Genomic DNA, 72,089 nt, shown 5'->3' with positions numbered 1-72,089 from the left:
AAGTGTCCACACCTTATTAATCAAATAATTCAAGTGTAGATGTGGAGGCTTATAAAGTAGTCATATCTAGTTATATACATTTTGGGTTACATTTTGTTTTGTAGTTTTTATCCTGTTACAAATGCTATCTACCACAATTTAATAAATGACTATGCTGGCGTAAGATGTCTCATAACAGAGCTATGCTTTTACCTTTATAAAATCAAATATTGTTTATTTTTAAAAGAAATACCTAGTGTCCTCTGTTGCCTTGCCATAATTTACATGTGCAGGCACTCACATACAGGATATACATGATTCACATGCTCTGTGATGGGAAAAATAACAAAATTCACATTTGAATAAAATATATAGCAATGTCATTCATTGTTTTTCCCACTATTTAACAAAGCAGAATGAGTGCATGTTTTAGGAATGATTTATTATTTTTTAAGTTGACCTTATTTCTTTCACAGAGTTGAGTGTGGTATCATTAATCAAAAATCCTGTATCTTACAAGGGTTTATAAGCTTTCTTTGTAGCCTCACTATAAGAAAAAAAATATTTATTGGGAAAAAATGAAAGTAGTGGCATTCAATGTGTGTACTATACTTTCCTTTACAATGCAACATTTTGTTTCTGTTTATAGCTTTTGCTCTTTGCAAGCTAATATATTGAGACTATAATAATTCCACATAAAAATCAGCAGAACCCAGAAAAATATGTATTATTGCTGTTCTGTTATTTGCTTTATTTTTTAATAAGGAGATAACCTTTAATAGTGTTGGTTTTCTTAAAGTGATCTTGTCATTGTGAGATTCCTTTAATTCAATAGCCCACTTTTAAAAAGTGTGGCTATGCGGGAGTGCGCATGCGCGGCCGGCGGGACGGACATGCTTCGCTGAGGCTACGTCTCCCCGTCGGGTGACAGCGCCGCGAAGCAGCGGGTCCCGGCCCGCAACATAATCCAGGGGGACCCGACCGAGGAGGCAACACTCCCAGGGACCGATCCGCCTTGATCTGCGGCGGCTCCCTAGCAGTAAGTCGGAGTAATCCGACGGGACACATGTCCCAGCGGCAAGCGCCGCACAGACCCGCCCACCACAGCTCATACTGAACCAGGGCAGGAGTGAGAGAAAAGAAAAGGGGGGCTGAGAACACCATAACAGCCCCCCCGACTGACAGATAACAAAATGGTTAAGGGGGCACCCCGACACCAGGTCCCCCCTTCTACAAAATCAATCAAGGAGGCCCTGGCAAAGGCCTCCACAAAGATGGCCACCGCCCCAGCACATGGAAGCAAGAAGGTGACAAATGCCTATGCAGCCCTGCAGGATCCGCAGCCCAGCCATCCCTGCACGTCTGAGGGTGAGTCTGATACTGAAACAGATGCCCCTACACAAGCCCTGACGCCTGACCTTACAACCCCTGACCTGTTAACTCGCTTTGAACAAATGCTACACAGAGCTTTGAAGCAAACCTCGGACCGCATCACTGCCACGCTATCTAGCGAAATTCGTGAACTGGGGCAACGCACTGCGGACCTAGAACAGAGGGTAGATGGTCTTGATACCACGCTTCAGACACATACGGATGACCTTGACCTTCTGCGCGACGAAAACGCAACACTATTGACACGACTGGAGGACTTTGAAAACCGGGCACGACGCTCAAATCTGCGTATTCGTGGCCTCCCAGAAACGATCGTCGATCTCCAATCAACAGTAACTGCTCTGTTTCAAGAGCTTGCCCCAGCTATCCCAATCGAAAGATTGGAATTGGATAGAGTACACAGGGCGTTAGCATTACGACGCACGGATGGTCCACCACGTGACATTATAGCCAAGCTCCACTTTTTCCGCACTAAGGAGCAACTATTACAAGTTGCACGTAACGCAGAATCTCTACAGTTCCAAGGTCATTCATACCAGTTATTTCAAGATTTGAGCCCCACAACAATTACCAAGCGCAGGGCTATGAAACCCCACCTACAAGTACTTCAACAACACGTTATACCGTATCGGTGGAGCTTCCCCTTTGCAGTGCGATTCCGTTACCAATCCCGGGATTACACCTCCAAGACTCCAGAAGACCTACTAGACACCCTGCGGATCTTACAATTGCACTCCTCAGCGACGCCTTCAGAGAGCACCAAGCGGAGGTCTACATCCTGCTCACCGCGGAAGTCCCTCCCCACGCGTGCCACCGCAGGCCCTCTCAATCTCCACAAACGAGGCCGCTTTTCATCTCATGGTCTATCTTCACAAGATACCATGGACTGAACTGTGTCTCATGTATATCCTTCTTCTCTCCACTTTATTTTGGCCACACACACCAAACGGTGTATGCCTTTGTCATTACTGTCGGTGCGGTTAATACCGCCAATATCCTCTCTCCCTTTATCTGTTAAATTTTGGTTCTCCCATCACCTGGGAATTATTCGGCTCCTCCCCTCTTCAGAGCCCCATTTTAGGTCAGTTTGTTTGGGAACCTAGGCTCTGACGGCATGTGACGCCACACCCCTTCCCCTATGTTGTTTCACTGATACTGCTAATGCCGTTTGAGTTTGGGATAGCATGATCTTTACGAATGTATTTTCTTTATGTACCTGTTGGTTTTTTTTTTTTTTGCTTTTTTTTTTTTTCTACCGGGACCTTGTTACCTTCTCTTAATCAAGTAGCTGTCATCCTCACAGACCGTGTACCTGCGCACTCCAACCTAGCCCCTGCGTTATTGGCTATTTAATAACGCTTGGGCTACTATTGTTCCCTAGCCCACCCTGACTCAGGGTGTCCTTGGGAACCCATCTTTTAGGCCTCATATGGCCTCATACACCCCCTCCTTCCTGTTACCTATCCCATGTTGTACCCTTCCTCCCTCCCTCCAACATGACTTCAGGACTCTACACAACACACTCCATAATGCCCTCATCCCCCGTCAGGCTCCACCTTGGGTAGTATTGACAGGCTATCTTAATCACTATGCGTTTTCTCCATGGGTTCATTAAATATCCTCACCCTGAACGTACAGGGCCTCAATATCCCACAGAAACGTAATAAGGCCTTCCGAACCTTTGCTACGCTTAAAGCTCACGTGGTTTGTCTACAGGAAACACACTTCACTCCCAACTCCACTCCTAAGTTTTTTGGCCCCCGATATCCTCAGGTCTATACAGCCTCTGCCGCCACCAAATGCAGGGGGGTACTGATAGCCTTTCACCGCACAACACCCTTCACGTTGGGCACTGAAATCAAAGACCTCCTGTTAGTTGGGCAACTCTTGGACATAGATGTCACCATTGCTGTATACTATGCCCCAAACCAAAACCCTCTACCATTCCTTTCCCATATACTCTCGATTATTGACCACCATAAGCGCGGAACTTTAATTGTTTGCGGAGACTCTAATAATGTAGTATATCCCTTCCTCGATAAATCCCCTCAACTATCTCCTGCCCCGGCCTCTAAACAAACTTTTCAAGCCATACTGCACCGTTACTCCTTGATTGATACATGGCGAGAACTCAACCCGGCGAAACGCCAATACACCTTTTATTCTCACCCCCACCAGTCTTTCTCCAGGATAGATCATATTTTCCTTACCACCGCTACCACCCCCCAGCTCCTGACTTCTGAAATAATTCCAATACCCTGGTCTGATCATTGCGCAGTATTCACTGCTATGGCCTCCTTGGCCCCATCCCCTGCTGAATCCTCTTGGATAATTAATGATAACCTGCTTGCAAACCCAGCCCACTGTTTAGAAATCGAAGCAGCCCTTAAAGATTACTTTTCTCTTAACCAATCACCTGATATTTCTCCTCTTCTGTTATGGGAAGCACATAAACCGGTTTTGCGAGGGTTTTGCATTAGCAAAGCATCCTTCCTAAATAAAAGCAGAAGGCAGCAGCGCCTCACACTAGAGCAAACCTATGATCGTTCCCATCAAGCCTTCCAGGCAGCTCCTACGCCTGCCAATCGTGAAAATCTGGAACGTTCTAGATTGGCTCTAGATCTTTTTCTCACAGATCAAGCTGAACTCTCGCTCCGTAGATCTAGACACAAATATTACACCAAGGCAAATAAACCCAATACGTTCCTGGCCCTCTCATTTCGTAGGCTTGACCAACTCACTAGACCTATTCGGATACGCACTTCTTCTGGCAATCTCACTAGTAACCCAGAACACATTCTACAGATTTTCCACAAACACCTGTCGCAGCTTTATTCCTCTTCTACACCTTTTGACCCCTCGCAAGCAGATACTCTTCTAACCCCCATCTCCTTCCCAAAACTTTCAGAATGCCAGTTGGAGGCACTTGAGCGACCCATATCTCAAGCCGAAACCTCAGAGGCTATTAAAAATTTAAAACTACGTAAACGCCCAGGACCAGATGGCTTCTCAGCCACTTATTACAAAAAATTTGCTCACCTCCTTGCACCTATCCTCACTAGTGCCTTTAACGCTTTATTGTCTGGCCAAATTTTCAACCATGACACGGTACAAGCGAACATTTCCATGATCCCAAAGCCAAACTCTGACGATTCGCAGTGGTCCAATTACAGGCCAATTTCTCTCCTCAATATTGACGTTAAATTGTTAGCTAAAATCCTCTCTTCTCGTCTTAACTTATGTATTGGCTCTCTAATTCTTAACGACCAAGTGGGCTTTATCCCAACTAGGCAAGCAGGAGATAACATCAGACGTGCATCTCTCTTGGCTATTTTAGCTAGGTCTTGCAATATTCCTGCCTGTTTCCTGTCTCTAGATATCCGGAAAGCATTTGATACAGTCTCATGGCCATACCTCAACTATATATTGCGTCGTTGGGGCTTTGGTCCACATTTTTTAACCTGGATCTTCTCACTATATCGAGAACCCTCAGCCAGAATTAGGTATCTGGGTCACAGGTCAGCTCAGTTCCCGATCTCCAGAGGCACGAGACAAGGCTGCCCTCTGTCTCTTCTGCTCTTTGCCCTGGCTATAGAGCCTCTGGCCCTCTTAATCAGAGCTAATCCGGATATCAGGGGACTTGAGATAGGGGGCACGCATCATAAGTTATGTCTCTTCGCGGATGACGTTTTGCTCTTTCTCACGTCCCCATTGACTTCCACTCCTTCTCTACTCCGGCTTCTCGAGGCGTTTGGCTCGCTCTCTGGATTGATAATAAACCCTAATAAATCAACAGCACTCAATATCTCACTTCCCCCATTAGAGTTGACGAACCTCAAGCAGATCCTACCATTCCCTTGGTCGCACTGTCATAACCCGTTCTTGGGTATTAAACTGACCCCTAAGTTATCAGACCTATATGCGGCTAATTATCTCCCGATGCTAAACCATCTTTCTGCCCTTATGACCAAATGGTCTTCCTTGCCCCTCGCATGGCTAGGCAGAATAACAGTCATCAAGATGTCTATCCTTCCAAAAATTCTATATCTATTTAGAGTCCTCCCAGTCCCAGTCCCCCCTCACTACCTCCGCACACTACAGGGTCGTATTTTTTCCTATGTATGGGGTAAAACTCGTCCTCGTATACCTCGCTCCACCCTGTACCGCCCTAAGCTCAATGGTGGTCTAGGCCTACCTGACATCAGCAAATACTATCAAGCAGCGCATTTAGCCCAGTTACCAAAATACCATGCAACCTTTGAAATCCCTCAATGGGTTTTACTTGAATCGATAGAATGTGACCCCTTATCTACAGCTAACTTACTCTGGTTGAGGCCTATAGACCGTCGTTCTATAACTAACCCCATCACTTCTCACTTTTTATCCTTATGGGATAAACTGAAAACCCAATATCCCCTCCAATCGCAACACAATCCTCTGCTCTCGTTTTTACGAAACCCAGCCTTTCCCCCGGCCTGGCAGACGCCCCTTTTATTCAAAGCCTGGTCCTCCTCTAATTTGCTCCACACACATCATTTCCTACAGAGGAATAAGTTTAAATCTTTTACCTCGCTGCGGGAAACACACGACCTCCCAGCCTCCGAGATCTTTAGATACTTACAACTACAACACTTTTATGCTCGCTACGCTACAACGACAAATCGGCCAGATGCTATGTCTTTCTTTGAACGAGCGTGCTACTAAGACCCCCATAGGCGTGGGCTTATTTCTAGCTTATATTCACTCTTCACTACTTCGATTACCACGTCCCCCCCTCCGTATACCCACAAGTGGGAAGTGGATTTAGACAAGAAACTTGACCAGTCTGACTGGGATCACATTTGGGCCAACACAAAATCATCTTCGCAGAACATTGTAGCATTGGAAACGAATTATAAAGTTTTAACCCGTTGGTACTTGGTCCCAGCGAGAATCGCAAAATTTACCCCTAATTACTCGCCCAACTGTTTTAGAGGCTGCACAGACTTAGGGACACATTACCATGTGTGGTGGGAATGCCCAGTGGCCCGAGCCTTTTGGGATGAAATTTTCACCATGCTATCTACACTTAGCGCTATCACCCTACGACCTGACCCATCAACAGCCCTACTCAATCAGTGCCCCCCTGACGTCTCCAATTCGCAATTTAAGCTCCTTATGCAAGTTACAACAGCGGCTAAGCAGGTTATAGCAAAATCCTGGAAATCCCCCACTCTTAGTGTTGCTGCCGTCAAAACCAGAATAACACAAGCCATGATACATGCAAAGGTGGAAGCCACAATACAAGACATGATCCCTAAATTTCTGCACATATGGAACCCCTGGGTAGAGCACTTCCTCCCGCCTAACTTTGACGAATCACTCCTTCTTCCTTGATTTCTATATTGTGTGCCCAGGATTCTGTCAATAGTCCATCGTGGGCTACAAGTAGAGTCTGCTGTAAGTTAGTTGATTGTACATGGAGTCACTGTTATTGTTCCTTTTCCCATACCCCCCCTTCCTCCCCGTCTGACCCCCCCCCAAACTTCCCCCTATTTCTTCAATGCACCTAGGAGATGTTATTTCGATTGGCTAGGACGATAATGTCATCTATTGTCGACTTTTTTCTTGCTCCTGCTTTTGCTAGAATTGTATAGACATTTGTAATGTGTTCCACATTCATTTTTCTTCATTGTCCTATTGCCTCTTCAATATCCAATGTATATCAGCAAAGTCTCCTTGTTTGTGCTGTTAAAATTTCTCTCTTGTTAATAAAAATGTTTGAACAAGAAAAGTGTGGCTATGCATAACTTTCCAGCAGTCCATGTGTCTTAAATCAGCCTCTTCTCTGCTCCCCTGCCTCCACATGTATTTTACTGTTCTTCCTCTCCTTGGCTTGTACATCTTCAAGTTAGGTGAGGGGAACCACCGAGTGTGGTGGGAGCAAGTTTTTGACCCATTCAACTTGTGGAATACTTGCAGCAGATGAGGATTTGATAAGCACAGTGGATAAGTGGTTAACACTTCTGCCTGGCAGCACTAGGGTCATCAGGTTGAATCCCAACCAAGGCACTACCTGCACAGAGTTTACATATTCTCCCTGTGACTGTCTTGGTTTCCTCCAGGTACTCTATTTTCCTTTCACACTCCAAAGACATGCTGGTAAGTTAATTAGCGCCTATCTAAATTGGCCCTAGTATATGTATGCATGAATGTGAGTTAGGGACCTTAGATTGTAAGCTCCTTGAGGGCAGGGACTGATGTGAATGTATAAAACATACATAAAGTGCTGCATAGATTGATAGTGCCGTGTAAGTACCATGAAAAAGTATAGGCCTTTTAAAACATGGGCCTCTAGAAAGTGTATTCCTTCTGCAATTACAGGTGGGCTAACTTTACAGGGTAAAAATTACTCTGTAGTGATAGAGTAACTTTTAAAGGAAACTATAATGTTTATTTATTTATTTATTTTTGTAAGTTTACAAGTTCATAACCTTAACTTTAATATTATTAGTAAAGGATAAGTTCACCTTTTGATGAAAAATAATAAACGTGCATTTTTTTGCTGGTAAAAAAAAATGTGCATTTGTTATTTTTTTCTGTAGGATCCTGTAAAGCATTGCACCAGGGATGCGTAGATCACTATTGCCATGCAAGTCTCTGCAGATCTGTCACTATATTTGCTTGCCTGTACGGGATGTATGAGCAAGCAGATATACAGATAGGAAGCGCCATGGTAGTGCATTGAGAATTACAAGCCGGCAACCACTAAGGACGTTGGGACTTGTAGTTTCTCATTTACAGAGGAGTGGAGCCCCACCACATTTTTTTTTATTTGACAGTGGGGGAGGGGGAATTCCCCACTAGCTATGAAAGTGGGGGATCAGCGGGGAGCGGGGGCCTGTGCTTTCATTACATGTTCTATGGTTGTAACATGAATATGGGTGTAACTTGCTATGAAAGGTGAATTTATCATTTGTTTGTATAAAAAATGTAAAATTTTATCACATACAGCTCTATATGGTTTATCATTATCACCTCATAATTTTCCTTTCCTGGCACTTTTCCATTAAAGCATACATATGGTAGCACCTCCTCCCACTATCAACTCACAGGAACAGTGCATAGCTATAAAGCGTTTGAACATGCACTACAGCCTATTTTCTGTAAACCACTAAGAAGGAACTGAACGGGCTCAGTATGCTGTTATGGATTGGCACCAGGAAAGGAAAATTATGAAAATTATTAACTAGATACCCTTAAGGGTATACTCAGAAAAATGTATTAAAAGGAACCTACAACTTTCCTGCCCAAATCTGCTGCAGTCAGAAATGCCCTATCTGTCGGGTAATGTTGAAGGAAGGTATTATAAAAGGACTGGTATGCAGCCTTGCAAATGGTTTAATTGACAAAATGCAAAAAAATGTAAAAAATGTGTCTTAACCCAGAGGGTTAAATGGCTTTAATCACAGTGCAATGTACCTGGTTGTGGTACCTGAAGTGCAGAGGAAGGCCTCTCTTACAACTCTGGCTCAGAAGCCCTGGTAAAGTAACAGGATATGCTGGAGCACAGAGGGGCACGAGTGCCTGGTAAGACTTCTGCTGATGGATGCTGATGTGCATCTGTAATGCAGGAGTAGCTTCCTGGTGGCACGCTGGCAGAAGTGCAGGAGCAACTGGCATATGGCACACTGGCAGACGTGCAGAAACTGGATACCTACAATGATCAGTTGGTTCAGGTGCAGAAGGCAGTATAAAGGCAAGGTCAGACAGTCCGGGTTGGCAACTAGCAGGCAGATCAATCATAAACAGCAGGGAGAAGAATAGTCAGGCCAGAGGTCAGTACAGGCAGCGTTCAGGCAGAGTCGATAACAGGTCAGGTAGGCAACAGAAGATAACACAGGAGCAGAATGCATGGATGCTAGAATTTAGTGGACCAAACAGCATTGTTACAAGGCACTAGTGCAGCTTAAATAGCCCACCTGGTGCCAATGTACTGTTGCACATGTGCATGTGCACTTGCACGCACACACTTGCATGCACCTGCTAATCAACCACGAGCAGGACTCACAATGGTTCTGTGTCTGTGCATAGGTATGTACATTCTCTGACAACCAGTGTGAATGTTCTGCTAATACACCACAGTTACATTTTGTTCTCTCATTTACAATACTTCTTCCCAGTAAATGACAGAAAAACAACAGTTCTTTTACTTGCAGGCTTGAAAAGAGAACATGAACGTATCACATACCTGAGATGGTAAATGTCCATAATGATTAGAGTTTATGATATGTGGTTCCCTGAATAATGGGCCCATTGGAGGGATTGCAAAGAACTACATCACAGCACTTTTCTTTACTAATATATTTTCCCATAGCGGACTAGAATTCTCTTCATGAGGTTGACTCCCCTACATTTATGCTCTTCCAAGACCCAAATGACCCAACCCCTAATGCATCAGATTTAGATTAAAGGAGACACCTGTCTATATATTAGCTTAGAAAATGGGAATGCAAATGTTCTGGCATATCAAACTGTTCCACTATGCCAGGTAACCTGACTGAAAAGGATGAAGATGCCAGTGAGATTTCCAAACCACCACAATACAAGAAGGAATTGTACCCAGGAATTACAATGAGTTATCTGGTTGGTTGTTAAGATGGACTGTACTCCTGTCAGTGAGCTTAGTGACATGTAGAGGTGATGTATATCTCAAGTGAAATCCTAGGCTTTCAAGGTCATTAGTGTGAGAGGGAAAAGTTTCTGTTGAAGAGGGCTGTGTTTGCACAAATTTCTAAGGAAGACAGTTCCTATTTATTTGATTAAATTGGTGAATGAGAGAATCAATATACAGAAATTAGAGTGGCAGTGAGGATTTACAAAAATCAGGCAAGCTAGTTCCCCGGGCCTTGGTCTACAAAGCAATTTGCAACTCGTGTATGTGAATACATTGTTCCAGATGGCTTGCATGCAAAGTGACCGCAAGCTACAGAAGTAAGTCTGAGGCAAATTTATTGGGATAGTCTGAAAAATGTTTAGGAATTTAAGAAGTACATCAATTTTTAGCACATTTATCTTGCCAAAGCATGAAGTCTTAAAAGAGCTTGAGGTTTTAGGTTCCATGCATTCTTGATCAGCAAGGCAACATAATTAAGATGGCATGGGTATGCCTAAATAAGAAATACTCCTAGAGTTCCTCTGAAAGGAGACATTATTTTTAAGGAGGGTAAACATTCTGATTGGCCAATCAGTGATCACATGATCGGGACCTCGCACAGAGGTTCCGTATGACGTTCGGTGTTCCACTGTGTCCGGAAGACACAGAGGGCACCGGATCGCGGTGCTGCGCACTCCCAGGGAGCGAGCACAGTCCATAATGGCGGGTGCCATTTACGAACGGCAACCCGCCCCTGGAGTGCCACCATCTGGCCATTTATATACAGCGGCCGGATGTCAAGTGGTTAAAAAACGGATGATATACTGGAATTTTCACACACAACCATCTCTTGGGTTTACAACGAATGTTCCTAAAATAGAAAATATATGAGCTGCATTTGTGTGGGCAAAAGAGCCTTGTTGATGTCAGAGGCAACAGTAACTGATGTCGATATGGACCAAAATCTCTGAGGAATGTTTCCAACTCCTTGTTGAATCTATGCCATGAAGAATTAAGGCAGCTCTGAATAAAAAGGGGGTCCAACCTGGTACTAGCAAGGTATACCTAATAAAGTGGCCAGTGAGTCTACATGCATATAATGGTCTCACCCTCTCCTCCCCATGCACAAAAAAACTCCCAACATGTTACAAAAATCTTCCCACAAACACCCTCTTTTACATATGCAAAATTATCCCTCATGCACACTCTCCCTTATCATATCCTGAAAATAACACAGTTCAATCCTTTTGCATCCCTCCACACTTTCTCTCAACGAATCCACTCCATTCAAAATAAAATAAATGTGCATTGGTACAAAGAATATATAAATTTAAACAAAGCAAAAGAATAGAAGCTTAGAGAGAACAACTGAGGGTTCCATAGGAGTAAACATGGGAGTCACAAGCATAGGTTCCCACATTTGGGTTATATGAAAGATACAATATAAACATAAGAGTTGGCAGTATTTCAAAGGTAATTATATGCAGCAAAAATCACACATGACCAGATTAGATACTATAAAACTTTCTTTCTAGAATATAATGAAAAGACCTCAATGAATGGATCAGCTTTGTCTACATTTAGAGGAAAAAAGAACAAAAACATTTGGTTAGAAGTACCTATGGTGAAGAAGGGGACATCTTCCTTTAAAGTGGTTCTAAAGGCTGAAAGTGTTTTACTTTCATGCATTCTATGCATGAAGGTAAAACACTTACTGTGCGCAGCCCCTCCAATAATTACCTGAGTCTGATCTCGACCCAGTGATGTGCACGAGAGCAGCAGCTCTCCTAGCACTATCTCTCTTCGTTGACTCAGAGACAGCAGTGGGAGCCATTGTCTGCCACTGCTGTCATTCACAGCCAGTGAGGATGGAGTGAGTGGCAGGACTAAACCATGCTCTGTGTGTTTATGGGCTAAGGAGCAAGCTCGCATGAGTGTCCCCATAGCAAGCAGCTTTCTTTGGGGGCACTCAGCAAGAGGAAGTAGCCAGAAGCAATGGAGTAGGAGCTGATAAGAGGAGGATCAGGGCTGCCCTTTGCAAAACCATTGCACAGAGCAGGTAAGAATGACATGTTTGTTGTTTAAAAAAAATACCTTTAGTATTCATTTAAGTCTGCAGTAAAAAAGCTTCTTTAATCAAAGGGGTGAAACTCTCTTGATGACAGAATTAATTATTTTCTTCAAACAAATTCAGGTACTAGGGGTTTGGTTTGAAAGGGTATATACGGGGTCCCCTATATACTTTTGCTGCCTCTGCCAGGAGGGTTGAGAAATGAGAAAAGATTTCAGGGCCAATCAAAAAGGTTAATGTTGGGCAGTCTTAATTTGCCCTATAGATTGGGACAATTGCCTAGATTTCTGAAAACTGCAGATTTGCCCTCATGAGGTGCAATTTGCTGGGAGAATCAACCCCAGTGGTACTTTAAGTTTTTGGCACTTAGCTTGTCCAGTATTGGTTACTGTTCTGCACTTAGTTAAGCTTTGCCTAGAAAGGTTAGGGAGTAGGGATGGTAATAAAAACGATCACATCCTAATGTAATTTAGCAGCCTGCATAATTCCCTCTTTTAGGTTATAGAAAAGGATGCAGCAAATTCAGTAAGTTGTGTCCAGGTTTTTAGGACTCAAGGAGAGATGAATTTTGAGAATTTCTGTCTTCTTGTTTTTGGTTTCTGTAAATATATTTGAAAATGATAAAGGAAAGGAATAATATAACAATTAAAAAATAATAATAACCAATTGAAATAAAAGGGATAACCTATATACATAACCAAATACAAAAAGGGGAAGAATATGATTATTTTGTGATATCTTCATTAGTAGATGTTAAATCTAAATTATGATTCGGCATTTATATTGATGGCAAGCTTGCAAAATATTTGGTTTTTATGATTAGTCATAATTAATATTAATATGTGTAAGTGGTCTTTGACAAATGGTAGTATTTACTATTCTTCAATTATAGCTGAGACCAAAAGATATACAAGTTAAGCTGCAATAGTATATACCAGTTGAAGGTTGAGTATATTATATTTAGGCATAGAAGTATTTGGTAGTTATGTCAAGGTTATTAGAAGTGACTTACTATTACATTACGTATTTTCTGTGTATATTTAGTATACGTCTCTAACACTGATACATATATAGTTTAGTGATTATACATTGATATGTTCTTAAGCTATACTATCTTTTAAATATATAGCTAAGGGTTACATCATTGGTACATCAGCATACATATGTTCCTGTCCATCAAACATCATATGTATAGCATCTTTCCCTTTTATGAAATAGCTTTGCTAAGCAGTAATACTTTCCATAGAAGGTATTATGATCACTAACTATGACGTATATTTGCCTCATAAAAGACCATCGGAGCGGACAAGGGACACTCACGCTCACACACACTCTCTCTGATACACACAAGCAACATGACTCTTGCAAACACACGTCTGAGAAGCTGCAACAGGTGCATACTGAGATCACTTCCAGCTACAATTTAGTCACATCCGGCTTCTCCTTCTTTACAAAGTCATTGGAAGGACAGCATGGAGCATGGAGCACATGGCAAAGACAGAACAGCCATGACAGATAATGGTGACTTTTTCTTTGAACTTTCACTTGTCAGTTTTACAGTAGTTTCATCTACATGGAACTGTTCATAATACGCTTTACATTGTTTATTTGACACCATTGTGTGATAGAATAAAATCACACTTCATTTTTTATTACAATGGCTCTTTCATTCATAATCGCCTCAAGACACTAGAAGCAGTATTATATGTGTCTAAAAATCTAACAGTAGATATGTATTGTATAGTCATGTTTATAAATATATTTTAGTTACGGTGTGATTAATATCTGTATGTAATTATTTGAATGTGAAAAAATGGAAGGATATATTTAGTTAATAAAAAACAATAAAAGAAAATGAAAACACAATAAAATAATATAAAAGTCTGGAAGAATTCCTACTGTCAGCTTGGTGCCAGATTCCTTATCTAAGCAATGGGACCAAACTCTCCTGTGTCTCCAGATACAAGCTTAAAAGCCTTCTCTTGTTTACATAAATAATAGTGGCAGCTGTTTTTTCATGCAGAAATTTATGTGGGAATCCCTATAAGACTGGCCATTCATGGGTCATTTTTCTCCCCATTCAACCAGCTGGTTGAAAAACAAAATGCCTTAATTCCCCCATCCACTCATTCCCTCATCTCACTATGCTATTTTATTCTGACAGGGGGAAGACTTCCCCACTGTTAGAATAATCGATAGATTGACTTGTGTACAAACAGCCTGCCCATACATGGATTGAAATTCATCCAGACCCTGCTGAACCAGACACATTTTGATCCACATATGGCTGGCTTAACACCTGCACATTTTAATGTTTCCTTGAAAAATTATTGGCAGTTACCTTATTCACACTTTGTATGAAAAGATGTGAAGTTATAGTAACGAAGAATATTTGAAAGTAATCAATCATCAGAAAACTGTTTTAATTTAATTTGATTAGTGATAGCTGCCCAGCAATCAGTGCCTCTCAAAAGTCGTCCAGGGAAGCTAGTTCTATATTGATCGATATCTGCTTGATAGCTTCCTTCTATATAGATTGCCAGTTTGAAATATATAGGTAATAGTACTGCAAGCCAACATTTTTTTTGTTGTTGTGTTTGTCCAAACCTCATAACCAGGTTACATAAGTGTAGATGTGGAGGCTTATAAATCAGCCATATCTCACTTAGGTTAACATACTTTTGATTGCCTCACTATGTTTGCTGGAAGTCGGTTCCAAACATTAACTACTCTTTCAGTAAAAATATTTTCTAAGGTTTGTTTTGAACTTTTCTCCTGCTAACTTGAGATCATGTCTCCTTTTCGTTGATCTGAGCTTTATAGTTAAAATACTGCCCTCCTGAACTTTATTCACACTATAATTATGTGTCACTAAAAACTTTCTGAGTGGTGGAGATAAAGTTGAAGTATGGCTAGGGGGAAAGAAAACTTTGCTTGAAGTGACTTTGTTTATATGATTCTGCACTGACTGTGTGGTCATGTAGTCATAAAGATGACAGGGAGAGGAAACAGCAACAAAGCTATATGGCTGCAGACAGAGCAGCTGCAACTGTCTGGTCACCTTCTCTGGAACCAGCATTGTAGAAGATTATAAGACCATTGGCTAAGACAAACATAACTTATAAAAAGTAATATAAAAAAACGTAGGCTGGCTGGAAGCCCATGGAAGCACATTATATTTTTTCCCTTGCCAAAGTTGAGATTTAATGTTACAATAAAAAAAAAAGAAAATATCTCCCAGTGGGTACACAGCCAACAGCAAAAACCTTGCAGAGTTTCAAATCTTTCCTGGATTTATCATTTCACCAATCAGAGGGACACTAGAAGGGAGTTATACTTTGCCCAAATAAAACCAAGCAGAGGGCAATGACTAGTAATCTATGTGGCTGTAGGTGGCCTGCAGTTGATCTTTTTCCCATTAATTTACTATACTATATTCAATACTATGCCTTTGTGTGGACCCAGTCATCTTGGCATTAAAGTTTGCTTCCTGAACTCAGACCTGCTCCCTTCCTTCTCCTCTGACTAGTCGGTGATCTGAAGGTCATGAGGTACAGTTTCCTTCTAAGTAGGTCCTCAGAAGTACAATGAGCAGACCTCAATTTTTAGGAGAAATTAAGGATTTTTTTTTGTGGGGAAAAGGGGGGGGGGGGGGATTCTGCTTTAATTAAAAAAAAAAAAATCATTATGCTTTAAACTGTATTACTAACGTTTACAATCCCTTTTTATGTTGTGTGTAAATAGTCTGTAATTTAAATACCAATTAAATGTACTTATATTGTTACTGGAAGAAACTGTTAATGCATCACATTTCTTACATTATTTGCAAAATGATTGCATTTTTGGCATTTATCTTCTTTTTTTTTTCAAAATGCTATCACCAAAGGGCTGAAATATCCAAGTATAAGCTCATTGAAGCAAATGTGATGGCTGTGATGGCAAATGCAATTAAATAAAACAAACTGCAAATCTAGAAAATGATTAACCTTTCATAAACACTGGGCTGTATGAAAGGACTTACAATTCTTTTCTTGATACTCAAGAATCTGCAGGAAGTAATTACATGTTAAATGCTTCAATAATATAAGGTAGAATTTTCCCAGAAAGTGAAGTAGCGGAACAAAAGATTGTGCTCTGAAACTGAGATCAGGTGGACGTGAAGGATGGTTACGTTATGTGATGGATATTTTGCTCATTTAGCCCAAAGAAAATGCACTTGTAAAAAAAGCAAACTTATGTGAAATGAAAACATTGCTTGACAAACTCACTAGCACTGCATACCTACATTCTCTGTTATGAACATATCACAGCTAATAGATGTATCCATTACATAGTCACATTTCTTAGTGTTCTATCAACCTTTAGACTTTAGGCTGTGACGTAAATTAATAGTAAATACAGTACAAACCCACACTGTATACATTTTTTCTTTAATTGGGCTTTAGAAGACCGAATACATTATTATAAATTAGTGGGAGTGTACTCTGATAGTTTAAAATATATTGTGTATGCTGGCTAGTTACAGTGCTCAGTTAAAGCAAATCTTTGGTCACCATGATCTCCTTTAAAATGTAATATAAGTATCCTGATAATTTTTTCCTATGTATAGTGGTTTTGTGTACACATCTTGCATTGTTTTATGTACGGTTTATCCAAGGTTACTTAAAATGGTCACATAGTTTATATTTTGAGCCTGGTTCTAATTATGCTCTACATTTTATAAATTATATATTATGACAGCATGATGTGGGGTATTTCTAATGAAGTCCTGGTTCTATTTTATATATCTTGCATTGTTTTATCTAAGGTTTGTCTAAAGTTAAAATACTGACATACTATAAATTTTGAACCTAGATTTCACAAATGTACATATTGTGACAGAACTAGACTCTGTCACAGTGAAATTGGTCAGCAAAAGGGCACAGGTTTTGTACTTTTGCTGAGTGCAGGACTAATGTTACTAATGGAGCTTATGTTTTGAATGGAGAATACTACTTTTGCAGCTTTCTCCAGGTTTTGGTAGTCCTGGATGAGGCTCCATAGTTTGGAGATTCAATAGTGCCTTAGGCAGGACGGAAGCTCCAACCCACTGTCCGGGTTTTGTGGAGGAACAGCAGAGTGTGTGCCCAGGTGCACACAGCCCTTATAATGGAGGTTTAGGAATACATCAGGGCTCCAACCAAGAGATACAGAAGGTCTCCTACAGGGGTCAGAGAGGCTTCATGTGGTAGCTGGGGTATACATGTCTGAAAGAGACAGTTAATGGCCTAAGGACTTGGCCAGAAGAGTTGTGTGTGTCTGAGAAGCTCTAAGCTGTGTGTCTGAAAGAGCTGGTGGTTGGAAGGACCAGTATCTATAGCAGTAGGGCTGCTTAAGAGTAGCCAGGTGGGCTAGCATTTTCATTTGGAGTGTGTATATGTTACTGGAGAAAAACCCCTGTGTGGGAAAACATATGTCGGACGTAGTGTTTTTGCCTTTCTTTTTTAACAAAAGTGGGCCACCAAGCCCTGAAATATAGTTCCTGAATGGCATGAACTCACTTGAATCTACATCTACCACGGAGCTAAACATCCCCCATGTCACAATATATTTTATTTTTTTAAGGTAACATGACATAAAATATAAAACGGCAGCACAATGTGGGGTATTTCCAATAAAGTCCTGGTTCTATTTAGACATCTTGCATTGTTTTATCTAGGATTTTGTAAGGTTGAAATACTGACATACTATATATTTTGAGTCTAGATTTCACAAATGTGTACATATATTCTAAATGTAAAGGTCACATGACAGAGCTCTCCTCTTATCTGCAAGTGCTCTCCACAGCACTGTGCAGGCAGCACATCACTGAGAGGCCATCACCACCTTCATACTATGCTCTGAATTTTATAAACAAAATATAAAATGGCAGCACAATGTGGGGTATTTCCAATGAAGTCCTGGTTCTATTTAAGACATCTTACATTGTTTTATCTATTTTATCATTGTTTTAAGGTAAAATAGTGGCATACTACATATTTTGAGTCTAGATTTCATAAATGTATAAATATTTTTTGAAACTTACCCCAAGAAAATAATGGCACAATCCATTATTCTGAGATTCTGAGAATGAAATTGGAAGACTGATCTTTTATAGGTTAATCTGTGTTTTTTATTTTATTTATATGAATATTATATGATCTTGTTGTGCCATTCATTGTAACTGTACTATGTCCCATACATACTTGACATGAGGCATGATGAGTATCCTGGTTAAGGTAGAATCCAGTATTTTGTGTTGGTGAAGTGAACATTATCTCATCTTTGTTCCCTTCCAAGTGCAGTTGAATGTTCATCTTAAAGGAAAGTGGACTATTGGGTTTTCATACACAATTTTTGTTTAATAAATGCAAGATTTCTCAGTTTTGAATGACTAACACATATACTGGATTGTTTTATATATGGATTAACATTGTAATTCGGTACAATTTATTTTTACAAATGTTTTGCACTACAGTGTGTGAGAACTTGCATCAAAATGGTAGAGCTTTTTGAAACACACAGCAATTCGCTTCTTCTTTTTTAAAGGCCTTTTAGCCCAATTTTATTTAAAAAAAAGAAAGTTCAATAACATGCTTCCCACACAGGGGTATCCACCATCAAAACAAATGCAACAAATATTCAGCCTCCTGGCTTGTACACAGATTTATGTCTGTCTCCTGCAGACTCTTTCCAAAATGGTTTCACACACAGCTAGCCACTAGCACACAGCTACTTTGGCTTCCACCTCTCCTAGGCGAAGCCCACCTGACTCCAATGCAGTGACCTCCTGTCTGCCAGGATGGAGCCCAGAATCATGGTTAGGCCTCTATGAAAAGGCCTGCACACACTTCAGTGTGCTGGGGGTTCTGAAAACACAGACCCCATATTGGAGATTTCATCCCTCCCAGATCACTTAGAAATCTCCAGGCTCCAGATTCCAAAATGGACTTTATGAATAAATGAGGAAACTGAAAAGCCAGTTTCCTCTGCATTACATAAACCCTCTGGAGTCCCTCAACCTGCCTGGTTGAGAATCCAGGGTTATAAGCTGGCAGGATACCACGATGCCACAATTGCTAAAAGTATTGGGACGCCTGCCTTTACACGCACATAAACTTTAATGTCATCCCAGTCTTAGTCCGTAGGGTTCGATATTGAGTTGGCCTCTTCTGGGAAGGCTGGTCACAAGGTTTAGGAGTGTGTCTATGGGAATGTTTGACCATTAAGCAGAAGTGCATTTGTGAGATCAGGCAGTAATGTAGGACAAGAAGGCCTGGCTCACAGTCTCCACTCTAATTCATCCCAAAAGGTGTTCTATCGGGTTGAGGTGAGGACTCTGTACAGGCCAGTGAAGTTCCTCCACCCCAAACTCCCTCATCCATATCTTTATGGACCTTACTTTGTACACTGGTGCGAAGTCATGTTGTAACAGGCAGGGGCCATCCCCAAACTGTTCCCAAAAAGGTGGGAGCATAAAATTGTCCAAAATGGCTTGGTATGCTGACATCTTAAGAGTTCACTTCACTGGAACTAAGGGGCTAAGCACAACCCCTGAAAATCAACCCCACATCATAATCCCCCCTCCACCAAACTTTACACTTGGTGCAATGCAGTCAGGCAAGTACTGTTCTCCTGGCAAGTGCCACACCGAGACATGTCCATTAGATTGCTAGACAGAGAAGCGTGATTTTTCACTCCAGAGAACACATCTCCACTGCTCTAGAGTTCAGTGGAGGCGTGCTTTACACCACTGCCTTCGACTCTTTGCATCGCACTTGGTGATGTAAGGCTTGGATGCAGCTGCTCAGCCATGGAAACCCATTCCATGAAGCTCTCTATGCACTGTCGTTGTGATAATCTGAAGGCCACATTAATTTCGGAGGTCTTTAGCTATTGACTCTGCAAACAGTTGGCGACTTCTGCGCACCGTGCTCTTCAGCATGCACTGACCCTGCTCTGTCATTTTACATGGCCTACCACTTCATGGCTGAATTGCTGTTGTTCCCAGTTTCTTCCACTTTGTTATAATACCACTAACAGTTGACCGTGCAATATTTAGTAGCAAGGAAATTTCTTGGATGGACTTATTGCACAAGTTGCAACCTATCATGGTACCATGCTTGAATTCACTTAGCTCATGAGAGTGATCCATTCTTTCACAAATGTTTGTAGAAGCTGTCTGCATGCCTAGGTGCTTGATTTTATACACATGTGGCCATGGAGGTGATTGGAACACCTGAATCCAATTATTTGAAGGGGTGTCCCAATACTTTTGGCAATATAGTGTATACAGTATATATTTATGTTTTATATAATGACCACGCATTAACACTTGGACGGGGAAGCTACAATTTTTGTTTCATTTTCCATACAACAGTGCAGCATTGGTAAGTTACTGTTGAACTATACTGTATGTGAAAACCGGTAAACAGGCAGAGATATTGGCTGTGCTACTGATTTAGTCAAGGACTAAAATGTCCGGTGCTTATCTGCTCCTATCCTAATTTATGACGCTGGCTTGCTCTGGAATGTGCGCACATAAAGAAACTCACACTGACACGTTTGGTCTGTGAAAACTTCTTTTCTAATTTATTAAAATGAAAACGTGAGTTTATATATGCCAAATGATGTGAACATCACGTGAGAACAGCATAAGCCCTATATTAGTCTTTGATTGGTCATTCCCACATGAAAACAATCTTCGTCATAGTATAGGTGTGATCTTCTTCCAAGCCTTATCTATAGAAAGAAAAACATGTCTTTGTCTTCGAAACCACACAATGGGAGGGGGTCGGTGCATGTGAGCAGACATTTCTTAAGCACGGATTTCTTAAAGTACCACAAAGCCCAGCAAGCAGAAAATATACACATAACATATGTATTCATACAAAGCATTTAGAAATATAAAAAAAATAGTATTAAAGTATAAAAGTAAATATGTATAAAATGTGTAGAAAAATGTATATATTCAATAGGAAACCAAATAGGCATTTTACCATATCCATCACAATCCCCCCTTAAAATGACTATTTTACTCTGTCCCTATAAGACCTAGCTCATCTGTCGTTATGTACCTTGGAACTCTTTTATGCTGTACGTTAGACAGGTGATGACTATTTTATCACCTCCCTTGCCACAGACTTTGTACATAAGGAAGTCAGATGCTATCCCTACAAAATTGTGAGATTACTGTTGGCGGGTAGGGACCGTAATTGGGGTATAAGATTTTTGCTTCATCTATCATGTGGAGATCCTCTTGCTCCTGGTTCAGGAAGGTAGGTGTACTGTTGTCTACAGCTTTGCTCATCAATTTCCTCACACGTGGTATAACACAGCATACAACCAGGGCCAGGAGAATCAGAATTATTAGTACAGTTATCCCTATTTGGGCAAGTATCTTTTGCCACCCACTCATCCAACTGAAATATTGATCCCACGGGTCTGTGATCCCTGAATTCTTCTTCAACTCAACTGACAGGTCTTCTAATTTCTTTATAGCCAGAGTAACCTTACCATTCGGGCCAGTATTGTCAGGAATATATGTACAACATGTTCCGGTTCTTTCTATCATTTTACAGACACCTCCCTTTTCTGCTAAAATCATGTCCAGAGCCATCCTATCCTGGAATGTCATGTAGGATGTAGGGACTAACTGGTCAACGATTCCTTGGAGGGCATCTCTGGTGTAATTCAGAAACCTCTTGTTGGTTGTACTTTTCCACTACTTTGGGGGTGATAGGGGGTATGGAATGCCAGAGTGACTCCTAATGCCGCACATATTTCTTTGGTTACTGAAGCTGTGAAAGCGGGGCCCTGGTCACTCTCTATCACCTCTGGAAGCCCATATCTGCATACAACCTCAGTGAGGAGTTTCTTTGCAGTTGTTTTAGCAGTCATGTTAGTTACAGAAAAGGCCTCTGGCCAACTGGAGAACATGTCCACCACCACTAGGGAGTACTCGAACCGCCCACTCTTTGGCATCTGGATATGGTCAATTTGTATCCTTTGAAAGGGGTATAGGGGTTTGGCCAAGTGTTTCTGTGGTGTCTTCTCTGTGCGTCCCGGATAGCATTTTGCACAGATGGCACATGTTCTGCAAAAATTGTTCGTCAATGTGGTGATTCCAGGTGCTATATAGTACTTGTTGATAAGAGAGTTCATGAGGCTCTTTGACAGATGGGCTGCTCCGTGTGCCCACTGGACTACAGCTGGAAACATATTCTTGGGTAAACAAAGCCTCTTGTTGCACTCAAACAGACCGTCTTTGAGAACAGCTCCTCTCCGTCTCCAGCTCTCTTTTTCTTCTGGACTTGCTGCTTCTTGGAGTTCCTTGAGGTAGCTTCTATCCACAGGTAAGGTCTGTTAGGTGAATATTGGTTCCCCCTCTCTAGTCACCTCTCCTTCCATTTCTGGTGGTCCCATGGCTGCTCGTTTTGCCGCCAAATCTGCCAGATTATTGCCATTGGCTACTGAGGAGTTTAATTTCCCATGAGCTTTTACCTTCAGAATAGCCACTTGAGTGGGTAGAAGGAGTGCTTCCAGCAATCATCCAATGGCTACTCCATGTCTTATGGACGTACCTGCCACAGTCATAAATCCTCTTGGCTTTCATATGGGTCCGAAGTCATGGGCCACATCAAAGGCGTATCTGGAGTCTGTGTAGATATTGGCCCTTTTTCCTTCCGCCATCCGCCATGCTGTTGTGAGTGCTTGAAGTTCTGCTCCCTGTGCAGATATTGCTGGCAATAGGGCTCTTGCGTGTAGGACTGTATCTGCAGTTGTGACCGCAAATCCTGTATGATATTTTCCTCCATCATCTGCATATCTAGAACCATCAACAAAGAAGGTGAAGTCTGGGTCCTGCAGAGGTGTTTCACTCACTGTGGGGAGATGGAAGGTTTCCATTTTCATCACTTCAAGACAATTATGAGGCTCAGTGGCTCCATTATCCTCTCCACTTTCTTCATTACCTTCATTACCCCCTCAACAATTGGGAGGAGAGTGGCCGGGTTCAGGGTTTGGCAACATAGAAGAGTGACGTTATCAGGAAGTTGGAGGGAACACTGTAGTCTAAGATGCCTCGCTGTGGACAAATGTTTAGGTTGGACTTGGTTTAAAATGGCAGCAATATCATGCAGTGCCAGGAGGACAAGTTCATGTCCCAGTATGATATCAGAGGTCTTATCCAGCAGAGCTTGAGCAGTGAAAACTGCACGCAGACATGAGGGTGCTCCTCTAGCCACTGGGTCTAAACGGCATGAGTAGTAGCCTTCGGGTCGTAGGCGGTCGCCATGGGACTGAGCCAATACTCCTGTGGCATGGCCTTGGCGTTCAGACACGAACAGTTTTAAAGGTTTCTCGTAGTCTGGTAGACCTAGGGCTGGGGCTGAAGAAAGTAAGCATTTAGAGCCAAAAAGTTGGAGGGGGCCTCTTCGGACAGATGGAAGGGCTCAGACTTGAAAGCATCGTAGAGTGGTTGTATAAACCAAGAAGCATCAGGAATCCATGACCTGCAGTAGGATATGAGGCCAAGAAAGGCGTGGAGTAGCTTCTGACCTAGAGGCAGTGGCAGGTTCTGGATGGCCTTAACTCTTTCTCTTCTGTAAGATGCCTTGTTCCATGTGAGAGGCAGTGGCCCAAGAACACGACTGTTGTAGAGCACAATTGTAACTTTGGTTTAGAGGCTTTACAGCCTTGGTGTGCCAAGTAACATAGTAAACTCTCCGAGGCTTCTTCAGCCATGGGCAGGTCATCAGCACAGAGGAGAAGGTCATCCACATATTGAAGAAGGACCACTGCCGGATGTTCCTTTTGCCACGTGTCCAGTATGGTGGTCATGGCTTTGGCGAACTGGCTCGGAGAATTTTGCGCCCCTTGTGGCATAACTGCCCAGGTGTATTGCTGCCCCTCATGGGTAAAGTCACTTTTGCTAATGGGCCCCCTGAACCCGCTGAAGACACTGCCAAGATAGGGGATGACACAGGCTTGCCCACTTCCTAGCGCAGAAGATCCAGGTGATCTGCGCTGGGCCCAGGGGCTTGATGTTGCTGTTGTGACTGTTGCTGGTTGTGTGTGTACTGGTTCCACTGTGGCCGTTGACATCTGGGAGGGGCTCTGCAGTTCCTCTTGTAGTGTCCTGGGTGGCCACAATTGAAGCAAATGGGCTTATTTTCTTCTGAGGCCGTTGGCCAGGTGTGTGTCCAAGGATCTGCTACCATAATAAGCTGTGGACTTCTTGGTAGCTTGTGATGATTCAAGGCCTTTTGCCACCAACAGCGGAGTGTCTAAGGGCACCACACGATACTCAGGCCTAGCCATGATAAGACCCTTCCTTATTGGTTCCCTCAGCCCCGCAACAAAGGCTGATGACAGCATCTGATTATGGGCTTTGTTGTATGCGCTGAATCCCAGGTCTGAGAAGACCTGGGACAATCTGGTATAATTTTTTTACTGATTCTGCCTTATCTTGGGTAATATCTTGAAGGGTGGTGGCTTGATCGGCCAGTCTTTCTTTGGCCCAGTCATGCAGTTGCGTACAAAACTCCAGTCCAGAGGAGAAGGCTTTGTCATCGACAAGCGAGGTGTCGTTAAGACTTTGTGCCGTTATTGGCCAGTATGAGTCTCCTGCCTTTATCTCACACAGCCTGACTAGGTCTCTCCAGGCTGCCGAGTATATCTTCTGGATCTGAGCTATCCTGCGATAAAAGGGCATGGGCTGCTTTTCGGGGTCTGGAAATGTGGTCACCAGGGAAGAGGCCTGGGATGGAGTAAAGATGGCATACAGCACCGGTGCATCTGCTGGGGTGTGGAGTCTTCCTGCCTGAGGAGTCCTTCCTGTCGCCTGTGGCCTAAGAGGGGCATCTGGAGAGGCATATGCGGATAGCGTAGGAAGTTCTGGACATGCGGCCTCCTCATCCAAAGAAGATATGTCTGACCAGGTTGACCTTGAGTGCAAATGTTTGCTCCATTTTGGTCTATTGGGGACAAAATTGTCTCTCGCGGGACAAACAGTAGTGTCAGGACTGGCATGGTGGGGACACGCGGCACATCCGGCGGTATGTAGAATGTACCATCGGCTTGTAAGACCGGACACACTGGGTAGAGGCGGCTAACTCGAGGCATAGGCCCTCTGGAAATCTGATTTGGTGTACCAAAATGGCCGCCTCCAGGAAGTGTCCTGGGCTGGGCAGGAAGTGACAATGCAGGTGCAGCAAGATGGCTGCCATCAGGAAGTGCACTGGGCTGGGCAGGAAGTGATAATGCAGGTGCAGCAAGATGGCTGGCGTCAGGAAGTGCACTGGGCTGGGCTAGGCAGGAAAGGCAGAGGAGAGGGCGGTAGATGAAGGGCGGAGCCCAGTGTCTGCAGACCAAATATAGTGCTGTGGGTGTTCCTTTACAATGTTAACACATTGGTGGTATACATAAACAGTTTTCCCTCCCTGTTGCAATACCTCTTCTGTCCACTGCTCTTTGTGTATAGATTTGGCTACATTATACCAAGCTTCTGCTGTCCTCAATAAATTATTATCAACTAATACACCTTTCTTTTCTTTTATCAATTTCCGCCATTCTTCCGGCTGTAAACAACCCCCCTTATCTGTGATTCCACATACTTTCACTAACTTAACTAATCCCTTCACATACTGTTCCCCCACCCTCTGTGCAACCAGGTCACATGCTAACATTCCTTTCTCCGGTCTTATCAGCGTCTGACCCATCTCCTCCAGTCTCTGGTGTTCCTAAAAGAAACCCAAGCCTCTTCACACGCTGTTGTTCACTGTGTTCACAATCTTCCAGCTTTTCTGGTTGTCAGGGGCACCTTTCTGTAACGTGTCCCCTCCCTCTCTCCTCTGCTTCTATCTGCTGAATTGACTTCCCAATCCCCCCTTACAGGGTAATGCACATTAATGTGGAAAACTAACACTTCAGGCAAATCAGAAAACAGAGGACGACGTCCTAACTATACCTGACTATATCCTATCTCTTTAACCCTTAACAAACGCCACCGTCTTCATGAATGGCAAACATTAAACCAGACACACATTTAGGACATGACATATCAGTCTATCTCAGTGGGCTAGAGTACAGATCACTGAGTAACTCTTCGTAACTCACACGGCTACGGCACCCCGTTGTCACAGTACAGTGACGCGTACACGACACCTCCTCTTGTTTGGCAACACACAATATTACCACAACCAAGAGAAATTATGTGTCAAACTCTCAGTAGGTCCACTCCTCATCCACCTCAAGACTGACACATAAAAACAAACACAAAAAAAAACATAAAACCAGGTAGCATATAAGCACATGCAGGTAGGTTCAAATAAACTCCGGGCAAGCAATGTTACCTGCCTTTAGTGACGTTTTAGCTGCCGCACCAGGCACAGGAATGAATCAGCAACAAAGACAGGATAAGCACTGGTAAGATAGCAAAATATATCTTACCGTGCTATGGGAGTTGATCAGGCTCTTTCCTGTCTGCTGTGATTGACACCTAACGCCCTTTCGGGTCGGCTGTCCACGGGTTCATAACCCAGAGTTCCCAGGTTTCGGCACCAGCTGATTTAGTCGAGGACTAAAATGTCCGGTGCTTATCTTCTCCTGTCCTAATTTATGACGCTGGCTTGCTCTGGAATGTGCACACATAAAGAAACTCACACTGACACGTTTGGTCTGTGAAAACTTCTTCTCTAATTTATTGAAATGAAAACGTGAGTTTATATATGCCAAATGATGCGAACATCACGTGAGAACAGCATAAGCATTATATTAGTCTTTGATTGGTCATTTCCACATGAAAACAATCTTCGTCATAGTATAGGTGTGACCTTCTTCCAAGTCTTATCTATAGAAAGAAAAACATGTCTTTGTCTTCGAAACCACACGATGGGAGGGGGTCGGTGCATGTGAGCAGACATTTCTTAAGCACGGATTTCTTAAAGTACCACAAAGCCCAGCAAGCAGAAAATATACACACAACATATGTATTCATACAAAACATTTAGAAATATAAAAAAAATAGTATTAAAGTATAAAAGTAAATATGTATAAAATGTGTAGAAAAATGTATATATTCAATAGGAAACCAAATAGGCATTTTACCATATCCATCACATTACTTTACAGAGGCTTTGAAGAACAAGAAAGCATAGCAGAAGCTGGGTGGCCACAATGTATAAGCCAGTTTTAAATTGATTATTTGGAAAGAGACTGCACAAGAGGGTAGAGCACTTTATCTCTGGTGGTGCACTGATGTTGGTATATTCACATGAGAGCACAACATAGATTTGTTTGTTTTTATTTATTTATAAATACTACACTATATGAGTTTCTTTTGGGTTTCATGTGCAATGAGTTCAAGATATCCGGGAAGCAAAGGTGAATAAAGCAGAAGACACTTAACTTTTACAACATTTTTTTTTACAAAAATATTTGCATATACCTATTCCATATTCCCCCTTACACCCCTACCACACCTCTCCCCCCTCCCCTATTCTACTTTCTTTATCCTCTTCCTGACTTATATCCTTTTTCATGTTTTTCTACTTGTCTCTTTATCTACAACATTGTTCTCCTTCAAGCTCACATTTAATATCCCTTCCTGGTATCTAATTTTCTTCACCTTTACCAACAAGTTCCAAATATTTTTCAGCGGTTTTAAATTTCAGTCAGCTACACCACGTTTTCCTGAATTTTTCCATTTTATCTTCCTCTATATTACATAACTTCTCCATCCTATAGATATTTTCTACTCTCTTTATCCATTTCTCAATTTTTGGTGCTTCAGGAACCTGCCAAAGCTTGGGAATCAAACTCTTAGCTGCACTAATTAGATGATAAAGTACCCTATTTTTATATAATTTCACTGAGAACTCAAAGTTATAAAACAAACAATTCCAGGGGCCTCTCTGTACAATTATCCCACATATCTCCTGAATACAGTGAATTATTTATCTCCAGTAATCCTGTATTTTTGGACAACTCCACCATATATGTGTCATTGTGCCCCTTTCTCCACGTCCTCTCCAACACAAAAGTGATGTTGTCTGTGAGCTATATTTGGTGTAATATACCATCTAGTTAAACATTTATAATTAATCTCCACTGTGCTCATATTTGTCACCTCATGTGTTAATTTAAAAACTTTATTCCATTGTTGTACACTTAATTCTGTTCCCATCTCTTTTTCCCATTTTTTCAAGAACCCCGGAGGATCAGTTCCTTCTATATCCATTAGGATCTTATAAATCCTAGAAGTATTATATTTTGGGGTTATTTTTTCATTTAACAATTTTTCAAGTGGATACATGTCCTCCGATGTCCTCAATGGTTGTTGGAGACTTGAAACAAAGTGATTTAATTGATAATACCTCCACTCATCTAACGTGATAAATAAATCTTTTTTATTTTTTAAATTTTGAAAAGTATTTATTTCCCCTTCATTCAATATATCTTTCAAACGTGCATTCTTATCCTTTAACCATTTCCCAAATATATTATCCTTCCCCGGGGGAAAATATTCCATTCCCTCCAAAGGAGTCAATATTGAATTATATTTCCATCATTTTTGACTGTACATTCTATCCCATACACTTAAAACTTTCCTTGTCAGTGAACTAATATTAGCATTCAATGTGCGAAATTTATGTGGAATCCATACCATCTTTTCTAACTGTGCCTTACTTAAAATCCTTTTTATCTTCACCCATCCTTTCCCTTGTGAGTTAAATGTCCAGTCTACTATTTGTGATAAAATCACTGCTAAATAATAATTCCTTACATTAGATAAGCCCAGACCCCCTTTTCCTTTCTCTCTGCTCAAAACTTTGTAACTGATTCTTGGTTTCTTATTTGCCCATACAAATTTAGTAATCATATTCTTTATTATCCCAAAAAATGAACCTGGGAGGTGAACTGGAAGCATATGAAACTTATATAAAATTTTTGGCATTATCACCATCTTTACCAAATTTATATGTCCTATCCAAGAAGCTCCTCCCTTTGAAAGTCTCTTTAGTTCTTCCTTGATCTCATTTATTAGGGGGATATAATTTGCCTGATATATATCCTTTATTGTGAGTGTCAATTTTACTCCCAAATATCCTATTTCCTTTTCTCTCCATATAAATGGGAACTCTTTTTGCAGACTCAGCTTCTCTGACCTTGGGATATTGGTATTTAATATTTTTGATTTTACCAGGTTTATTTTCAGGTTTGCTAGCTCACCGTACTGTTTTAACACATTCATTAAATTAGGTAACATTATTCTAGGTTTCACAATATAAAACAACATATCATCTGCATATTTTATGTTCCATTTCACCTATCTTTATTCCCGTTATATCTACACACTTCCTACCTTTCACCAAGAAAGGTTCCAACGACAATATGAACAATAATGGAGAGAGGGGATATCCCTGCCTAGTACCATTATACATTCTAAAAAACCTTGCGAGTGATCTATTAATCTTCACCACCGCTGACGGGTTATTATACAGCTCTTTTATCAATTTTAACATTTTAGGGCCTATTCCTATATCTTCTAGAGTGTCAAACATAAATCCTTAATTAACCCTATCAAAAGCCTTTTCGGGAACAATCGATAGGAGTATTGCTGGCTCTTTCTCTCTCTTAGCTCTTTGTACTAGTATAAGGGATCTCAACCCATTATCCCTCCCCTCTCTTCCCCGTACAAAACCCACCTGATCTAGGTGTATCCATTCTGGCTTCAGATCCTTCAATCTCATTGCCAACACCTTAGCATATAGTTTAGTGTCTACATTTAATAAAGATATAGGCCTATAACTGGCGCACTGTGTGCTATCCTTCCCTTCTTTAAGAATAATCGTTATATGAGCTTGTAATGACTCCTCTCTCATTTCCAACTCCTCCCCACAATGTCCACTTCCTGTAACTCCAATTTTCTGCAAAAGTTACTGAATTCTTCTGGGAATCTTAATCTTGCCAATTTTCCATCTCTCCAGCCAATTAGGCAGGCCGGGAACCCCCAGTTATCAAATCTTTCTCTCCTTTATCTGTTCCAGTGATCTTCTCCTAGCTAACGTCTCAGATGAAATGTCAGCAAATATTTGTATCTTTTTATCTCCAAATTTTATTTCAGGGGTCTCTTTGAGCTTTTTCCAAATTTTTTCTCTGTCCTCATAGTTGTGGAAACGAACAATCATGTCTCTAGGCAAATCAGCTGCCACTCCTTGCGGTCTCCTTATCCTATGAATTCTCTCCATTTTAAGATGTTCTGATGGGGATCTTTCTAACAGAGGATTAAGCACTTTCATTATTTTATCTTTCAATTCTTCTCCAGGGGACTCTTCTGGTAATCCGCGGATCCTTAAATTGTTTCTTCTTTCTCTATTTTCTTGATCCACTATTTTAAATGCAAGCCTTCTCTGTTCTCTTTGCATATCTTCCATCTGTGTCTCAAGTTTAATGATCCGGAGCTCCTGTGTCTCCATTTTCCCCTCCTCCACTCGTGGTAATATTCGACCCAGATCATTACGTAATTTTTCATAGATGCTTCCAATTTTGCAAACATATCTGCCATATCGGTTTTTGTGAGTAATTGTGATGTAACTCCTTGTTGGTCCATAACACTTTGGTTTCTTGTGCTATCCGCATTTGTCGTGTCATAAGATTGTTTTGCATCTTGTGTTCCCAGGGACATTCTTACATGGTCTCCCACCTCTTTCCTAATTCTCTCCTGTTGTCTCTCAGGGATTAAATTCTCTGATCTTTTCTCCTGAAGGGGTAGATATTTCTTAATTGTGCTGGTATTTGCCCCTGCTTGGGGGGTTTTGACTCATCCCCTTTGATGGGTTTGCTCCTCATCCCTTATGTTTTGTCACTGAGTTTGCTATAACACACTGCTGCTGTATTATCCGTCTATCTGCGATATTTTCCTCCCCCCCCCCAAAAAAAGAATATATATACTTTGGGAGCAGGAGCAAGAGTGATCTCTCCAATTCCACTGCCCCCGAAAATTGCTGAGAATTACCCGAATACAGTCCTCTAACCCCCTACATACTCAGGAGTACATTTAAGATGTAACATTTACAGCAGATGATTCACAATAGAGACAGTCCTGCCGTTACTCACGGCAACTCATCAACCCCTTTCATATCGATAGATCCGGATCTCATCTTAATAGGGCATACACCGTCTCAGCTGTTACTGCCATACAGAACTCCTGGTGAGGTTAGATGAGTTAGAAAAAAAAAAACTTAATAAAGGGTCTCTGTTTCTTTAAAACTTCTGGGTGTCTCAGGGTCTCCCAATGCTGCTGGCCAGGTCTTTAATAATTCCTTTTTAAAACTTCTACTTCTTCTTCAGCTGTAAAGCCACATCACTCTCCTAAGGTTTTGAAATTGCCTGTCATTTTCAAAATTGCCACCTTTCATCATATGGGCTGTCGCCTGGTAAGTCACATGGGCGGTCACATGGATGTCACAGGGACGTTCTCACCATCCCCATCTCCTGCTCCTGCTACTGGACACTGTTGATCCTCACTGCTCCACCATCTCCCCCACACACTCCAGACCGGACCTCCACCCGTGATGCCGGCTCAGCACCAGGACCCGATTCTGCCATGGCTCTCCTCTCCACTCCGCTCCCACCTGGCCTCACGGTATGTGTATGGAAGGATAGGGCTGGCTGCAGGGCTGCTTTCTTGGTTGATGGGCGCCTGGTACACACGCTGCTCACGGCGCCATGTGCATGCTCCTCCACACACAGTGATTTTGACAGTTTATCTGACCCATTTGGTATAAGTGGATTGGAAATCTGGTAAGAGGCTAGGAAAGTCATGTTGCTGCTTTTTTTCCAGATTATCTCACCTATTCAAACATATTATGTGTTTTAAGGCCATGTGGCAATGCTCTCCTCCTATCTGCAAGTGCTTTCTGCAGCTTTATGGAGGCAGCACATCACTGAGAGGACATCACCACCTTCACACTATACTTTTCATTTTATAAATAAAATACAAAATGGCAGCACAATGAGGGAATTTTGCAATGAAGTCTTGCATTTTGCAACATTGTTTCCCATTATAATTTGCCCTTTCCTGTACAAATACTTATTGCATAAAATGTATTCTGACTTCAGATTGTTCTATTTACACATTTAAAATATGCTAATTTCCCTATTTTATATTCCATAAAAACATGTTTTAATTAAATGAGCCATTACTGATGGTATTACTTTTTCATATATTAAGAAACTTCAGGGTTAACATAGTAATACAATATATTTTGTCTCTACATTTACTATTATCTTTACATTTTATATCTGGCTTTCTGTGTTTTTCTTTGTTTTGTAATGTCCTGCTTCTAAACCGTAACACTTTAGCTTCACTCTTTTTCTTTTGTGTTCTCATTAAATTCTTTTCATTATATGTACTATCTATGGCCTCCTCCACTCTCACATATAGCTCACTCCCTTGAGATTTAAGTATGTGCACTATTTTTCTTATTTGTGTATTTTTAGCAATGCATTTTCAAGAAATCTAGCAAACTAAATGTAGGTTAAGCAAAATAATCTGTTGCAGACCTTTTGGTATAATTGGTTCTGCAAGCTGAAAATATAATCCAGCGTTTACTGGAACAAGTTAAAAACAGCCCATTTGCACAAAGGAACATTTTAGAATAGAGCAGCAGAGTTGAAAACCACTGTGTCTTAGTGTGCCAGTCCGTGATTTTTTAGAAAGGATCCTAGGGGCCAAAACCATTAGAGACATGGGAGCCCCATTAGGGATTTTCATACCTATGCATCGGAAAAGCACATTTCCTCAGGGAACCAATTTAATCAGGAAAAATGCATTCGCTGCCTGGAAATACACTGTATGTCCTATTTATCCAAATACAATAGCTGAAAATTACAACATAAAAAAAATATAGAAAGAAATTGCCATGGCTTGATCCAAGAAAGATACATAGCATCACCATATTTATTTAAGGAGAAAAACAAATTTATTTTCCTCACTGTTATACACATTATTTAATGTTTTTTATAGTTTGTAAATACATTGAAAATAAATAATGTTTTATGAGCTCTTTCACATGGCCAGTGTTAAAATTTGACTTAATGACTGCGTATTGTAAATTACATTCAAATATAGCAGGTACCAACCATTAAAACACTGTAAATTAGAGAGAAACAGACATAATTGCTTTTTGGAATTGAAATACCAAACTAAGTGATATATCAGTTCCTGATATTTGGATGCTTTCTTTGTTTGTTATCGTTCTATTTGGGCAAAAAATTGATTACCTCTTCTATATTTTGCTACTATGTTTGCATCTATTAGTTCTGACTGGATTAATTTCTATCGTAGTCATCAAGTTTTTTGAAAGATAATGAATCTGTATCAGCAGACCACTATCATCACAAATCTTCGTGGCTGTAGCCTTTACACCTTTTAAAATTTCCTTTTAATGAAGAATTACTATTTATCATTTAATCATTGCAGACTAAAGAAAATCTAGGCTGTAAGGTAATGAAATAAGAAGCCACCTGTTTCGCTCTATAATGTATGCATCTCATGCCAGATCTCTCAGTTCTGTGGTCTATGGATCATTGTAAATCACCGCAATGCAGTGGACCACCCATTCTTACATATCCAGTACTTCTTACTTTGTAGAACATCATCATTTAAAGACATAGGTGACTCTTATTTGTGACTTCTTCCCTTTTCATCCTTCCTTTGTTTCTATCTGTCTTGCAGTATACTGTACTTCTGCTGTTTATTTTCAGGCTTTATATACAGAGTACTCATGTTGTATTCAAACTATGTTTTGCTCCTTTATATTTCACTTTGTATTTGACCAGTCTGCTGCAACTATGTCAACACAAACCAGACAACAGCTCCCTCCAACCATGCATTTCCCTTCAAATACATATGCCCATTATTTCAGTAAAATGGGGATTGGCATGCTTTTATTTGGGTGAAAACCCTATAATTCTGGATTTAATCTTATTGTGAGCCAGGATCTCCATCCATTATAAAAATATTTCACGTGTAATCATGGCCCAGGTAACATATTAATCTTGGGTTATGGTGGAAGAACTACTTGTGTTATGGAGTGAGGCGCCTTCTTTCTATTCTTGTGCAATATTGCTGTGAATCTGCTAGTCCAGGGACCTATCTCCATATCAGCTGAACTTTTTTATAAAGTAATGCCCAAATTTGGTGCCACAGCTTCTAGGAGGTGCATATACATGATATAAGCACATGCAACACTTCAACATCAGCCAATAAGGACAGTGTAAATTTTTGTGTCAATAGATTTTTATTAGTTTGAAAGACAAATACAGAAGATATAACATACAAAGATGCTTTGGAGCCTTTGCTCCAGATATTTTAAAATATACTGTATATAGAAAGGAAGAAACAACAGAAACAATGTCATATCAGTAAAACCAAGATACATCGCCATAACTGAATTTAAGTTACATGAATAGAATGCCACTCTATCCAAGGTTGCCAAACATTCGAGAAGGTATTAGCTGCAACTCAGAGCTAGGGCTTTGTCATAGGAAAAACTGATTCTAACCAAAGAGAGAGCTTCTGATGGATTAGGTGTCAACTGGGATTTCCAGTATCAATCGTTGTTCTGGCTGCCAAGAGGATATGAGTAATGATGTGATATGCTTGATCTATCCCTGAGTTCAATAGCACTAACGCTGTATTGACAGGCAATAATATTTCAGTGATATCAGAAATGATGCTGGGTATTTTGTGCCAAAAGCTGGTTAAACATTTGCATGCCCAAAACATATGATATAGAGTCCTATCAGTCTGCAATCCCGCCATCATGTAGGGAAGCCGATGGAGGAAAATTTGGATAAACTTATTGGCGTGTGGAAAAAAATGTTGTGGGTCTGTTCCTAATGATTAGCATTGTGTGTCAGGGGCCTGCATATGGCGCTGACACGGAGCATGCTGTGAGGACTCCGTGATCCCGCAGGGAGATATAGGAGGAATAGCTGCAACTGGACATACCTCCGGTGGTCTCCTTGCGTTCCCAGCCCATTGGCTTCCTGGTATGGCTGGGCATGCAATGGTGGTGATGTGAAAGCGGTGGAGTGGTGTCAGAGTGGAGTGGAGGCAGCTGAGCGGAGGAGGCTGGAGGAAGTTGAGGGGAGTATTGCGAGACGAGCTGTGAGGACCCCTGGGAGGAAGCACTCTGCAGAGTGGATTGAGAGGAAAGGAGAGCCATGAAGGGTGAGACCCCTAGATAACCCACTACTAGTGAAGAGAGCGGCAGAGCACCAAGCACCATCATGAGTGCTTCTAGATGGGCTGAAGAGAGCGGTTGGACTTTCAAAAACAGGGAGCAGTGAGTGCCCTGACATCTTGACACCCGGGGTGTATTTGTAATATTGGGAGGGGATAAGGATAAATGAATTGTGAAATACGAAGTACCGTGAAAAACTAAGTACTCAAAAGCTGTAATTTCTCCATCAGTTCCTCCATTTTTTTGGAAGTGTGGTTATACAATAGATCATTCACATTATTAATACCTTTTAGTACAAACTGAGTGACCGAAAAGTCCAGAAAAAGTGACTCTAGAACCTAAATAGGCAAATTCAACTCTTGATCGATTGTGGTAAGCATGGGCAATGCTAAGAGAGCTTTCCATGCTAGTTGAATGATTGTGTGGGCAGTAGATAACTTTTTAGTGACTGAGGCCTCATTATATCAACTAAGAATAAATTGAGCACAGTCAAGACAGTTGCAGAGAAGGCGCCCAATGAAGCTAAGCAAAGTGGATAATGTTGTTGATTTGCTTTGCGGCCTCCAATGATTGTTTACCAGAAGTAAAGTCGATTTGATCAGGTTGCAATAATTGTGGCATGGTATGCATTTATCAGCTGGCTAGAAGTTTAGCATACAGTTCTACATCAGAGTTCAAGAGTGATATGGGTCTAAAATTAGAGGGCAACATCGGGTCTTTAAAAGGTTTTGGTAGCATCACGAAGTATGCTCTCAGCAAGTCAGGGGGGAATGAGTCTTTAGAAGCATCTATCTCAAAGAGAATGGTGATATGGGGAGAAAGCAAAACCTGAAACGCCTTATAATATTCATTCAGGAATCCATCAGGACTAGGGGATTTGTTGGGTAGTGATGAATTTCTGAATTTCTTGTTCACTAAAAGGGGCATTCAATGCTTCCAATTGGGCTTCCATTAATGATGACAGATTACGTTTTGACAGATATGCTTTAGTGTTGATATCAGAAGGCTGGGGTGTAGATGGGTTGTCCTTAAGATTATAAAGACAACTGTCAGGGAAGATCGCCGTGGTGCATGAATCTGTGCAAGCACAGGATTCCGACAAGGCATACAGGCAGGCTGGCACTAGGACCCAGGAACGCCTGCCGGCGCCGGGCGGGCTATTTAAACGGGCCACTGCAGGATCCAAATTGCCATATGGTCTTATTCCTTTGCCTATGATTCCTGACTCTGAGTTGCTTCCTGTTGCCGAACCCAGCCTGCTCCTGACATCCGTTGACCTTCTCCTGCCCTGACCCCTGGCTTGTCTCTGGATATTCTTCTGCCTGCTCCTGATCATTCTGACCTCCTGTTGCTGAACCTGGCCTGTGACCCGACTATCCTTCTGCCTGCTGCTCTGGTCTGCTCTGCCTTCTCGGATACCAAACCCGGCCCGCCTTCTCCGCTACCTGCCGTACGGACCCATCCGCATCCTGCTCTGGTCTGCTCTGCCTCTTCACATCAGGCTCACTACTAAAGTTTGTGACACTAGCGGTCTCCTCTACCGCAGCTGGGCATACCTGGGGGCCGCCACCTGGTCTCAGCCTGCTCCAAGTCCATCCCCACCATCAGTGGCTCTGGTGAACAAGCAGACTGGGGCTTAGACCCCACGCCCTGGGGAACCCCAAACTGTGGACCTATAGAGCTACCGCTAGAGAACGTGACAGACAACTGTAGTCATTTGCAAGCATATTGGCAATTCTTTGTGGATTTATGGCCTTCGGTTTTTTGATAGGGTTGATAAGAAGGGAAATCCTGGTCATTGTTTCTCCATGTTTTAACCGCCTCCCTCCCACCATATAAGGTAATGAGGGGCGCAAGGCGGTTCTCTTGTTCTGGGAGGACGTCATATGACGTCCTCTCATTCTAACCGCGTATGTGCAGCTTCAGGAGCGAGCAGCGCAGCGATTGGTGGTGGGCTGTGTCCCTCGGACACAGCGGATCACCGATCAACGGAAAGAGCCGAAGATGTTAGCTCGGTCATGTGATCATTTGTGTTCAATCACAGCTGATTGCATGTAAATAGGGAAATGCTGGTTATTGGCATTTCTCTCCTCACGAGCAGCGCAGCGATTGGTGGTGGGCTGTGTCCCTCGGACACAGCGGATCACCGATCAACGGAAAGAGCCGAAGATGTTAGCTCGGTCATGTGATCATTTGTGTTCAATCACAGCTGATTGCATGTAAATAGGGAAATGCTGGTTATTGGCATTTCTCTCCTCACGAGCTGTCATGCTGACAGCTTGAGAGGAGAGGAGAGCCGGTAATCAGCATCCCTCAGAGGGGACATGTGCACTGATGATCAGTGTGCCCTGATGATCAGTGTAGTCCCAGCAGTGCCACCTGTCAGTGTCCATCAGCTGTCAGTGCTCATCCATGTTACCTGCTAGTACCCATCAGTGCCACATCAATGCCACATATCAGTGCCTACCAGTGCACATTAATGCCACATATCAGTGCCCATCTGAGCTGCCTTTCGGTGTCACCTATGAGTGCCCATCAGTGCCACCTATCAATGCCAGTCAGTGCCACCTATCAGTGCTGCCAATCAGTGCCGCCTATCAGTGCCATCTATCAGTGCCAGTCAGTGCTGCCTATCAGTGCCAGTCAGTGTCGCCTATCAGTGCACATCAGTGCCGCCTATCAGTGCAGCCTAACAGTGCCAGTCAGTGCCACCTATCAGTGCCAGTCAGTGCCACCTATCAGTGCCGCCTATTAGTGCCGCCTATCAGTGTCATATATGAGTGCTGCCTTTCAGTGCCCATCAGTGATGCATGTCAATGCCCATCAGTGCCACCTACCAGTGCCTCCTCATCAATGCCACCTGTCAGTGTCCATCAGTGCAGCCTATCAGTGCCCATCACTGCAGCCTCATTAGCACACATCAGTGAAGGAGAAAAATCACTTATTTACAAAATTTTATAACAAAAACTAACAAAAAACAGTTTTTTTTCAAAATTTTCAGTGGTTTTTGGTTTGTTTAAGAAAAAATAAAAAAAAACCCAGAGGTGATTAAATACCACCAAAAGTAATCTCTATCTGTCTCAAAAACAATTATAAAAATTTCATATGGGTTCAGTGTTGCATGGTCGCGCAATTGTCATTCAAAATGTAACAGCGCTGAAATCTGAAAATTGACCTGGGCAGGAAGGGGGTATAAGTGCCCTGTAGGCAAGTGGTTAATCTATGGGCCAGGAACTTCCAAGGTTTATTGTTAGAAGCATAGCAGTGAAGATTGAGATGTTTGATGTATCTATCGTGTTGCTAAAATAAATCATCTCTAAGGCCCTTAAGGAGCTTGAATAGGTCCTATTGGTTAGCTATAGCAGGGGTGCGTTTATTGTTGGTTTCAAGGGTATGGAGTTCTTACATAATATTAGTAATGTGTAGGTTATAAGCTTTTTTTTTCCCTCATCCCCAGCTGGATGAGAATTCCCCACATGTATGCGTTATGGGCATTCAATAACAAAAAGCTATCAGCAGCAGTAGAAGTATTGATGTGCTGAGAGAGCACACATTTACTAGAAGGTTCTTGCAAAAGCTTTTTTATCGCAGTGCCACACTCTAGAAGAGTGGCAAGTGTCCTTTTCCACTATTTCATTTGGTATGGTCACATGGTCAGACCAATGTCAGAGATATGAGGAAAAAATCAATCCTAGAATATGTATGTTGCCTAGCCAAGAAATATACTTATATAATCCCTTTCTGTTATCATGGAGGCAATGCCAAACATCAAAGAGATTCTCCTGATGGAACAAGTCTTTTAGACATCAGCTTACACATAAAATGTAGGCAGTGTGTGTTTGGAGCATACACCCCAACCAAGGTAGAAGGACAGTTCAGTATCAGGTGTCGACCTTCAGTGTCAGAGCTAGATTCCCACAACTTAAAGGTAGGAGAGATTTTGATGGAGAAAAGCACCCCCTTTTCCTTTAAGGCAGCTCATGCTAAGTAGATGTGTGGAAAATCTCTGTATGTGCATTTAAGGGTGGCATTCAGGTGGAAATGTGTTTCTTGGGTGTATACAATGGGTATTTCGTGCTTTCCACTATAAAGAAAAGCGCTTGACTGGGTAGTTCCACGCTCGAGTATTTATAGACATTATTTTAAATCCCATGGTGCATGAGAAGCAGGAAATGAATCAAGTCACTCTCCCTAATTGAGGGAGGAGCAGAAGGTGGAGTGATTGCAAAGTGATGAAGGGGAGTCTGAATGTCATAAACTATAGTAGATTCAATTCCAATAAATGACTCTGGTACCAAGGCTGGCATCAAAGAAAGGAATAGATGCACATAGAAAATTCTGAGCATCTCCCACTCAGTGAAAACAAATAGGGAAAACAACCAAACTGTAGCAAACTGGAGAACTAGATATTAAAAATAAAAGTTAAAAAAGGTGTATTGAAATAAGACCAAAGGCAGTACTCACTGCTGGTTCTATCTGGGGGTGGAGCAAGATGGAAAATGCTCTGGTAACTGGGGATCTGAACATAATAAGATTCTCTTGTATTCGTTCATGAGCCCTCTGTGGGCTGTTGCTTTGAAAATCATAGTAATTTCTGCCATTCTAAAGTCACTTGGCAAGAGTAAGTAAATGCAGACTGGTGAGATGGAGGGCCAGGGATGATGCCCCAGCTGCAAAGTAGTTGCTAGCTTTCCTCCATCTTAGAGATGACTTTGGTCACCCTGTTGTGTGTGATATTTAGTTTGGCAGGATATTTCCAATGGTGTAGGATCTTGTGGTTGTGCAGGGTCTTGGTAATGGTAAGAAGGTTGCTATGTAGCTGAAGAATATACTTGGAGAGATGAGGCAAAGGCTGTCGTTTCAAAAATTGCCCAGGAAGTTGTTCTGATTTACAGAACATCGTTGGCAGCTATTCTTTGACTTGGTAGAAACGCACATGAATTATGACATTCCTAGGGACCTGGGATAGGAGATAATCAGGCTTAGGGACCTGATGGATCCAATCTATGGTTAGATCCACTGAGGTAAGCAATGGCAGGATAGACAGGAAGAGATCCCTTGCAAACTGCGGTGGTTGAGCTTGTTGTACAAGCCTCTGGAATGCAGCAACCTTAGATTTTAACCATGCTAGATCTTCCTCAAGAACAGAATCTTCATCAGCTAACCTGTTAAAGGAATCCATATAGTCGCACAATTTATCCTCAATATGATCTACTCTTTCCCCCGGGTCCTGTATGTCAGTTTGTATTTGACGATAGCATGATTTCATATCATGTTGTAGTGATGCTCTTAGTGATGTTAACATGTTTTTGAGCATAGTGTCAAATACTGGGAGATCTGAGGTGGAGATCATGACAAAGGGGTCTATATGTGGCTGGGATGCATGTGGCTCAGAATTCTAAATGCTCACATCCTTGTCCAGGGTCCATGTGGTGCCATCTGAGGAGTCTCTGCATGGCCTGGACGTGGCTGGGCTTCTAGTGGATGGAGTACATGTTCCAGATGGAGGGGAGGGGGGCTGATATTAAGCCTGGTATCCCCATTGTATCATCTGTGGATTTGCTGTGCTGCCTAAGGCCACTCCAGTTTGCTGTGAGCAACCTCCCAGAGCCATTTTGTTGAAGATGAGCAGAGAGTCTGGGGAAGAAGACATCCAGCTTGTTGGGGTGCAGCGGGTTTCGGCATCTGAAGGGCATACCTGAGGCTGTGGGGTGAAAAACTGCTGCTGTGGTGTATGTGGTGGCTCCAGAAAAGGCTCTGATCTCTGACGGCTGAGCAGATCTCCTCTAACAAGTGACCAATAGGCAGAGTGGTCACAATGCCCCCCTTGACAGTGTGACTTTTGAAAGTGCACCTCAATGTCTTTCACAGACATAACGTTTGTAATAAAGAGTCTTTAGAAGTTCATTTTATAGATGTACTGTAGCAGGACAAGGGTGTTTTTCCTCATTCTCTCCAGGAGCAAGTTACCAACTTAACAAATAAACTTTAATTGCTCTAAGCTCTCTTTGACCAGATTCTCTCTTTTCTTCTTTGACTTTTGTTTGTAGACAGTAACTCTGTTTTTCATTACTTATGCACCTTGTTTTATTACCTCCATATCTTCCTGACTAATAACATACCCAGAGTTTCATCCTCACAAACTGGGTTCACCCCTAAGCTCTTCTTTTAGTTAAATCTATGTCTGTCACCAGGCTGAAGCTAATCAGAGCACACAGTGATTTGATCAGAGGCAGACAATAGGAACAGAAAGGACATGTTCTGGTAGTGATCAGTGTCAGTCCTTGGTCAAGTCACCTAAGGGACTCTGTGCAAGAACTATATTGGACCCTGCTCAAAACTACTTACTAATTACAGATGCTTTTTTACTGTGTTTGAATATATGCAGATGAAGAGCAGCACTTACAATACCTGAACTCAAGTTTCATGATATGTAACAAGGTCAAAGCCTGGGGAAAGAGAAGCAATGCTCAAAGGTTGCTGTGTAGCTATTAGGCCAGTTCCACTGCAAACAGGTGATGTTCTGCTAATAGAGAATATCAAGTTTGATCCAGGACTACAAAGTATGTCACAAGTACTTGTGGCATACTTTGGGGTCATTCAACAAGCTCAGAGACTGAACAACCTTCCCACTTCCAGTCCAAATGCTGTCAAAATTAAATAGGGGAAACATTTTGATGGGATTAAAGAAAGTTTTCACTTCCCAATACCAAACAGTAAACCTAATGATCCAAACAGCATAATAGAGGTCCTGACTGGCTTGATTCACATCTAGTATACACCTCAGCGCATTTGTACAGCTGCATAAATGGTATGTATTCTCCTTCTAATGACAACAGAAAAGCAGGAAGAACCTACTTATTGCATTTCCAATCATTCCAAACTAATTACTAACAATGGAGCAACTTAGCTCCAAATATCCAAATAGCATTGCTTTTATGTGCATTTGCAGTCATATAGCATGGTTCCATACTTAGTTCTAACAGTGCTTAGGCAAAATGCTCTAGAACAATGACAATACATGTTACTAATGAAAATGCTCTAGAACCAGGGACGTAGATAATTTTTTTTCCTGGGGGGGGTTCAGCCTTGGGTACCCAGAGGAAAATAACTGGCTCACCTGCCACTCTGGACACATTGGGGGTGTGGCAAATTGCGCCAGTAGTGGGAGGCATCTGTTTGTGAAGCAAATAGTAAACATGGTGTTTTCACTGTCTTGTTTCTAAAGAGGCCAGTCTGTCAGGATCTTTAGAGAGGGGCTTTTCTTTACATTTTGGGCAGAGCTGCTGGCTAATTGGAGTGTCTGAACTGTGTACAGATAGAGCTGCATTGCCTCTGTGTGTCCTGAGGTCCTGCAGCCGCTTCCAGGTGGTGTGTGCTTTCCGTGCTCGGCTGCTCTCTCTCCTGGCTCATAATTTTATTTCTCACTTGGTTTTGTACACAGCGCTCTCTGCTGTAGTCCTCTCTCCCCATACAGCTTCTCCTGTACTGCAGGCCACTTGCTCCCCAGTCTAGCTGGGTCTCTCTTCTGGCTCCCTCCAACACTCTTTCCTTCCCGTGGGTGCAGTGATTCCGAGTTGTCTCCCTCCACACTGTCCTATCAGCAGGATTGCCATTAAAATTATAGGGCCTTGTACAGACTACCTGGCAGGGACACTTCTTGGGCACCCAGAGGAGAATTATGAGATGGCATGTGTATGGAGGGGCTTAAAACGTAAGCCTATGTACAAAGTGCAGGCATCAGAAGTATGTCATGTATAGTGTGCAAATGTTAGGTGTCTGTAATGTACACAGTGGGTAAGGCAAAGGAATGTGTAATGTACAAAGTGTAGAGGTCAGGATTGCATATTGCAATCAGGGTCAGGTAAAACGTAGTGTACAGAGTGCAGGTTTAAGAGTGCATAAAGCACTTTGTCATCCACTGGTCATAAAAGGTTCAGTGCTTAAAGACAAATAATTTTACCCCTTTAAGGCCACTTTTACATGCATGGTTAAAGAACAATAAAAACAGGTGAATGGACCCACGTTTTACTACTCCTTGGCCATTCACCCAAGTTTAAAATACAGCTGGAGGAGACTGCTCACATGCCATGGTTGTGGTATGTTGTGTAACAGAAACCAAAAATGAACTGTGGCATTTTGAGTTGACTATCAAACTCAACCAATCAAGGCAATGGGGCAGTGCCACAACTGGGAGCCAAACAACTGCGTTATCATCATTACAAACTATCATTTGGCTGCTGAATAACTTACAGCAGGCACTAAGCTGCACTCTGAAAAGCAATCCACTGCAGATTGCTTTTCAAAGCTTTGGGTAGTATGAACCCAGCCTAAGAACACTTACAATGCCACCCATATCCCTGTCTTTTTAACATGGGGACAGCAAGCTGACACCCAAGCTTCTCAGGTGCACAGTTATCAGATTGCTGTGATGCTGTTAAAAGGAAGGAATATGGGTGAGCCAGAATGTGGATGGCATTACAATGAGTGTTATTGAAGGGGGACAGAGGATAAGTACTGTACAGGAGGTGCTTCTAACGGTTCCCCTTTTTTCCCTTGATTTCTACTGGGGGAAAACACTTTCTTGTTCTCTCCTCCCTTCTCTTATCAATTGTTGCAGGAGCCTCACTGCTTGCAGTTCCATAGCTTGTGTGCAGACAGGCTTCTCCCCACATCAGAGCCACCACTCCATTCTGCATTTGCACTGACAGGAAGCCCACAGGATGAACAGTTCACTGCAGTGATGTACAGAAAACTTTTTTTTAATTGGGTGAGAAGGCAGTGTGTGGTGATGCAACCAGTAAGCTGCAAGCTGCACAGCCCTCTGCTGCCTCCTCAACCAATGACTAGCTGAAGCTGCCCCATACATCCCTCCCTCCTGACATTACCAGGGGTGGACTGACCATTTGGAAACTCGGGCACTGCCCAAGGGCCCGGGGTCAGTAGGGGGCCCCATGCGATGCCCCTGGTACCTTTTTCATAGGCTTTTTTGAGTTTGGGCAAGGACACAGGGGCCCCATGATCCCCTATTGCCCGGGAGCCCCATGAGTTGTCAGTCCGCCCCTGGACATTACCCTGCACTTTCCCAAATCCCAACCTTCCCATATAGCAAACCAACAGGCCTGAACTCACACTGACACATACTATTTTCAGGGATTGTGTGACTGTGCGATTCGGCTCCAGTCCCGGTCCTGCAGATGAAAGGCATAGGCTACACTATAGCCTAGCTTCTGCACCATTGATGGACATTCTGGGGGGGGGGGCTTGACCTCCCTGAACTCCCCCCCTTATCTATGCCCCTGTCTATAACTATGACTATCGATGATGCATTTTACTGCAGAGCATAGAAAGATGGTTGGTTATCATCTGACACCTAATGGTTAGTGATCACCCAGTTAGATGATCACTTTCTTAGGCTAAGGTTTGCTAGGCAAATTCAGACTAGTGAAATATAATTATGTGACAAATTCAAATCCTAGAGAAGAGGCCCTTTCTTGCTAAAGAAAATGTGAAAATATGTGCACTACTTCAAATATTGTAACTATTGTACCATTAAATCTGTTTCTTTTGCCTCTGGTCACATGGTCACAGCTACTCCTTCTGTGGTCCTGCCTTTTTTTAAGCATCCTTCATTTTATAATAGCTTATTTTCTTGTATTCCTTTTTTAATGAAATAAAAATGTAGTTAAAGGCACAAGAAAACTGCCTCTTACATTTTTTAATAAATCCAGTAAATGACACATCGTAGATGGACAAGGGTTTTTTTTATATTCACCTGACTGTACTTTAAAGGTATCTATCAACAGACAAAGGAATGTGAATACAAACCAACTAAACTCCAAATATTATTAACCACTTCAATACTAGGCACTTTTACCCCCTTCCTTCCCAGGCCAATTTTCAGCTTTCAATGCTGTCGCACTTTGATTGACAATTGCGCGGTCATGCAACACTGTATGAAATTTTTATCATTTTTTTCACACAATTAGAGCTTTATTTTGGTGGTATTTAATCGCCACTGAGTTTTTTATTTTTTGCTAAATAAAACAAAAAAACCCTGAAAGTTTTGAAAAAAACACATATGTCTGTTTCTGTTATAACATTTTGCAAATAAATAACATTTCTTTATAAATTTAGGTCAACATGTATTCTGCTACATTTCCTTGGTGAAAATACCCCCAATTAGTGTATATTATTTAGTCTGTAGGAACGTTATATACTCCACAAACCAAGGTGTATATATACAGTGTCTGACAATTGATCAATCCTGATGTACTGATGACCCATCTCATTTCTTGAGGCCCCAAAAATGCCAGGATAGTACAAATACCCCCAAAACACCCATCTTTAGAAAATAGTTCAAGGTATTTAATAAGAGGCATGGTGAGTGTTTTGGAGGTTGCAATTTTTTGTTATAATTTTTTGGAAAATGTAGAACTGACGTGATGCTTTTTTTATTTGCACTAACATACAATTTTGAGGACAAGCTTTCGAGGTATGTCCCCTTCTTCAAGGTCCAGGCAGTACTACTTCACAAAGTTTTAGCAGAATGTTAAAAGAGATGTTGTTGAAAGGGGGAGAAAAAAAACAGAAAGAAACACACACAAACAAATGTACACAGCAATGGTTATAAAACTAGGATTAGACTAGAGATAAGACAGAGCAAAAGCAAAGACTGGGGGGGACAACACTCACAGAGGGGGTCGAAAACTGTTGGATAATGAGTGAGGAATCCCATGTCCAAATTAAGGCCGTTATCTCTTGTGTCAAATAGAAATATCATTTTTAGTTCAAATGTTTTCCTTTCCTGTATAGTTTTGAAATTTCCTTTAAGAACTAAAATATTGAGGTCTCCCATTGTGTGGTCTGGTTGTGCGAAATGGTGTCCCACAGGTGTGCAAAAGTCATCTTCTTTATGTTCCTTGATGGTATGTCTGTGCAAATTCATCCTTGTTTGCAACTTCTGTCCTGTGTTGCCAATGTAAGATCCTTTGCTACACTTTCTGCACTGGATAAGGTACACAACATTACTAGAGGTGCAGCTGTATGATCTGGAGATATTGAAGATCCCTTTTGAGTGTCTGACACTTTTCGATGGATTGATTTGGTTGCACAGTTTGCATCGTTTTTTATTGCAGGGTTTGCTTCCATTATTTGTGACCTCATAATCAGAAGGAAGTTTCCTACTGATTAGTTTATTTTTGAGGTTGGGGGGTTGTCTGAAAACCAGCATTGGGGGTTGCTGGAATATTTCTTTCAGAGTTCCATCCTCTGTTATGATGGGTTGTAAATCTTTGATTATTTTTCTTATTCCTTCTAGTGCTGGGTTGTATGTGGTTACTAGAGGTACACGGTTGTTTGTTTTTTTCTCTTTGTACTGAAGTAGATTTTCTCTTTGGGTTCTCAAGGCTGTGTTTATGCTGGTGTTGATAGTTTTGTCCATGTAACCTTTCTTATGGAAGGAGTCTGCTAGTGTCCCAAGATGTTTATCTCTGTCTCTTGGGTCAGAACATATTCGGTGGTATCTAATGGCCTGACTGTGTATGATGGCACGTTTTGTGTGTTGGGGGTGGAAGCTAGAACTGTGGAGGTAGTTGCATCTGTCAGTGGGTTTCCTATATATTTAGGTGTGAAGCGTATCATCCCTGATGTATACTGTGGTGTCTAGGAAGTTGACGTGTGTGTTTGAGTATTCCATTTTTAGCTTGATTGATGGATGAAAAGTGTTGATCAATGAGTAAAATTGTTTTAGGCTTTCTTCACCTTCTGTCCATATGATGAAAATATCATCAATATAGCGATAGTATCTGTATGGTTTTTGTTCCATGCTGTTCAAGAATGTTTCCTCCAGGTCAGCCATAAATAAATTGGCATATTGGGGTGCCATTTTACTTCCCATCGCAGTACCCACACATTGAAGATAGATGTCTTTATTGAAGGCAAAGTAGTTGTGTGTAAGTATGAATTCAATGAGCTGTGTAACATCCTCAGCAGTGTATCAGCAGTTGTGGTTTGGTGAGGATGATAAGGATCTGTGACATGCAGCTAATCCATCCTTGTGAGGGATGTTACTATACAGGGATACTACATCCATAGTGACTAGAAGTGTATTTGATGGTAATTTATGTATGTTGTTGATCTTGTTCAGAAAGTCAGTTGTGTCCTGCAGGAAACTAGCACTATTCTTGACTAACGGTTTTAAATTTTTTTCTACAAAGCCTGAGATTTGTTCGGTGAGTGTGTTCATACCTGTTATGATGGGTCTGCCTGGATTTCCTGGCTTGTGGATTTTGGGCAGCATGTAGAAGTCCCCGATTTCTGGATGATCCGGAATCGCATTTTTAAGTTCTGAATGTAAGTGGGCTGGAAGTGTTTTAATGAGACCTTTTAATTGCTTTGTAAAGTCCTGGGTCAGATCATAATCCAGTTTTTTATAGTAGATGGCATTTTCCAGCTGCCTCTGGCCTTCTTGTATGTAACAACTGCTCCCCCTTTGTCCGCTGGTTTGATTGTGATGGCCTGATTGTTGCGCAAATTGTGTATAGCCATTCGCTCCAGTGGTGAAAGATTATACAGAATTTTCTTTTGCTGGGTGGATATCAGGGATGTAGCTCGCAGTCTGAAGCTTTCAATATAGGTGTCCAGTTTGGGGTTGCGTCCTTGTGGAGGTGTGAAGCAGATGCTCTTTTTCTTTGTGTAGCACTCCATTGTCCTAGGATTCCTTTCATTACTGTGGAAATATTCTTTGAGCCTTAGTCTCCTGAAGAAATCCTCCATATCTGACAATACTTGTAAATGATCCAATTTGGTGGTTGGGCAGAATGTAAGGCCTTTGGAGAGGATGGCTAATTCTGGTTCAGAAAGTTTATGAAGAACAGAAGCAAAAGCATAAAGAGCACAGAGGAGTTGAAACACTTTGGTGAAGTTTGTTATATATCACCGAGCACCCATTTCCTTTAGGAGCACTAGAGTTGGACTGATCTATTTATATATGAATTGAGATGTTATATTAATTTAATACTAAATGAATTATAAATTGTTAGTTCAGTAACAAGTGTGCACACAGCACATGTCCATTTATATAAAAACTGCAAAAACAACTGGATACTAGGAAGTTGTGCTGAAACACCAGAATAAGACAATTTATACTTATTTTCCAGCATTGCTGGGTAATTTTTTGTATATAAATGTATGTTCACAGCAGCTCTGCACTCTATTTAATGATACTCTATCTTTGATGTGTGTATTTGACTAGTGGTATTTTTTATTTATATATAATTTTTATTATTGTTCTTGTATATGTTCTTGTTTAACCACTTCAAGTCCGGAAACTTTCATCCCCTTCCTGTCCAGGCTTATTTTCAGCTTTCAGTGCTATCACACTTTGAATGACAATTACGTGGTCATGCAACACTGTACCCATATGAATTTTTTAGCATTTTTTTTAAGACAGTTAAAAATGTATTTTGGTGGTATTTATTCACCACTGGGATTTTTATTTTTTAGCTTTATAAATGAAAAAGTCCAAACATTTTGAAAAAAAAGTGTTTTTCTTATAAAAGTTTGCAAATAAACAAAAAAAAAAGAATAACCCAAATTAGTTTATAACCAAAAATTATAACTTTTTAAAAATGTATTTTATTTTTTTTTTATATTATTATTTATGTTGTTTTTTTAACATACCTAGCAGTACAGTGTCACCATAGTGACATTGTACTACTTATGGGGGGTGATGAAGATTTTTTTTTTACACTGATTGCTTTTACATCCATAAAGACTGTAAAATCAATAATTTCTCTTTCTCTCTAGCTGCATTCTTGCAGCCATTGAGAAATACTGTGAGAGTTGTGATTGGTCACAGCTTGTCCCATGGTACAAGGCTGTTGTGAATAGCCTTGTACCATGTGACCTCTGTGATCATTCACAGATTTCACTAGTGGTAAGCAATGATGTCAGCAGGTGACATATTGCTTACTACTATTCATGTGATCACTGATTGGCCAATCAGTGATCACATGATCGGGACCTCACACAGAGGTCCTGTATAACGTTCGGTGTTCCGCTGTGTCCGGAGGACACAGCAGGCACCAGATTGTAGTGTTGTGCGCTCCCAGTGTGTGCACACAGGCAATGGATGCGGGAGGACATTTATAAATGGCCAACCGCTCCAGCACTGCTCCCTTCCAGCCATTTATGTACAAGGGCCGAGAAATGGTTAAAGACCCTTCAAAAGATGGCTGAAGGAATAAACGGTTCAAATTAGTTTGAAATCTCAGCATTTAGCAACTTAAAAAATGTAACACAGTAAAATAAGCATTCCCCTTAAAGCTTATAGTTTAAAGTTTTCAATGCTGCTCGCTCCTGCTCTCTCAGTGCTGCTTTCCTAAACTTCTTTACAGAAGAGAGGTATCACTGAACAGTTCAGTCTCCAGCCAGTTTCTTAGCTTGCAGAAGGCAGAAGAGAGAAAGCGAGAGCAGTAGATGAATGTCTTACCAGTCTAGGATATGAGGCTGTGTGTTTCTGCTGATGAACACAGTGTTATTAAAAAAAATAATGTATATACAGGAGATATATATACACTATATTGCCAAAAGTATTGGTCGGCCTGCCTTTACACGAACATGAACTTTAATGGCATTCCAGTCTTAGTCCGTATGGTTCAATATGGAATTGGCTCACCCTTTGCAGCTATAAGGGATTCAACTCTTCTGGAAAGGCTGTCCACAAGGTTTAGGAGTGTGTCTATGGGAATGTTTGACCATTCTTCCAGAAACGCATTTGCGAGGAGAGGCACTGATGTCGGATGAGAAGGCCTGGCTCGCAGTCTCTGATCTAATTCATCCCAAAGGTGTTCTATAAGGTCAGTACTCTGTGCAGGCAAGTTCCTCCATCCCAAACTTGCTCATCCATGTCTTTGTGGAACTTGCTTTGTGCAATGGTGTGCAGTCATGTTAGAACAAGAAGGGGCCATCCCCAAACTGTTCCCACAAAGTTGGGAGCATGAAATTGTCCAAAATGTTTTGGTATGATGATGCCTTAAGAGTTCCCTTCATTGGAGCTAAAGGGCCAAGCACAATCCCTGAAAAACAACCCCACACCATAATCTCCCCTCCACCAAATTTTACACTTGGCACAATTCAGTTAGGCATATAACGTTCACCTGAGAACCGCCAAACCCAGACACATCCATCAGATTGCCAGACAGAGAAGCAGGATTCGTCACTCCAGAGAACACGTCTCCACTCCTCTAGAGTCCAGTGGTGGCGTGCTTTACACTGCTGCATCCGGCGCTTTGCATTGCACTTGGTGATGTAAGGCTTTGATGAAGCTGCTCAGCCATGGAAACCCATTCCATGAAGCTCTCTACACACTTTTTTTGTGCTAACCTGAAGGACACATGAAGTTTGGAGGTCTTTAGCTATTGACTCTGCAGACAGTTGGCGACTTTTGCACACTGTGTGCTTCAGCATGCGCTGACCCCGCTCTGTCATTTTATCTGGCCTACCACTTCATGGCTGAGTTGCTGTTGTTCCCAGTTGCTTCCACTTTGTTATAATACCACTAACAGTTGACCATGGAATATTCAGTGGTACCATGCTTGAGTTCACTGAGCTCCTGAGAGCGACCCATTCTTTAACAAATGTTTGTAGAAGCAGTCTGCATGCCTAGGTGCTTGATTTTATACACCTGTGGCCATGGAGGTGATTGGAACACCTGAATCCAATAATTTGGAGGAGTGTCTCAATACTTTTGGCAATCTGCCACCCAATTTTTTTTTGCTTTTTTATTTTAGGTGACCTTGTCAAAAGGTCTATTTGAACCTAGGTCTCTGTGCCTTACATGTTCTGCCACTGTTGCTGGTAATTGTCTAAGAAGGGCTCTGTGCCAAAGATTCTTCTATACTTGACTACTTCATTCACTTTACCTGTGTCTCCTTGTGTGACTAAAACTGGCCAGATATTTATGTCCGTCCAGTTCACTGTTTCCTTGCCTGGTTATTGAGTGTATTTATCCTGCTTATTTTCTGTGTGGTACACTGATTCCTGCATTCTGACCTTGGTTTGTACATCAGCTCTGATCTCTGCTGTCTGGATTCTAACTTTAGCTTGTTAAATAGGCTCTTACTTTTGCCTTCTGGATTCTGACCTAGGCTTTGTATAGGGCTCTGCCCTTTGCTTTCTGGATACTGGATACTTTGTTCTTGCTGCCTGATCTAAACTATATTCCTTTGCTGTTGTTATCAGCATAATCTGAGGTTTATGGCTACTGGTTTCCATATCTTGCAGGCATCATTCATAAAAGACCTGATAATAACAATCAATGTTGATATCAATTTAAATTCAATTCAACTGGCCCTACAATGCTTTTGATTGGTCATTTAGTTGCTATAAAATAGTAAACACATGAGCAGTATGATGTGTGTCTTCTATTGTATTACATTAATACCTAGGAAAGGGTTTGGTCTATTTGGTATAGCACAATAATTTATAAGTACCTTGGGGAATATTGCTATTATTTAATAAAGTAATATAATCAGTATTTGCTGTTTGGGATGATGTTATAATTTAACAGGAAACTATAACTAGCTACAGCTTGGGGAGGTATAATTTAATGCTGTAACTTAATTTATTGCTCCTTGGGGAATACTTTAAAATAGGGGAAAATAATAACTTTGCCATTTATGGCTGTCTTGAATGGGAAATGATATGCAGTATATATGCTATATAACTTAATGCTGCCAGGAGAAATAGTCTGTGTAATATTAAGTGTAAAGGCAGTTGATGCTATACAAGTATTACTAATAGGGTAAAGTGGGGGGGAGGAGAGAGAGAGAGAGAGAGGGGGGGGGGGAGAGAGAGAGAGAGACAGGGCACTGTCAGACTATTTGTTAATTATTGTTGGGTGAGTAGGCTACTTCAAATGTTTGTGAAGGGTGAGATGATTTTATATAATCTACTTCTTTTAAAAAAGTGGGTTACACTATATAGATTACTAAAGTGGGCAGATGCAATTATGATTAATACACCTGTGGTCTTTTCACATCTAAAGCTGGGGGCACATGGGCTAAACATTGGCTGAAAATGGTTGGTTAGGCAAGAACCGGACAACTTTCAGCACTTGTGTACAGCTGTCTGTTCTACAGAAGACAGTCTTTCAACCTTTTTCTGTCGAACAGACATGCTGGAAAACCAGCATCCAACCAGCACCCAGCGAAATACAAAATGTCAAAATACAGAGGCACAGTGGGAGAGATCACCACACTTACATCCTTACATCCCCTGTGTTAGTAAGGTAATCTCTCTGTTTTTTTTTCTGTTCAGCCTACTGGGCTATATTAACTCCTTCACGCCTAAGGGTAAAACAAATCTTAAAGCCTCAGTAAAATTTTACAACTTTGACACATGTTTGTAAAACCATACATATCATCACAGCTACTTTCTACTTCCAAAAAGGTGAATTATATCTTTTTTTCTTTTTGTTTTTCAGGACACATTGGACTTTCATTTGGTGCTAAATACTAATGGACATCCCCTGATTTTTCCTTTTATTATCAAAGGAAAACTGGCCTAAAATAGTTTTAAAAAATCTTTTTTTTTAATTTATCGGTGTGTTTCTTGTTACTACCATAACATACTACCAATGAACAACCCAAAATAAATTCTCTTGACGATCGCAGCGATACCATATATGTGTATGCTATTTGTTGTTTGTACCTGTAGTACTGCTCAGAAACAATAGTGCACATTTTGTTTTTTGTTTTTTTACATAAAACACACTGACACTGATACCAATGTAAAAAAATAATAATACAAAAATCCTGACCTTTGACCTTGACCTTTGACCCTGACACTGAATTAGATCAAACCTAGATCTAGGTATTTTTTGCTTTATTTTTTTCTTTTTCAATATTTATTTATTTTTAACAAACAGTTGTTGTTTTTTCTCTCTGCAAGGAGAGAGAGAGATACAATATATCTCTCTCCTCCATTCAGAGATAAAAAAAAAGGGTGGGCGGGCTTTACAGTGACTGATCACTGTGATATCCAGTCAGAGGTTATCACAGCAATCATGTGATCTGGAATTGGGAGTCCCAGGTCCCGATCGATAGAACGGAACCCAGGGCTCTCAGTGACACCTGTGTCTTTGTTCTGGGAGCGTGCCATGCGGCAAGCTCCCAGCATAAAGACAGGTATGCAAATATGCAGCCCCATGGAAAAAATCCTGGTCTGTGAGGCCTATTTGTGTTACGTTGGCACCAAGGGGTTAAAAAACAAAACTTTTAGAGTGTACCTAGATTAAGAGTATAACATTATAGCATGCAGAAGTCTTTTTTTTTGCGTACATATATACAAGTGCTCTTTAATAAACCATTTCAAAATTCAAAAGTATTTTAAAACTCTTTTGAAATCTCCAATCTATGTGACCTTTTGGTTCTTGTTTTTCTTTTATACACCCTATCATCTAAATTAAGCCTCATCAACTATCCAATAGGATTCTTCTTTTCTCGGTTCCCCTGCCGGGCACTCCTGATCCCTTCCCCCACTGATTGCCCCCAGGGCAAGCTGCTTGCTCCGGGGGCACTTGTGTGTGCTCACTCCCAAGCCACCTCTGTGTGTCTATGAGACTCAAAGAGCATGGCTCAGCCCCACTCCCCACTCCATCTTCACTGACTGTGATTGACAGCAGAGGTAGCCAATGACTCCCACTACTGTGTCTCAGCCAACGAGGAGGGAGAGACCTGAAAGACCTGAAAGAGACTCTTCTCTCATGCACAGTGCTGGATCGTGATTAGGCTCAGGGAAGTTGGGGGGGGGGGGGCTGCAGGGGAATCTGCACATAAAAGGTTTTTATTACCTTCATGAATTGAATGATATATGAATGATATATTAAAAGAAAGAAACTAAGATCATCAGGTTTTCTGGTTACTTGGTTACTAACACTAATAGCAGGCTACTTGTGGGTCCTGATGCCTTGTTATCAAGTATTTTCCTTGCCAGAACAGTCCTCCTATTTAGCAAACAACTGTGATCCTCTCAACAGTATGGTTATATGTGGAAATCCAGAGCTACCTTGCACATGCAAACCAACAGCTACTCATGTACTATTATAGATGATTTAACAAACAAAGCACTACCAAACTGGTCTATTAGCATTTTTTAGAAATGTTGGCATTTTTAAATATTAAAGTGACTGAGAGGTGTTTACTATGTTAAATAGTTTTAACAGGGTTAAACATTCAAAATAAACATAATATGCATCCCAAAAAAATAATGACACTGGTATTACTAGAGCTCAGTTACAACTTCCGGTATTGCTATTAGCACGTACTAATAATATTCATGCATTAGGCAAACGATAGATAGATAGATAGATAGATAGATAGATAGATAGATAGATAGATAGATACTGTAGATATTCAAAATTTTGGTTTATGGTGTTTATTATTTTTCTCATGTGTGAAGATAAATTAAAAAAGTAAGACTGAAGGCTACTAAGTACACAACACTGGAGAAAATGAATATGGCAATATAACAATACTATGAAATATTAATGCATTAATTTAAAGGATCTGAATTAACCTTCCAGTTGTGTTAGTTTCCTGTTACCATCTCTTATGTTAACAGGTCCTTTTTGACCCGTGTCTTAAATCAGCTGTAAAATACACTAAAAACAATTATCTATCATCCAATTTGTTTCTCATCTCTTGGTTACCTGTTAGGCTTCCTTATCCATGAAAATATAGGTTTTAATATTTTTGGTGTGGGCCCCTGGGCCTTTTTTTTGTCAGTATACCCCTTGATTTCAATTAAAAAACAATGTAAAATGAACCTCAAGAGAATCATATAAATAAATAAAAGGTTGTTATGTCACCTGACTATTATTGAGGGGATTTAGAACACATCTCTGAAATAAATTTGTTTTGTTTATTTTTTCATTTTAATATTATTAACTATAGTAACATGTATGGTGTTACGGGTCAATTTCGATCCATATATATAATTACTTCAAAAAGGCAAATAAGTCCCTTTTTTTCAGCAATAGAACTTTAGTACAAACATAAAATGAAAAACAGAACAAATATATATATATATATATATATATATATATATATATATATACAGTTGCAAGAAAAAGTATGTGAACCCATTGGGATTACGTGGAGTTTTGCATGAATTGGGCCTAAAATGTGCTCTGAACCTCATCCAAGTCACAACAATAGAAGAACACAGTCTGCTGAACATAATACTACACAAACATTAGATGTTGCCATGGTTTAATTTCACATAACATGTAAACATTCACAGTGCAGGGAGGAAAAAGTATGTGAACCTTTGGACTTAATAATTGGTTGAGCCTCCTTTGGCAGCAGTAACCTCAACCAAATGTTTCCTGTAGTTGCTGATCAGACCTGCACAACGATCTGGAGTAATTTTGGACCACTCCTCTTCACAAAACTGTTTCAGTGTAGCAATATTCTTGGGATTTCTGGTGTGAATCGCTCTCTTAAGGTCATGCCACAGCATTTCAATCGGGTTGAGGTCAGGACTGACCTCTGACTGGGCCACTCCAGAAGGCGTATTCTGTGCTGTTGCAGCCATTGTTTTGTTGTATTACTTGTCATTGTCCTGTTGCATCACCCATCCTCTGCTGAGCTTCAGTTGGTGGACAGATGGTCGTACGTTTTCCTGAAAAATGTCTTGATAAACTCTGGAATTCATTTTCCCATCAATGACAACAGTCCATCCAGGCCCTGGGGCACCAAAGCAGCCCCAAACCATGATGCTCCCTCCGCCATGTTTTACAGTGGGGATGAGGTTTTGATATTGGTGTGCTGTGCCTTTTTTTCTCCACACAGTGTTGTGTGTTCTTCCCAAACAACTCAATCTTGGTTTCATCCGTCCACAGTATATTTTGCCAGTAGTGCTGTGGAACATCCAGGTGCTCTTTTGCAAACTTCAAACGTGCTGCAATATTCTTTTTGGACAGCAATGGCTTCCTCTGTGGCATCCTCCCATGTACTCCATTCTTGTTTAATGTTTTCCTTATTGTAGATGTGTCAACAAAAATGTTAACATGTGCCAGAGATTTCTGTAGGTCTTTAGCTGACACTCTGGGATTCTTCTTTACCTCATGCAGCATTCTGCACTGTGCTCTTGCAGTCATTTTTACAGAACGACAATGCCTAGGGAGAGTAGCAACAGTGCTAAACTTTCTCCATTTGTAGACAGTCTGTCTTACCATGGCCACATGAACATCAAGGCTTTTGGAGATACTTTTGTAACTCTTTCCAGCTTCATGCAAGTCAACAATTCTTGATCGTAGGTCTTCTGAGAGATCTTTTCTGGGAGGCATGGTTCACATCAGACAGTGCTTCTTGAAACCAGTAAACCCAAAACAGGGGTGTGTTTTTTAAGGGCAGGACAGCTGTCAGCAACACATCCAATATCATCACACTGATTGGAGTCAAGGTTGGCTCACTCCTGGCTCCAATTAGCTCTTGGAGAAGTCATTAAGCTAGGGCCTCACATACTTTTTCCTCCCTGCACTGTGAATGTTTACATGTTATGTGCAATTAAACCATGGCAACATCAAATGTCTGTGTAGTATTATGTTCAGCAGACTGTGCTCTTCTATTGTTGTGACTTAGATGACGTTCAGAGCACATTTTATGCCCAATTCATGCAAAACTCCACGTAATCCCAAGGGGTTCACATACTTTTTCTTGCAACTGTATATACACATATATATATATAACATGAATATAACAAAATATAGATTTGCAAGGTCAAACAAACAACAACCAATCAAGCAAATCAAACCAATAGAAATCAATTACCGTATTTCTTCACTCCATAAGACGCACCTAGGTTTTAGAGGAGAAAAACAAGAAAAAAAATATTCTGAACCAATGGACTGCAGACACAGTACAGGAGATGACCAGAGACTGCGGACACAGTACAGGAGATGACCAGAGACTGCGGACACAGTACAGGAGATGACCAGAGACTGCGGACACAGTACAGGAGATGACCAGAGACTGCGGACACAGTACAGGAGATGACCAGAGACTGCGGACATAGTACAGGGAATGACCAGAGACTGCGGACATAGTACAGGGAATGACCAGAGACTGCGGACATAGTACAGGGAATGACCAGAGACTGCAGACATAGTACAGGAGATGACCAGTGACTGCGGACACAGTACAGGAGATGACCAGAGACTGTGGACATAGTACAGGGAATGACCAGAGACTGCAGACAGTACAGAAGATGACCAGAGACTGCAGACAGTACAGGGGATGACCAGAGACTGCAGACATAGTACAGGGAATGACCAGAGACTGTGGACATAGTACTGGGAATGACCAGAGACTGTGGACATAGTACAGATGGCCAGAGACTGCAGACAGTGCAGGGGATGACCAGAGACTGCAGACAGTAAAGGAGATTACCAGAGACTGCGGACCTTTGGGGAGGGAGGGGGAGCGGGTACCTGAATTTGACAGGTACCCGCTCCCACTTCCGCGGAGTTGTCCTTCCTTCTTCCTGTGGTGGCTTCTGTGACAACCGGGTGCCCACTGCACATGCGCGAGAAGGCTGCGCTTTGTGAATGGCCCGGAGCCTTCTGGGACCTGTCATGTGTCCCAGAAGACACCGGACCATTCACAAAACGCAGCGCTTCTCGCGCATGCGCAGTGTGCACCCGACTGTCACAGAAGCCGCCACGGGAAGACTGCAGCGCTGGAGCGAGGAACAGGTAAGGTCCTGCAGGAGAGAAGAGCTGAGCGGCCGGCCCAGTATTCTGACATGGTGGCAGCAGAAATACCGGACCGCCACTTTACATTCGCTCCATAAGTCGCACTGACATTTCCCCCCCTTTTTTGGGGGGAAAAAAGTGTGTCTTATGGAGCGAAAAATATGGTACTTGTTCCAACACTAATAAAAAACAAAATCAGAGTAAAAGTCTGTGTGCAAGAACATGTATGTGTGTGTGTGTGGGTGAGTGTTTAGATGCATGTGTGGCAAAAAGTGACACTTTTAGTGTGTTCTTTGCAGAGATATTTGTTGCAGTTACATTTGTCTTTCTGTCCTTACTGCTTGGGCAGACCTGACACCTTTCTTTTAGAATCAGATGGCCTGAGTGGGGTTGTGGTTGTGGCTGTTGTGGATGATGTTGAGGCAGGGCTGGCTGAGGAGGATGCTGGCATGGACAAAGTGCTCATTGACCTCTGCAACTGTCTGACCAAGACTGCAGCATCTGGGTCTCGGGGCATCTGTTCCCTTCGCTCAATGTGTGGCTTGACAAGGGAATTTACCAGCTCCTCAAGAAACATTCTCCGCTTGTTTTTTTTTGGTTGAGTTTCATCCTTGGTGGATGTGGGTCCACAATACAAATGTATTATATGCAGACACATCAAGGATGTTGTAAAACACAACCATTGGCCATCTCCTGGTTATTCGCTGGTAAGTGTAGGTGGCAGTCAGCTTGTCCAGGTTGTCCACTCCTCCTTTGTTTTTGTTATAGTCAAGGATAATTGTGGGCTTTTTGTCACTTCCTGATGACACAGCTGCATCTTTGTGAAGAGTAGACATAAGTATCACATTCCGTTTTGTTTTTGGACAATATGAGACAACAGTGGTGGTGTCTGTAAAAGCAAACTTTGTGGACAGTGCAGCCCTGTCCTTCACCTGCAAGATTTCAGCAGGCAGCTCAGGTTTATTTTCCTTCACTGTGCCCACTATGGTAAGTTTCCTCCTGAGAAGTTCTTGTCCAAGGTCAAAGCTGGTAAAAAAAATTGTCACAAGTGATATCATGACCCTGCAGTCCAGTAGTCATATCGAGGACCACACGTTTTCCTTGGTTTTTCTCCGGGATGCCACTTGCAGCTTTGCCTGTGTAAATCTGTAGATTCCAGGCATAGCTGGTTTTTGCATCACAGGCTGCCCAGATTTTTATGCTGTACTTCCTTGGCTTACTGGGTATGTATTGCTGGAAGGGGCATTTTCCTCGGAAAAGGACAAGATGTTCATCCACTGTCACCTCTGGCCCAGGGTTGAACATCAGTGGAAGGAGCTGCACCCATCTCTCCCAGACATCCCTGATGGGGGCAAGCTTGTCAGATCTTGCTCTGGTATCTCTGTTGTCAAATCTGAGGACTCTTGATATCATTTGAAAGGTCTGAAGTGACATTGTTGCCCGGAAAATATTTCTGCCTGTCGATGCGTCCCACAATGAGTGGCCTCATTGTAGGATCTATACACTCCAGCAAGAAGAAGAACACCAATATAAGCATCCAGGTATTCCTCATCAATGTCTTTCCACATGCTGCCATGGATGTTTTTTCCTTCAAGGTTTGGCATAGCAATGATGACTCTTTTTATTGACAATGGCATAAATAGCTCAAAACATGTCTTGATGTCACTGACTCTCATCACAGCAAACCTTGTGATTCCAGGGGTCATTTTGATGACATTTGCAGCAGCTGCCCTGCCATGTACATAAGGAGGTACTGAGCTCCAACAGATCTTACCATTTTTGGACTTGAATATTTCAGCGGGAGCAGCTTCAGCGCCGGTAGCCTCCTCATCAAACTCATCAGATGTGTCTGTGTCTTCTGGATGATACTCCACATTGTCTTCCTCCTCAGAAACCTGCTCATCCAAATCAGTATGCTCCTCTGTGTCCTCTCCCTCATTTTCACCAAAAATATTATCCAGAACTTGGCTCAATGAAAATCTTCTTCTCATTTTTGCATGCTATAAATTGGAGATGTGCACTCTGCAAGTCACCAATTCTATACTGAATTGGCCTCACATGTCTGGACACGCCCGTCTTTGTTTGTTTTGTTTATGTGCAGGTATACTGGAAAACAAGGCAAAATGAGAATCCCCTAAAGCTCACATGATTGGGTGAGGAGCTGGCTGTCAGTGTGCTGGTTGACAGTGAACTTACGATTTCAGTTTTTGCTCTAATTATTGCTTTATAATCTTATTTCTATAACTGAGTCGAAACTGACCCTAACAACACAGAGGTCATAATTTCAACTTGAGCATTTTATAATTTTTTTGAAATAGAGGTTCCTGACAAAGTCATAAAGCCTTGATGCAATAAACAAATTTATATGGTTATTTTATGCATTTAAAACCTAAAAACGGGTCGGTGCCGACCCTAACACAAGACGAAGGTTAAAGACTTTTGAATGAACATCAGCTGCAAGAGTATGGGAAAAATATTTGTGTCTTTGATAGTGGAACAATGTAACAAAAGACTTCATTTTATTTGGTGCATAGATGAGGGCTCTTTATGATCTGAAGGAAATAAAGTTGACAATTGAACATACCATGATGTCTTTGAGCAATACATACAATTCACTGTAGGTAAAGAACTGTCAGCACAAGACAACATGTGGGGATTGACAATAAAATGATGCAACATTTTGATGTGGTAAAACACTGCTTTCTCTACATTCCACTTGTATGGTATTGTACATTTTTGTACCTTTGCATTTTAAATTGAAGGGCATAAATTGAAGGATATGGAGTGTTATGGTTATACTGTGTAACAGTCAGTATACAAAATGTTTATGTCTTTCACTATTAGCATTGGACAGCTCCACAAAATAAAACAATATTTGAAAGAAACCTACAATGAGAGAAATGCAGTCTGCCCTAGCAGACCTCCTTCTGGAACTGATAGTTGTCTTTCTGTCTTCAGTAATTTCTAAGTTGACCTGGAACTATCATTCAGATCAGAAAAGCCAATGAAGGCAGGCATCCTAATCTGCTTACATGTTCATACAGGTCAGTGAACTAGAAAAAAAAAGATATTTTCTTTTTGTTATAAAATATATCCAATAAATAAAATATGACATTTCTTTATACATTCAGGCCAAAATGTATTCTTCTACATGTCTTTGATAAAATAAATAAAATCCCAACAAGTGTAAATTAATTGGTTTGTGCGAAAGTTATAGCATCTACAAACTATAGTACTGTGTATATATACTGGAATTTATGCAGCTATATTGTAATTACGGTGATCAGGGACTTATAGTGTAACTGACACTGACATTGCTAGTTACACTTGTATAGTGATCAGTGATATTAATGTACACTGACACTGTACTAATCACACTGTCTGGGAAGGGGTTAACATCTAGAGACAATCTAAGGGTTAAATATGTGCCTAACAATGCATAATGCTTTCTGTTTTTTTTCTTTTCTATCTGGCTGTTTTTTCTCCCTGATTTGCAGGGAAAAGAAACATCCACTTTGCTGATCAATGTACAGAGCTCTGTGTGTTTGTAAACACAGGGCTCTGTGCTGTGGTTGATCCAAGCTAATCAGAAGCTCTCAGTCATGAATCATTGCCCGGGACCTGCTGACAAAATTGCACTTTGTCCAACCACAGCACGGTCAACAGCAGGCATGCGCATGCATACCCGGCAGTCCCCACCAATGTACAGGTACATGATGGAGAGGCTGTGCCACACGCCTGAAATATAGCTACTGTGAGTGGGCGTCAAGTAGTTAAAAAGGATGTCAACAATGCAAGTCTCTATGCCCTGAGCAATGACTTCCTTTAAAGCAATCCTATGGGGAAACAAAGCAAACAGAAGATATCTTTGTAAACATGCATCTCTTGTTGCAGAGTAGGTCCCTTCAGCATCATCTGCAAACCTCTGCAAACGCATAGGATCTGTTTCCACACAATATAAATCCCAGCAATTTAGCAAAATCTCCTGACCTGTAGGAGATGATCATGTAAATTTTAATTTTGAAAAAAGCCATTATTCAGATAGCTGTTTTACAGGGGCTTTGGATAGTGTTGAAGTGAGGCATGCTGCTCAAAGGGTATCTTCAATATTGTTAACTTCACCTGTCAGCTATCTAGTATTGTGGGAGTTTTATTTTTCCAAAGATAACTTTACACATAAAAAAAAGAAACCATTCTTTCACTATGCAATCAATTCTTGGTTTTATCAACTTGTCTTGTGTCAGATAGCTGTTTTACCCTATCTTGTAAGACTCAGTTTACTGAACCTAAAATTATTATCCTAGAAAACATTTAACTATTTCAGCTTACTAGAGATAGGGCCTTTCACATTCAGTTTTTCAGTTAAAAAAGCTGAAGATTATGTGTTTTTGCCAAGTTTTTGCAACAGAGCAGTGTGAAATCAGCTAAAAACACAACTGAAACGCATCTGACCGATGTGAATCATTCCATAGGATTTAAAGGTATACATTATTCATGCATTTTTATTACGCTTTTTTTGCTGAAAAACTGATCAAAAACTGATAGGTGTGAAAGGGCCCATAAGCAAACCAGTTCACAGAATGGGTGTTAAACCTAGATTGTGATGATTTTTTTCAAGAGAGTTGTTATATATAATCTCCGGTGCCGTAATATGTGCTGTTTCACTCTCTCTCATGCCTGCTTGCCCTTCCCCACAACCAAGAGAAGATGTGTCATGAAACATTGCAGTATCACCTGTCACAGTATGTTGGGGCTGTTCTCCTTTAGTGACACAGGGACATCCAAATCAGGGCTGCTGAAGACAGAGAAAGAAGAGGCACTCACTGTAAGTGCTGTGCTATGGGGGGCACAGCTGATGCTGGAGGGTTTCCTCTATCATCTGTCATGCACTGCACTGTCAAACAGCTCAGTCCTGCACAATACAATGGGCAGGGGCGGACTGACAACTCATGGGGCCCCTCGGGCAATAGGGGAGCATGGGGCCCCTGTGTCCTTGCCCAAACTCAAAAAAGCCTATGAAAAATGTACCAGGGGCATCTCATGGAGCCCCCTACTGACCCTAATGCCCAAGTTTCCAAATGGTCAGTCCGCCCCTGACAATGGGAAATCACAGATCTGCTTGGGTAACCAGTAGCATTCCTTCTCAATGTCAATTCACAAAATTCTGCTGTGAAGGAACTCTAATGATTACACAGAGAAAGCTGTATTTACCTGTTTAACCTTCAGACCTCAGTTATGACAGCCTTCTGAAGCTGTCAGCTGCATGAGCAGGACAAGGATTAGTCACTGGTTGTTAGGAAACCAGTGAGTGCTGCTTCTTTAACAACCCGCATCCTTGGAGCTGAAAATGTAATATTGGCAGTGGTAGGAATACCACTACTAAGAGAACTGAGCAGTTTCCTTCTGCTAAAATAAATGCAGCATCATTAAAAATGCATCATAAACGCGTCACAAATGTGTGATGATGCACTACAAAATTGTACTTCAAATAGGATCAAGTCGTAGCTGCACTAGCATGAACCTTGCCTGAGAAGTATTCACCTCCCCTGCACTACCCATCACTTTCTTTTGTTTCTCCAGACTTCTCTTCTGAGCTCCTGCTATATCATCATTTGAGTGAGTTAAGGGGGAGGGAAAGTGGGGATAGTTCTATACTAAAGAAGGGGAGCAGGGGTTTCTGTACTATAGTGGAGAGGAGAGGGGAGGGGGTCGTACTGAGGGGTACCTGGGGAGGGGATGTAGGGTGTTTGTATAGGGATAGGGGGCAGGGGTTTCTTTACTGAGGGGTTTTAATGGGGAGGGGAAATTAGGAATTTTAGGAAGGTCCATCTGTACTGAGGAGTCTCTGCTGGGGATTATTTCCATACTGAGGGGTTTGTACTGGGGGGGGTGTCTGACTGTACTGGGGGATCTATACTGGGGGTCAGTCTATCCTTAAGGGTCTGTAAAAGGGGAGTCAGTTTATGCTGGGAGGGGGCTGTACTGAAGGGTTTGTGTTGGGGGCAGGGGTTCATCAGTTCTGAGGGTTTTTTGCTGGGGGGTGAGGGGCCTATCTTTACTGAAGGGTCTGTGCTGGGGGGTGCATCTATACTGAGGGGCTCTGTGCTAGGAAGGTCAGCCTTGCTGGGGAGAAGAGAGTGTTTGTAATGCTGGGGAAATTGGTCTGTGTTGGTGGGGTGGGTCTTTGCTGGGAGGGGAGTCTGTGCTGCTTGTAATAGGGGAGTAGACTGGGAGAGGAGATTTAGGGATGTTGGGGGAGATCTGTGCTGTAGGGCATATGGGCTTTGAGGGGTGATTTGTACTGCAAGAAGAGAGTTAAACTTTGGTAGTACTCTAAAGCAGCATGTGTGTTATGCACTCCTGACCCCTGTACTGTAGACACTGGTGGGTGGATGCACTATAGTCAAGTAAATGTTGTCTGAATTCCTTTAAAAAAAAAGCTATTACTGGCATTCCTTCAAGAGGTTGTCTGGTCCCTGCCTATTGGAGCCAATAAGAGCCTGCAAGGAGACATGGTGATGGTGGAACCCTGCAAGGACCATGGGTTTCCAGGGGAGTGGCTGACAGTCTGCATCTTGTCTAGGGTACATGGGGGTAAGGTGCTAGTCCAACCTATCAACTTGGGAACCCCAGACCCACTACTGAATCACACCACTATTGCAGACCTTTGTGTGGTGCCAAGTCATTACATCTCTGGTGCCTAACCAGGGGTGGAAGCCATATGCACCCCGTTGCAAGCATTCTCGGCCTACTTGAATGAACAATACCAACAGCTAATGGATGAATTGGCCATTTTTTTTCAGAACTACCATCTGTCTTAACAAAATCTTCTCCATCAACTACTAGAGAAACATCTACTAGTCTTTGCATCTAGTCCTGAGAACTATGACTGCGCTGAGGCAATAGACCACCCAATTCACACCCGGGGTTCTCTGCCCATTTGGGAGTGATGCCACCATATTTTCCTGGCTATATGCAAAGAGGTCAAGGACTTAATCCATAAAATGCTGCAGAGTTAGATAATCCCTGTTATCCTAGTACATAAGAAGGATGGTAGTTTGCAGTTCTGTGCGGACTATTGCTAGTGGAATGCCTGCACCCACCGGGATGATTACCCCATGACAAAAGTGGAGGAGTCACTCATGGCGCTAAGTGAAGCTCAATATTTTCCTATGCTCGACCTGGAGAGCAGATACTGGCAAGTCCCAGTGAGGGAACAGGTATTGGCAAAGAACCCAAAATGTGAAAGAGGCAGTAAGATTGAGCACAAATGGGAGTGCACCCCCTATTAGGTGGAAAAACAACCATTTCCACTGACCCCTATGTATGATGTGATCTCAGAAGTCCCTAAACCAAAAAGCAGGACCACCACAATCTGCTAAGATCCTACCTGCTGAATGGGGACTGTTCAGCCAAAGCTGCACTGACAGAGAGGATTGCGTCCCCTTGGATGTTCCACCAGTCCAGAAAGTCCCTTTTGAGTGGTATCTGCCTCCCACTGACCCAAGGTTTCAGACCTAGCTAATCCAGAGAGGGAGAGCACTACCGATTTATCTGCAGACAGTGCCAAGGTGCTGATTCCAGAGGCTACCAGTCTTGTTGACTCCCTGGACTCCTCCATGGATACAACAACCAGCTTTGGTGAAGATTGTTCAGCTGGCCTTGATGACCCCCAATTACCTGAGGCCTCAGAGCCACATGATGAAGATAAAAGGATAGTCAGGTCCCCCTCCCAATTCAATCTAGCCATAGCCTGCTCCCTGCAAAGTACTCTGATTATGTTGTTTGAGGGGGTTTTTACTGTTACTATGATCATGTTCCTTGCAACTTTGTTTTGGTTTTTATTGTATTTCAACACAGAGGACAGCATATGACAAAGAAGAGAGGAGTGTTGGCAGGTGCAGTCTATACTCCCCACTGTAGGTGGTGCTCAACTAAAGCAGCAATGCAGAAAGAGACGGAAGCTGTAAAGAACTTGGTTCCTCTATGATTTCCTGTAGTTACCAGGGGAGCAGCTGTCCAGTTGGACGCTGGTTCCCCTTGTGATCTATGCAGCCATCTTGTGTGAGGGCAGAGCTTATTTAAGCTCTGATTTAACATGCATTCTGCAAGTGTTTAGTGTGGGGACAGGTTCCTCGGTTTTAAAAGACAGCACTTAGTGACAAGGAGAGGTTCCAAAGGAGTAGGGAAAGTGCAAGGACCACATTAACTGCACCTTGGAAGCCCCCCCAGTTGGGTCAGACCAGGTCGCATTCCCATTCCTCATTGCAGAATCTGTTGGCATCATCACAAGCTACAATTCCACTGCTAATGACTCTATAAGTGTCTCTGGACGGTTCTGCTCACCAGCCAGGCCTAGTTGTACCCTGTTGAAATGTTGTACAATATACAGTTTATATTTCTCAGCCTTTGTGTGATCTCTGCCACCTGTGCACCTTGTTGCACCCTGCTCACATGTCTGCTCCAATATGTTTTACATTTCATACTTCCGACTACTGTACTCTCAGAACATTACATTTCTCTTTAAGGTAGGCTGCATGTAGGAAAATATATGTAATGGAGAAATTTTATTTGATTAAAATGACTGTGCCCAGGTTTTTACATGTCTAGTACACTTTTGCTTGTTGCACATTAAAGCATATTTTTGGGGAAAAAGGACTGTGGTATATGTGTGTTAAGAATAGAGGAAGTAAGTTATTTAACTATGCCTTGTTTAAGTCTCTCCCACTGTTAACCAAATTGACCACAACAATTTATTTCTTTAAACATGTTCTTTTTTTGGGGGGGGGGGGGGCACATGTGTACCAGACGTGCTGAGTTCACCACTGGGTTAAGGAACTGATTCATCCATCATGATGAGAGGAGGAGGTATAGGAACTTAAAAGTGCTACTTACATGGGGCTTATTTGCTAAAGCTGCTATACTTGAGTCATGTTCTGGATGTAGTACTGTAAAGAGCACTGGTGAGGGAAATGTAGCTGAAGGTATGGCCTCCTGCTTTCATAATGTTCTGACTGTATCACTATAAGGTAATGGTCTCTCATGGACAATATTGCAAAAGTTCATTTGCATTGATGAGAACACTTTTTTAGCGTGGAAAAAAACCATGTCATGATGGGCCACCACAAGATATTACTACCCTCTCCCCATTAGTTAATTTTCTAGAATACAATCCAAGTGAATTTAAAATATGCACACTAATTGTTAAGGATCTTCTCTTTCTTTTGAAAGAGGATAAAAGATTCCAGCAAAGGAACATTTCAGCAGTGAAGTGAAGATGTGGACATCTTTATAATTTTTGGAGGGAAGGCCACAAGTGTGCTGGAGAGAACAATAGGGCCAAAACTACGGATTTCAACTGCTGTGAATTATAAAGAGACATCTTTATTATTTTTGAAGGTGGAGAGAAGGCCACAAGTGTGCTGGAGAGGTTAATATGGCCAAAATCAGGGATTTCAACTGCTGTGAATTATGAAAAAACATGTGTTGCTGTGAACATCCCTGTTACTGCCACTGCTGGTGATAATATCATTAACGTGTAGCAACCAAGTAAACTGAGACTTCAGAATAAAAACTCCTGGATTGTTGGAACTCATTTATGACCAGCAGACTTGAACTTGCTGAACTGTAAGTGTGAATCATGTGGAATGATGTACATAAATATTGGAACTGTTTGCATCACATACTGACTGCTAGCTGATTCTGTCTTGCTGTAATGTAATGTTCTTATACCTAATTTTGCAATAAAGAACCTGCTTATTTACTCCATTGGTGTGTTAAGTAAATTATTGCCTGCCACATCGCAGTTACATAAGCAGAAAGTATGTTTGTTTTTTACATTTTTAAATCTTGAAACAATCTCTTCCATTTTTTTGTAAGCTAAACTTCTGCAACCAGAAAAATCACGAATAGTGCTTCTAATTTAACAGTTAAACACAGAGAAAAGAAGAGGCTAGAAGTACCAAAGTTCTCTCAGGTGTAAAACAGCTTAACGGACTCTTGCAACAGCCAGGGAGCAGGAGCGAATTACAATAACTTTTCCTATAGAAAAACCCAGTAACACGTGTGTGTTGTGTGAGAAAGGAGTTAGTAGAAATGAACCAGCCACACTCATTCAGAGTTGTAATTTCATGAACTGATTTGTACATGCTTATAAGGCACTAAAAACAGCAGTTTTTTTCTTTCAACAAAAAAGAAAATATGAGGATAAAAGTTACTTCTAAACCAACACTAATGAAGGAAATTTGTCAGCTATAACATCGTAATCACATTGGGGTTTTTATGTAATTAGTTGGGGTATTTCTATGAAACACTTTTGTTAGAAAGCAAAAATATTTTTTTTTTAAATTTGTGTGTCTATTTGTCTATAATACCAATTATGGACGTGGTATTTATTAAACATTGTACCAAAAAGCCTTACTTATTTAAGACTTAATGTTAAAAATATCTAGGTAAACATGTTACCTGCTCTCTTTGGTCTGAACTTTTAGGCCTCATGCACACTGGACATTATAAAAAGGCCAGTAGCAATAGCTGTAGAATGCTGCAATAAAAATGTTAGTTTGTTTGCATTTTTTAGCATTTTTGCATTGTTTTTTTTTTTGTGTTTTCAGCGTTTGTGTTGTTTAGCAAAGTTATACTCCCACAAAATCTTCAGGCTCACAAATGCTCATAAACGTAGACAGCCACATTTGTTAGCATTTTTCAGCTTTTATCCTCTTGAAACCCACTAGTTCTGTTTTTTTTTTCCAGCCAGAAAATGCTACTGCCAAAAAACCCTGATTAAAGCCTATGTGTGCATGAACACATAGGATAACATGCTGGGGAGTTTACTGGCTGTAGAAAAAAATGCCAGAAGCCAAAAACAGCAACTGTAAAAATGTTCAGTGTGCATGCGAATTTAGGTGTCAGTGACCTCTGGTCATGAAAGAGTTAATTTGGCTTTGTTACTGTTTATAGAGGTTCATATCTCCAATATAACCTTGTCACCTACTGAGTATACCTGCATATAAACTGATGAATAATCTGGTAGTCCTTTAAAATGTCAGTGTAACAATCTTTCAGCGTCTGTGATATCCTCAAAAATATTACACGTGCTCCCAAAATTTAATCCACCTTCATGGAGATATTTCTTTTAATCCGTGAAAACCTCAAAAAAAAAAAGAAACTCAATATAGTGCATTATCCCATATAGATATACAAAAGATCATATAATCACCCTGTGGTTACTGACATGTCACCCCACTTAGTGTCCACATCTAAATGGCCCTTACCCTATCAAAACTTGTCTCTAGCTCTCAATATCATATACTCCAAAAACCGTGCTCCAATCAGTCCTTTTCTTTCTTCAATTTGTTCTCCAAAAAAGTGCTTCCCTACAAAAAAGTGCTTCCCTAATATTCATGGTACATGTGTAAATGTGAAATACACTCCCCATCACCTTACAAATTATGCACCTTACCAGACTAAACACTTTTTCTTTAAAAGGCTCTCCTCATCTGACCATCCCTGCTCTGTTCACTCTCCATGTGGTAGCATAATGAGGGTCAAAACAAAATCTTTATAGTGTAGTATGTCATAATAAAAGGGATTTAGTTTAATAAAGTTACGCTTACAATAAACAAATGGAAAAAAAAACTTTTTACTCCTCCTTTATAGGGAAAAATTAATCCTCTGAAAAATGTCTATCAGTGAATGAAAAAACCTCAGTCAAGATCGCCGCTCCGCAACTTTTGGTTTTTACGTCTACATCCGACGTCACTTCCTTTAGGTGTCAGTGACCTCTTGTCATGAAAGAGTTAATTTGGCTTTGTTACTGTTTAAAGGAGTTCACATCTCCAATATAACCTTGTCACCTACTGAGTATCCCTGCATATAAACTGTTGAATAATCTGGTAGTCCTTTAAAATGTGCACCTTGTGTTTTTTTTCCTCTCCTACTAGTTACAGAAAAAAAGTAATACAATATCAGGCTTTCAATAAGCTCAAAAACACAAACCAATTTTTCCATTTCAGTAAGTTTTATTTCACTTGCGCCAGCATTTAGACAGTAGGCTTTCACAGACATGATTTACAACATCTCTTTGGATTTTGTTTAGTGTATGTTATGAGCTGGATGTCAAACTAGAATCAAAATGTAAAATATGTAAAAGCCCTAGAAGTAAATTACAATAAACATTCACAAATGTAAAAGCTTTTTCTATTTGTTTTTATATTAAAATTCAAGGTCATACCATACAGAAGAAGTCAATGTGTTGTGATGGATGCTTGAAGTGCTGAATCAGTACCAATTTTCAGAGGGTTGAGTTTATATGTTAAATTTATCACATTCAAACTTATAGGAAAAAAAAAGAAGCTAATTCCCTTCTATAGTCCTGTACTAACAAAAAGTGTTATCTGCTTCTCAACCCTTCAATATGCCACTTCTAGGTAGAATCTATTTGAAGCAGAATTCCTGCCTCATCTATATCCTGCCTCATATATATCTGTCCCAGCTGCTTCTGCCACTGAAGCTTTATCAATAATTGCTGATGTGTACTACAGTGGTGTACTTCATTACCATAGAGTCAGTTTCATCTGGATGAAAAAGAGTTACTGCAGAGCCAGCTCCCTGTGCACACTGACTTCTAGTACTCAGGAACTGCAGCTAACAGTATATTGTGCGTTGATGTGTTGATCTGTATGTGTAAATGCACTGTTGTATATCCCTGAGTAGAACTGACTTGCTGTTTTTCTTTTGCTTTAGGTGATAATGCGTGCTATTTTATCCTTTCATGCAGTAAGGTGTATAGAAGGTTGCTCAGACTGAAGTCTTTTGTTGTGTAGTAATGTGGAATGTGGACTGCAAACACATGTAGCACACACCATCCAGTTTACAACCACTGGTTTAGGGTTATGGTGGCCCTTGTCCTCATCAATATGGCAAGGTATCCTCCCCATGTTGAAAACTCCTGGACTGAAGGAGGATGGGTGCACACTTGCTTCCCCCTTCCTTCCCCATTTCCTGGCCTGTAAGGTTGCATGCTTAAATAAGGGCCTGGTGTGGATTTTGGAAGGACATCATCTTTTTTTCTTGTTTGTTTGTATGTATGGGGTTCTCTCTTAAATTCCATACTAGACCTAGAACATCCATTATAGAATCTGGATGGATCCCATAACGTTTTTTGTTTTTTTTTCCTTTTTCCATGAGTCCGTTTAGGTTCACATATATGCAGATTGGATGTGGTTTAAACCACATCCAATACGCATGATATGTGAAATAATATTGCTTCCTATGGTGCCTGTTCACATACTGTATGTTCGGAGTACTGGTGGTGCAGATTCAGAGCCAAATCAGTGAGGTTTGAAAAAGAGTCCTGTCCGATTTCTGATCAGTGCAGTCTGGTTCAGGTGCGGATTACAGGCTATTGATTTCTATGGGAACTATTTGTAAACTGCACATGTGTGAACAGGATACAATCCTATCCTAATTCTGTCCTGAACCTGATCTAAACCTGGCATGAACTGCTGAACAACCATTTCAATTAGGTGTGAAACCTGAGCTTCAATCTATACCACAGATGTGTGAATCAGCTCTCCCTGGTTAAAATCCATATCAGGCTGTCATCAAGGATAGGGGTCTTTCATGTATTTTTGAGGGTAACCCCATGCCATTTTTTTTTCAGGAGGTGTCCCATTAATATCATCATCATCTAAGATAAGGGTATGGTTTAGATGGATGGTATCCTGAGATGCAATGTGGTTGATTTACTAAAACTGGAGAGTGCAAATTCTGGTGCAGCTCTGCATAGAAACCAATCAGCTTCCAGTTTTGTTTTTGGCAAAGCTCAATTGGTTCACACTCTCCAATTTTAGTAAACCAAACCCTTTGTTTAACCACTTGCCATCCTGAGGATTTACCCCCCTTAATGACCAGGCCTCCTTTTGCTATTCGGTGCTGCACTATTGTGCAGTAATGCAATGATGTACCCAGACGAAA

At 41.4% G+C, this 72,089-nt stretch overlaps 1 pseudogene; it reads right to left on the bottom strand.

The window, feature by feature from the left end:
* Positions 1–30,115: 30,115 nt before the first annotated feature.
* Positions 30,116–60,112, bottom strand: LOC149455347 (uncharacterized; annotated as a pseudogene).
* Positions 60,113–72,089: the final 11,977 nt, after the last annotated feature.

This window comes from Staurois parvus, unplaced genomic scaffold, assembly GCF_062004578.1.
Source record: "Staurois parvus isolate SC_StPar_1 unplaced genomic scaffold, SC_StPar_1.0 ptg000396l, whole genome shotgun sequence".
Lineage (NCBI taxonomy): Eukaryota > Metazoa > Chordata > Amphibia > Anura > Ranidae > Staurois > Staurois parvus.
Note: the sequence above shows the minus strand (reverse complement) of the source record. Positions and strands in the feature narration are given on the sequence as shown.